Here is a 72,089-nt window from a genome sequence, read left to right as displayed (position 1 = left end):
TGAATGAACATGTGAAAGTGTTTCTATCATGCATTCTGTGTAGTTATAGCCATGAGGAATAGAATACAAATATGTTAATCAGAAAAACCAAGAAGAGTATAATATAGTACCTGTCTCAAAATCCTTTGGCATCAGTACCCTCTCTCCATAATATTTACTCCCCTATTCAAACACCCATATGCAGTTTTGTATAGACATTGGAATTTTTCTATGCTCACCAAGATTTAGCAACAGTAATCAGAGAGATATTTTTCTCACCAGAAATGGTTAAACAAACCATAATTCTGGAGATCAGATAATCACACATATGGAATATTTTTCCGTGGTGGAGACCGTCCCTGCCCTCCCAATTGATGTCATTGTAAATAAGCAGGTAGTCTCAGGTTTACCTAAATCCATTCCCATTTTCCTCAACTACAGATCACATGAACTTGTGCAGAGAATCGGAATGGGGTGAAAATAACCTTTATAAAAAGGTAAAAAGTTATCTCCAGGGATTTCAAAGGCTTCCTTCAGAAAGACTTTAATTTGAGAGCCTCTGGAACAAGATAATCATGCTCCAAAATTTAGAAAAATTACTAAGTGTTAATTATAATATAATTTACTTTTGTAAGTTCTCCATTTTACTTCTTGTCTGTGTCTTACCTTTAATTAATGTTTCTCTTTAAGTTAAGAGAGCAGTAATTTTCTTGACTGTTTCTTCACTAAGAGATTTGCTATTCTTTCCACATCTTGATCTTCAGCTTCTTTTCTACTAAGAGCAATCTAAGAAAAGGTATGCAGAGTCAAATACAGGGATTCTACATTCTGAAATATTGTTAGAATATTGTCAATCTCAGAACTTCCCTGATCCAGTGCTGAACAGTCTTTTCTATTTCCCTCTACGGCTATCATTAATTCATTCATCTGTTTGATCATTGGTTCATTTATATATCTATTCATCCAATAAAGTTGTTGGGCACACTTTGACTTTCTATTAAGGCATTTCATTTATAGGAGAGACATGGGAATGAATGAGTATAATATAAGTACTTTATTCTATTCCAACATCAAACCAGCCCTGTAAGTTAGTGCTACAGTCTGAATGTATGTGTCTCTCCTCCCCCACCACAAATTCATATATTGAAATCCTATCCCCCCAAGGATGATAAGAGTTAGGATGTCAGGCCTTTGGGAAGTAGTTAGTTCGTAAGGGTGAAGCCTCATGAATGGAGTTCATGCCTTGTAAAAGAGGCTCCAGAGATCTTATCTCTTTATTCCATGGGAAGACACAATGAGAAGTCTGTGACATGGAAGGGGGACCTCATCTGACCATATTGGCACTATGATCTTGACTTTCAGCCTCCAGAAATGTGGTAAGTTTCAGTTGTTCAAAGGTCAACTGTATATTGATTTATCTGAGTTTATCTGTTTGCTTATAGGCCTATTTGCTTATAGGCCACCTGGTCTGTGGTATTTTGCTGTCCCTCAGTACTGAATGGACTAAGACAATTAAGTAGGACATATGTTGTTATTGTCATGATAGGTAAAGACATGGAGGGTTACATGAGGATTAAGTAAATTGTCCAGGGCGCTACAAATAGTAAGTGTAGGACCAAAACATTAATCTAATTTTATAATTTCAAATTTACATTTTTCTCATTGCCTTGCTACATAGTGCAAATGTCCTACCTACAGAAGCTTCTGGAGTCAGCATTGCTGATATGACCACCTAACTGACCCTTACCATTTATGTCATGAATCATAAAATATGTTTACAAATTCATTAAATAGGCTAATATTATATTCACTTTATCTGTTAATAAAACAGAAAAACAAACTTATACTATACCCCCAAGTTTTCTATAGCTATGCTTCAGCAATAGCAACTTTAAAATCCAATTAAGTCCCATGCACAGAGAAATCAGACTCATCCCTCAAAGCAAACTAACACACATCTTCCCAATGATGTTATCTCCAGCACATATTTTCCTTTCTTGCAACAACCCAAATTATCATGGTGTTCCCTGCAGAGCCAAATTTTAATATACAGCAAGCCAAGTTTGATAAGCTTAAGAAAGAGATAAAGCTAGGTGTGTATTGCTAGCATAACAATATAAGCTGACTGACTACTCAGAAATGACTTACCCAAAGGCAGAATTCAAACATGGTAGAGAGGCCGGGCCTGCACTAGAGGAAACACACATAGGTACAGTAATTGTAAACAAATAACATTAGGATTGGGTAGGACTTCACCCTTGACCTTGTGACCTCTGGAGTGGTATATGATCTAATATAGAACTGAACAGAAAGAAGCTTCACATCCTGGATGTCATTGGTCACACTACCCCAGCTAAATCACTGAGACTCAAATTTGGGACTTTTGTTGGGACCATGGTGTGGGGGGAGGGGACTCTTTATTCCTTTCATCTCTCCCTTCTCCCTCCCTTCCTTCCTTCCTTCCTTCCTTCCTTCCTTCCTTCCTTCCTTCCTTGATTTGAGAATGGAAGTATTTAAGTCTCTATAGAGCTTGTAAGGTCCACAGCACTGAAAGGGTCTGAGAGTTAAATCAATACAGAGAAAAGCTGAGTAAAGAAACAGAAGAAAACTGAATCCTAGTATTATGTCGAACCCTGGACCTGGCCATGCCTGAAGTGAGAGTTACATACAACTTAGATAATTAGGCCAATAAATTCCTTTTTGTTGTTCTTTCTCTTGTTCTATTTCTTTTTACACCACTTTGATGTGTGTTTCTGTCACTTGCTATTAAGAGTTCTAATTCAGGAAAAAAACAATCAACCTTTTTTCCCCCAGTGACTTTGTATCTCTTTGTCTGAAAAATAATAATTAGGGACAATGACCATTTAGCCCCATAAATCCTTAGGTGTGCAGTCCACAAGATTTAGTCTTGCCCCTTTTCTTGATGTTTAGTGAACAACTGAAATATGTTTTGGGGAACACATAGCCTACAATGATATAAAATTTTATTTCTTAATGAAAAGTAAATTCTATTATGAAATCCTGAGACCAGAAACAGTAATATGCTTGCAAAGTTAATGGCATTTTCAGTTGCTGTAATAAAGTGCAATCTTTTATTTTAAAGATCACAGACATTTAAAATGATCCAATAAACATGGTACACTGATTTCATCACAACACTCTAGTCTCTTACTCATAACCTCTTTGTAATCCTGCTAGTTTCCCTTGGAAACACACTTTAGGTTTTAGGGAGATTCCGTGAGAAGGTAGTTCTACATGGTTTACTTACTATTCAGAACTGAAAAGGGAAGAATGGTCCCTAAAAGTAAAGGTCTGAAATCCCCAGGATAGAAGCATTTTTTAAATGGTGTTTCTTTCTTTTTCTTTTTTTTTAAACGGAGACACGGTTTTATTTATTTATTTATTTATTTATTTATTTATCTATCTATCTATCTATCTATTTATTTATTTATTTATTTATAAATATATGAAATTTATCGTCAAATTGGTTTCCAAACAACACCCAGTGCTCATCCCAACAGGTGCCCTCCTCAATACCCATCACCCACCCTCCCCTCCCTCTCACCCCCCATCAGCCCTCAGTTTGTTCTCAGTTTTTAAGAGTCTCTTATGCTTTGGCTCTCTCCCACTCTAACCTCTTTTTTTTTCCTTCCCCTCCCCCATGGGTTTCTGTTAAGTTTCTCAGGATCCACATAAGAGTGAAAACATATGGTATCTGTCTTTCTCTGTATGGCTTATTTCACTTAGCATCACACTCTCCAGTTCCATCCACGTTGCTACAAAGGGCCATATTTCATTCTTTCTCATTGCCACGTAGTACTCCATTGTGTATATAAACCACAATTTCTTTATCCATTCATCAGTTGATGGACATTTAGGCTCTTTCCACAATTTGGCTATTGTTGAGAGTGCTGCTATAAACATTGGGGTACAAGTGCCCCTATGCATCAGTACTCCTGTATCCCTTGGGTAAATTCCTAGCAGTGCTATTGCTGGGTCATAGGGTAGGTCTATTTTTAATTTTCTGAAGAACCTCCACACTGTTTTCCAGAGTGGCTGCACCAATTTGCATTCCCACCAATAGTGCAAGAGGGTTCCCGTTTCTCCACATCCTCTCCAGCACCTATAGTCTCCTGATTTTTTCATTTTGGCCACTCTGACTGGCGTGAGGTGATATCTGAGTGTGGTTTTGATTTGTATTTCCCTGATGAGGAGCGACGTTGAGCATCTTTTCATGTGCCTGTTGGCCATCTGGATGTCTTCTTTAGAGAAGTGTCTATTCATGTTTTCTGCCCATTTCTTCACTGGAATATTTGTTTTTTGGGTGTGGAGTTTGGTGAGCTCTTTATAGATTTTGGATAGTAGCCTTTTGTCCGACATGTCATTTGCAAATACCTTTTCCCATTCCATTGGTTGCCTTTTAGTTTTGTTGATTGTTTCCTTTGTTGTGCAGAAGCTTTTTATCTTCGTGAGGTCCCAATAGTTCATTTTTGCTTTTATTCCCTTGCTTTTGGGGATGTGTCAAGTAAGAAACTGCTGCGGCTGAGGTCAGAGAGGTCTTTCCCTGTTTTCTCCTCTAGGGTTTTGATGGTTTCCTGTCTCACATTCAGGTCCTTTATCCATTTTGAGTTTCTTTTTGTGAATGGTGTGAGAAAGTGGTCTAGTTTCATCCTTCTGCATGTTGCTGTCCAGTTTTAAATGGTGTTTCTTTTTTCCCTCCTTCCCTCCCCACTTCCTTCCTTTCTTCCTCCCTCCCTCCTTTGTTCCTTCTTTGTTCATTCGTTCCTTCCTTCCTTCGTTCCTTCCTTTTTTTCTAATAACAAAAATTTTCAAGAACTGCAGACTTGGTACACACAGCCTAGAAAGACATGTTCTCACTATCTAGTGGCAGAGAGGGGTGAGCAAGTCAATTTTTAGAGTGCTTTTTGTTTTCCTTACTCTAAAAATCTCAGTAATGTTTTTAATGTTTTCATTTGAAAACTCCTAAGCCCCCAAATTATAGAGTGAATTTTGGGCAAGCAACTTAAGCCAGAGACTAGTTTGTAAGTCACAAACAATTGACCCTTGAACAGTGAGGGAGTTAAGGAGACTAATCCCCCAGTGCATTTGAAAATCCTCATATAATTTTTGACCCTCTGAAAACCTGACTACTAATAACCTACTTGTTGACTGGAAGTGTTACCAATAATATAAATAGTTGATTATCACATATTTTGTATGTTATATGTATTATATACTGTCTTCTTACAATAAAGTAAACTACAGAAAAGAAAATGTTATTAGGAAAATCATAAGGAAAAGAAAACACAGAGTACTGTACTGTATTTATCAAAAAAAATCCCATCTAAGTGGACCTACAAAGGTTCAAACCCATGTTGTTCAAAGGTCAACTGTATATTGATTTATCTGAGTTTATCTACAAACACATATATCTAATATTGCCCTGATGGGTAGGTTAAGGTTTAAAATAAGACATAAAAACACTTTAATATATTTTTTAAAAGTAAATGTGTAACCTATAGTAAGTGCTAAAAGAGATAGTAAGAAAACCACCACTTATTATGTACTAATGTGCTAAGAACATTTTTTAATTTATTTTTTATTTGTTTTGAGAGAGAGAGTGAGAGGAAGAGAGTGGGGGAGGAGGGGCAGAGACAGAAGGAGAGAGAGAATACCAAGCAGGCCCCATGCTGTCAGCATAGAGCCCAACTTGAGGGTTGATCTCACGATCATGAGATCATGACCTGAGCCTACATCAAGAGTCTGACACTTAACTGACTGAGCCACCCAGGCACCCTGCACTAAGTACTTTTCTAAGTTTTTTCAATTAATTCTCAGAACATCAGAGATTGGCACATTTATCCCAAGGGACCATTCTGCTCTCTTGTTCCTCCCCAGGCAGACCCCATCCTCCAAGGCAGTTGTAAGAACCAGGAGAGCCCTCTGGGAGGCCAGCATGTTCCAAACCTCTATGAGCAAGTGCCAGGAGGGGGGGCACCTGCCACTTCCCAGTCCTGGAACCCTGATTTCTGGAGTTTGCTTCCAAGCAGCAGTCTGATTAGACTAGGTGGCAAAATGTAGATGTGCAACTACTTGATCTATTATTTACCTCTGTCTCTCACCAAACTCAGCCCTTCAAAAGAAGCAGCAGGTCATCAGCAGAGCATGACAACCATTCCTGCCCAATATTCTCCATCTTGATATACATCTTCATGTGTAACCTAATCCCTTTCCAAACTCTCTCCCACATAATTCTTAAGGCAAAACAAATACAATTAGAAGGAACTGTTTTCCTTGTAATGTCATTATGTCAAAGCATAGATCCTATTGTCAGGGAAATCTGATGTAAAGTGTAATTATGTACTTTTGATCAAGACCTTTATTTCTATCTGGGCAGAGTCCTACTTTGCTCCTGAGATTTCTACTCTATGGTTAAAGGAATGAATATCGTATCATAGTTCTGCCTCTTTCTTTCCTTGTTTTGTCTTTGTCTCTCCCTGTGCTCTGGTTGATCTATGCAGTTCCTCTCCTTTATTAGATAAATGCTTGCTTTTTCTACTAGGTAGCCCTAGTTATCCTCCTATATGACAGATGGCTCCTCTGAGCTCTCTCAATAATTCTCGGTTTACAAATGAAAACAATGATGTTCAGAGAAGTTAGTTACATCACTAGTAACACTAGGGCAAAGATTTGAATTCAGAATTGTTTTATTCCAAAGCCCATATCCTTTGCTTCTTACTATGGCTTCTCTCATAATTGCATCATTTGTGATTGACTTAGAAAATTACATTGTAAGGGTATGGACTTTTGGATTATTTATCATGAATCATCCCCTATGGCCAATTATCCTGCTGTTGAACATTTTCAACAACATATAAAGAAAATGTATATGTTCACATATTATAATGTTTTCATTATTATTATTTCACTTACAGACATCTAAAATTGATTTGTTTTCTCCCCAGATTTTTAGCAAGAATCAATCATTTCATATAGCCTTGCAATTTTTAAGAAAATTATACTGCTTTTACAAAAATCTGATGGAAGAATAGTCTCCAGAGGAGAAGAAGGAAGTGATAAATAATATACAAGGTTAACTCTGGTTTCCTCAGAATAACTTCAGTTTGTATGATCTTATTTGGTGGTGATATGTATAATACAACTCTTGATGAAAGTGCTTTGCCAGGTTCCAAGCGGCCAACAATTACACTTAGCACTGGAAGTTGAGAATATTTCCAAGGTTATCTACGTTTTGCAGTTTTGCTTGTGGTTTATTTTCTCCAAAGTTCTTCTTACTCTAATGGATAGGATGTTATTTTATTTGAGGGATTTTAGGACAATTTAACCTCATAAATGACCATGTGATAGAATGTATCCTTGAACTTCTGTTTCTTTTATTTTTATTTATTTCTTTATTTTTTTAATGGTTATTTATTTTTGAGAGAGAGAGAGCACAAGGGGGAAGAGACAGAGTGAGATACAGAATCCAAAGCAGACTCCAGACTCTGAGCTGTCAGCACAGAGCCCAACATGGAGCTGGAACTCATGAACCATGAGATCATGACCTGAGCTGAAGTTGGTTGCTTAATCGACTGAGCCACCCAGGTGCCCTTACTTCCGTTTCTTTTAGATCACAGTTTATTGTTAAAGTAGTTCTCAAGTTTCTCAAAGTCAATACATAATACGTGTATCAATGTTAGTAACTGTCATTATTTCCATCAAGTTTTGTTTTATTTCTAATTTATGCATTTAATCAGATTGATCTGCTAGCAATCCAGACTGTGAAAAAGTTTAGTTATATTCATTCATCTATTCATTCATCCAAATGATTTGAGCACCTACTATACGTTGGACATGCTGCTGGATCCTGAAGATAAAATAGCATTCAAGACAACATCTCTCCGCGTCAGGCTCTGGGCTGATGGCTCGGAGCCTGGAGCCTGTTTCCGATTCTGTGTCTCCCTCTCTCTCTGCCCCTCCCCCGTTCATGCTCTGTCTCTCTCTGTCCCAAAAATAAATAAAAAAAAAGTTGAAAAAAAAAAATTTTTAAAAGAAAAAAAAAAAAAAAAAAGACAACATCTCTGCCCTCCTGGAGTCTAGTTAGGAAGACAGATCACAAGCTAGTAAGCAAATATTGCACCCACTACTTCCCACCTTGTGGTGGTAGTGGAGAACTTGAAAAGCAAAACCTAGTGAAAATAAAAACTGAAAGTCCAAGAGCCTAAACTTACAGGGTCTGATTGGTTCATGCTTCACAAATATGGCCTTTGACACATATTCCTGATTCTTGACCACAGCACTTTTGCTGTTTCACCAAAATAGCGTTGTCTCCTTTCCCTTGCCCAACAGAGTAGAAAATTTAACTCAGTTAAGATCAAGAAGCAGGCAAAATCAGCATTATTTATTTATTTTCTCATTCCAACAAACACACGTTTCAGTTCTGTTAAACCCTTTAGGAAGTCAAGGGTTGTTGTAAATATTAGAAATGGTGTAAAGAAGGACTTCTGCTTCTGAGAAGTATAGTGCTAATAGCAATAGGCTGATACTCTTACTCTTAAACAAACAGAAAATATTACAAAAGTCATTTTCAGGAACATCAGAGAGCTGTGAAAGCAATGAAGTCTAAATGAATCAAACCTCGAGAGAGAGAGAGAGAGAATGATCTGAGGGGATCTGATGATAGCCAATTCCTTTTCTCCTGGGGCACTGGTCAGTCTGGGGGATGCACAGATCCTTGGGCTCCACCAAGGTAGAGGGGCTCTGCTGGAAGAAGAGCAACCAGTAGAGCTTCTGGCAATCTGGAGGAGTGCTGGATACTTGAGAAGCCTCAAATGCATGCCTGGTTCTCCCCACAGTATTGGAATTTCCCACAGTCTCCCAAAACTTAGAAAACAAATTCTCAGCAGGGAAGAGGTTTATCTCAAACCATGGCCAGTCTCCTGCTAAAGACATTTGTCAAATATTAAAGTTGCATGTGACAGGTAGAGAAAAAGCTGAAAACTTCTGAAGGGCAGAAATGTATCTCCTGAAGCCTTTCAGCACTAAAGAGGCCAAGAGCCACCATGCTTGCAGTGAAAAGCCCCAGGTAGCCATGCACCAGGACCATGAGTAAACCAGAAGCAGACTGAATCTCACTAAAATGTTACCCCAGTCTAGTGCCTGATTGGATTAGGCCCCATTCTCTGCCTAAAAGAGGCATTTTGTCTGCTTGGGCTTCCATAATGCAATACTGTAGACTGGGTAGTTTACATAAACAGGAATTTATTTCTCATTGATCTAGAGGCTGGGAGTGCAAGATCAAGGTTCTGGGCAATTCAATTTCTAATGAGAGTTTTCTTCCTGGCTTGCTGGTGGTCTCCTCACTGTGGTCTTTCCTCAGTACACGAGAACAGGAGCTGGAGGGGGGGAGTTCTCCTTCTTATAAGAGCACTAATCCTTTCAGATTAGGGCCCCACTTTTATGACCTCATTTAATCTTAATTACTTCCTTAGAGACCCCATCTCTAAATACAATCACATTGTGTGTTAGAGTACCAATATATGAATTTTGGAAAGACACAGTTCATACACAAGCATGAGCAGAAGGTGAGACTTTTTCTTGTGGAATAGAATAATATCTGGAACCTCTATGGGTCTTTTATACACAGTATCATACCTACAATCAAGAATTCCTACACATGTGAAGAGGCAAGGTCATATGACCAACAATCAAGAGGAAAAAAACAACAAAAGCAAACAGACAGATGATCTGCATAATTGCAGTTAGCAGACAAGAACTTTAAAAACACAGTAACTGGGGACTTCTGGGTAGCTGAAAATACTGACAGCTGCCTAACTACTTCCCTCCTGATATTTTCTCCTTGAATGATTCAAAACAACAAGAGAGGATATGTAAATCTACGCAAAACCGTACTCTTCAGCATTAACTTAAAGACAGAAAATGCCAAACCTTAAAAATTACTGTGACTAAATAGGGAAATGTCAACACATCCCAGCGCATGATCTCTCATTCTCTGGCTCAACCTCTGGACTGCTACAAGGCTATGTAGTGAGAAAAAGCACACTGAGAAACATCCCAGAAAAGCCAAAAAAGGAAAACTAGCAAGAGGGCTTAAGGTTCATCAGAAACCACCATCAAAGAGACTCGGTTTGCCCTCTTTATGAAAACATGATAACAGTGTCCAGGCAGAGCATAATAGGGCTCAGGGAAAGGACTTCAGAGTATGTGTGATTAAAATGATCAAGAGTTACTTAAAGGGCATCGTTCAAAACATTGTTTAAGGGGAGATAAAAGAGACAAAAAAGAAAGGAGAAGCACTCTGTAATTGGGTTGTGAATGGAAAAAGAAGCAAAAGGTGAAAAATTTAGGGCCCTGTAAAATCAATGAGAAAAGCCACATTGAAGGACTTAAAGCTCTTCCTCTGGTGACTAAAACAAATAATCAAAATAACCTCTAATGCATATGGATCTTGCTATATTGCTAAAAGATAAAACCATTAAGTGAGGAATCTTATAAGTCACCACAATACCATAAAAATGAACAGAGGGATGTGTGGGTGGCTCAGTTGGGTGAGGTTCCGACTCTTTTTTTTTTAAGTTTTATTTATTTATTTTGAGAGGGACAGAGACAGTGAGAGTGGGGGAGGGACAAAGAGAGAGGGAGAGAGAGAATCCCAAGCAGGCTCCACACTGCCAGCGCAGAGCCTGACATGGGGCTCAAACTCACAAAACTGTGAGATCATGACCTGAGCCGAAACCAAGAGTTGGGTGCTTAACCAACTGAGTCACCCAGGTGCCCCTTAGGGTCCAACTCTTGATTTGGTTCAGGTAATGATCCCAGGGTTGAAAGATTGAGCCCCACATTGCACTCTGCACTGAACATGGAGTCTGCTTATGATTCTCTCTCTCTGCCCCTTCACCCCCCAAATGTCTTTTAAAAGGAAATATCAACAAATTCATACAGAGCCATTGCAAAAAATCATGTTATAAATTTTTACATATACCAACTGAGTAACAACCCATCTCCCACAAGAAGCAGAAGTTTTTAAGTCAACACTCCAAACTGAATCATATATACTCATTCACTCATTCAAAGATATAAGAAAACCCCTTAAATTAGAAATTCAAAAACTAAGAACAGAAAAAGATGAAAACTGGAAGAAATAAGGAGAGAAATGATTGAATTCAGGAAGGAAATGGATTAAAAAGACAAAAATATCTGCAATTTAAAAATGATACATTATAAGGTGGCCAAAGGAGAAAGACTCACATAAAAATTTAATAGGTGCAGAACAAAGGCAGGAAAATAGTAAGAGGATTAAGTAAAAAGAAAGTAAAAAAAAAAAAATCAGAGAGAAAGTAATGGGAATGGAAGAAAGGCAAAGGGCAGTGCAAAAAAAAAACCCCTACAAACCAATATCCTTTTGGTAATGATCCAAAATACTAAATAAATATTAGCGAGCAGAATCTAATAACACATGAAGAAATATACCATGAGCATGTAGGATTTCTTCTAGGAATGCGAAGGTTTTTCAATAATAGGAAATCTATTAGTATATGATATAAAAAAATTTATCAATCACATGATCATCTCCATTGATACTGAAAAAACCTACCTCAAAATTAAACATCCATTCACAATAAAAACACTCAAAAACAGAAATTGAGGAATATTCTCTCAAGAGTATCAAATGTACATGTATGTATGTATGCATACATCCCTTTCTACCTTTCATGTAAGAAAATAGGGAATACATGCATGTATCCCTTTAAATTAGTATTTTTGTGTTCTTTGGGTAAATACCCAGTAGTGTGATTCCTGGATTGTAGGGTAGTTCTATTTTAAACTTTTTGAGGAACCTCCATACTATTTTCCAGAGTGGCTGCACCAGTCTGCATTCCCACCAACAGCGCAAGAGGGTTCCCCTTTCTCCACATCCTCACCAATATCTGTTGCTTCCTGAGTTGTTAATTGTAGCCATTCTGACAGGTGTGACATGGTATCTCATTGTGGTTGTGATTTGTATTTCTCTGGTGATGAGTGATGTTGAGCATCTTTTCATGTGTCTGTTAGCCACCTGTATTTCTTCATTGGAAAAGTGTCTATTCATGTCTTTTGTTCATTTCTTCACTGGATTATTTGGTTTTTGGGTGTTGAGTTTGATAAGTTCTTTGTAGATTTTGGATACTAACCCTTTATCTGATTATGTCATATGTCATTGTCTTCTCCCATTCTGTCAGTTGCCTTATACTTTTGTTGATTATTTCCTTCACTGTGCAGAAAGTTTTATTTTGATGAGGTCTCAATAGTTCATTTTTGCTTTTGTTTCCCTTGCCTTCTGAGACATGTCTAGTAGGAAGTTGCTGCCTGTTTTCTCCTGTAGGATTTTGATGGTTTTCCTGTCTTACATTTACATCTTTCATCCATTTTGAATTTATTTTTGTGTATGGTGTAAGAAAGTGGTCCGGTTTCATTCTTCTGCATATCGCCGTCCAGTCTTCCCAACATCATTTACCAAAGAGACTTTTTTCCATTGGATATTCTTTCCTCCTTTGTCTAAGATTAGTTGGCCATACATGTGTGTGTCCAATTCTGGGTTCTTTATTCTGTTCCATTGATGTATGTGTCTATTTTTGTGCCAATACCGCACTGTCTTAATGATTACAGCTTTGTAATACAGCTTGAAGTACAGAATTGTGATGCCTCCAGGTTTGGTTTTCTTTTTCAGGATTGCTTTGGCTATTTGTTTTTTCTTATGGTTCCATACAAATTTTCAGATTGTTTGTTCTAGCTCTGTGAAGAATTCTGATGTTCTTTTGATTGGGACTGCATTAAATGTGTAGATTGCTTTGGGTGGTACAGACATTTTAACAATATTTGTTCTTCCAATCCATGAGCATGGGATATTTTTCCATTTCTTTGTGTCATCTTCAATTTCCTTCAAAAGTTTTCGACAGTTTTCAGAGTGCAGATCTTCTACCTCATTGGTTAACTTTATTCCTAGGTCTCATGATTTTGGCACAATTGTAGATGGGACTGATTCCTTGATTTATCTTTCTGCTATTTCATTATCGGTGTATAGAAAAGCAACTGATTTCTGTACATTTATTTTATATCCTGTGACTTTTCTTAATTCATGTATCAGTTATACCGGTTTTTTTGGTGGAGTCTTTTGGGTTTTCCACAGAGTATCATGTCATCTGAAAAGAGTGAAAGTTTGACTTCTTCCATGCTGATTTGGATGCCTTTTATTTTGTTGTTGTTGTCTGCTTGCTGTAGCTAAGACTTCCAGTATTATGTTAATAATAGTCATGTGAGTGGACATCCCTGTCTTGTTCCTGACCAGAGAGGAAAAGCTCTCAGTTTTTCCCCATTGAGGATGATATTAGCTATAGGCCTTTCATATATGGCTTTATGATGTTGAAGTATGTTCCCTCTGTACCTACTTTGTTGCTGGGTTTTATTATGAATGGATAGTGTACTTTGTTAAATACTTTTTCTGCATCAGTTGAAAGGATCATAAAGTTCTTATCTTTCTTTTATTAATGTGATGTATCATATTTATTGATTTGCAAATATTGAACCACCCTTGCAGCCTGGGAATAAAACCCACTTGATTATGGTGAATGATTCTTGTAATGTACTGTTGGATTTGTTTGCTAGTATTTTATTGAGACTTTTTGCATCCATACTCATCAGCAATATTGGCCTGTAGACCTCTTTTTTAATGTAGTCTTTATCTGGTTTTGGTATCAAGGTAATACTAGCCTCATAGAATGAATTTGGAAGTTTTCCTTCCATTTATATATATTTTTGGAATAGTTTGGAAGGAATAGGTATTAACTCTTCTTTAAAGGTCTGGTAGAATTCTTCTGGAAGTCATCAGGTCCTGGACTTTTGTATTTTGGGAAACTTTTGATTACTGATTCCATTTCTTTGCTGGTTACTGGTCTGTTCAAGTTTTCTATTTCTTCCTGGTTCAGTTTTAGTAGTTTACATGTTTCTAGGAATTCATCATTTCTTCCAGTCCATTTCTTCTAGGTTGTCCAATTTGTTGGTATACAGAGGTTTTCATAATATTGTCTTCTAATTGTTTGTATTTCTGTGGTGTTGGTTGTTATTTCTCCTCTCTCTTTTGTGATTTCATCTATTTGGGTCCTTTCTCTTTTCTTTTTGATAAGTCTGGGTAAGGGTTTATCAATTTTATTAATTTTTTCAAAGAACCACCTCCTGGTTTAATTAATTTGTTCTAATTTTTTTAGTTTCTATATCATTTACTTCTGCTCTACTCTTCATTATTTCCATTCTTTTGCTGGCTTTTGACTCCACTTTTTGTTCTTTTTAGCTCCTTTAGGTGTAGGGTTAAGTTGTTTATTTAAGATTTTTCATGCTTCTTAATTTAGGCCTGTATTGCTATATACTTCCCTTTTAGGACTCCTTTTGCTGCATACCAGAGGTTTTGGATTGTTGTGTTTTCATTTTCATTTGTTTCCATGAATTTTTTTTTTGATTTCCTGGTTTTCCCATTCATTGTTCAGTAGCCTGTTGTTTAACTTCAAGTATTTGTAGCTTTTCCAAATTTTTTCTTGTGGTTGACATCAAGTTTCATAGCATTGTGGTCAGAAAATATGCATGGTATGATCTTGGTAGTTTTGTACTTGTTGAGGCCTGACTTGTGACCTACTATGTAATCTAATCTGGAGAATGTCCCATGTGCACTTGAAAAGAATACGTATTTTGTTGCTTTAGGATGGAATGTTCTGAATATATCTGTTAAGTCCATCTGGTCCAAGTGTGTCAGTCAAAATCATTGTTTCCTCATTGATTTTCTGCTTAGATAATCTGTCCATTGTTGTAAGTGGGATGTTAAAGTCCCCTACTATTATTGTATTATTATCAATGAGTTCCTTTATGTTTGTTATTAATTGTTTTATATATTTGGGTGTTCCCATTTTGAGGGCATAAATATTTACAGTTGTTAGAACTTCTTGTTGGATGTCCCCTTTATCATGATATAGCTCTTCTTCATCTCTTGTTACAGTCATTGTTTTAAAGTCTAGTTTGTCTGATAATAGGTATTGCTACTCTGGTTTTCTTTTGATGTCCATTAGCATGATAAATGGTTCTCCATCCTCTCACTTTCAATCTGCAGGTGTTTTTAGTTCTAATAGGTGTTTTAGTCTCTTATAGGCAGCATATAGATGGAATAGATGGGTCTTTTGGTTTTTTTTTTTAAATCAATTCTGACACCATGTCTTTGGATTGGAGTGTTTAATCCATTTACATTCAGAGTAATTACTGCTAGATATGTATTTAGTGCCATTTTATTACTTGTTTTTGTCATTGTTTTTGGAGATTTTCTCTGTTCCATTCTTGTTTTTGTCACTTTTGGTCTTTTTTTTTTTTTTTCACTCAGAATCTCCTTTAACATTTCTTGCAGGGCTGGTTTAGTGGTCATGAACTCCTTCAGTTTTTGTTTGTCTGGAAAATCTTAACCTCTCCTTCTATTCTGAATGATAGCCTTGCTGAAGAGAGTATTCTTGGCCACAGATTTTTCTCACTCAGCACATTGACTAGCCACTCCCTTCTGACTTGCCATGCTTCTCTGGAGAGATCTGCAGCTAGCCTTAGGGGTCTTCCCTTGTAAGTTAGGAACTTCTTTAGTCTTGCTGCTTTTAAGACTTTTTCTTTACTGCTATATTTTGCAAATTTAATTATAATGTGTCCTTGCAGTTCCTGATTCCACTTGTTACCATCTTATGATTCAGTGTCTGGAAGAGGCTCATCAGCTTAGCCATGCTTATGTCTTGCGTATGTACACTGGCTCCAGGGTCAACTAGAAAAATGTGTCTCAGGTGTTTTCATCTTCTCCAAGGGGAGCTGAACCATGGCTTATTAGGTGGAGGTCTCCCAAATCACCAAGGGGCTCAGGTACTGCTCAGTCAAAAAATGACAAAAGCACACCACAGAATTTTAGGACATGAAGTAATCATTGCATGAGAAAATGAGGGTATGTTCTATGACCAGACAAATTGGGTTAATGCTCTTTTCCAGTCTTTCTTCCACCTGTGTCACACTGTTCTTTACCTTCACCTCACTTAAACTTTCTCAGTCTTTAGGCAGCTTCTCACTCTTCTCACTCAAGGGTGTAAAGACAGTCCTTGATTTGCAATGGTTCAACTTATGATATTTGACTTTACATGGTGCCAAAGTCGTACACATTTAGTAGAAACTGTAGTTTGATTTTTTGGATTTTGATCTTTTCTCAGGCTAGGGATATTCAGTAAGATTCTCTCTTATGCTGGGCAGTGGCAGCAAGCTGCAGCTCCCAGTCAGCCATGCTGATCACTAGGATAAACAACCCATACATTTACAACCACTCTATACCTGTGCAACCATTCTATTTTTCACTTTCAGTAGAGTATCCAATAAATTACATGACAACATGTCACTATAAAGGCTTTGTTGTGTTAAGATGATTTTTCCCAACTACAGGCTTATTTATATCTAAGAGTTTCTGAGCATGTCTCAAGTAAGCTAGGCTAAGTTATGATGTTTGGTAAGTTAGGTATATTAAATGCATTTTGGACTTACAATATATTCCACTTATGATGGGTCTATTGGGAAGTAACCCCATCTTAAGTTGAGGAAGATCTGTATAATTTTGTTAGTAAGAGTAATGGCATTAGGCCAAGGATAATCTTGAATCTCCTCTAATTTATTTTAAAAGGCAAATCAATTTTGAAGTTTGGTATGCATTACTTTTAGCAAATATACAGTTGATTCTGATACATTATGAGTCATGATACCATAATGAAAGCATGTTTTGGGACAATAGTATCAGAAAAACATTCTGCTCAAAATGTGCAGGCTGAAGTTTCCTCTATGAACAACATTAACACTGAACCAAGGCCTCACTGGGTTTTGTTGTGTCCTCCTTCCCTTCTTTACTTTCTATTGAGTACTGAAGGCTATGCTATTACTAATATCACTTTGTTGTAGTGTCCACTTAAATTTCCAGTATCTTTCCACATAATCTTTAATCAGTTCTAAATAATTACAAATTTAAATACAACTTTGTAACCAGCCAACATTATTGCTGCTTTCCTCAATTACAAACCTACCCAAACGATTAAGTCCATAGGCTCGTTAATGTACAGTGCTTTCAATTTTAGCCTATTATGTCAATTACAAATCATTTTTTGGCATCTGGTAGAGGTGATTTGTGAATTGTGCTATCACCTTATTGAGCTTTTATCCTGTTAATGACCCTGCTGCCACAATTCTCACATCATTCAATCTAAATGAGCTGTGCTTCCATACCTTACTTCCATGGAATAATGTGTGTATGTGTGTGTGTGTGTGTGTGTGTCTTCAGGAAAACAAAAAAATTTAAAAAACACCTACTGTTTTGTTAACATTTTAGGTGTCTCTTACTCAACGGTTATATCCAGTGTATTGCCAGAGACCAACTGGTGCTTTTAACACCCTCAGGGGAATTCTACAGTATTTGCCATTGGCTCTCACCTCCAGAAAGATAAAGATATTTGTGTAAATTTAGCACAGAGGTCTCATGAGTACTCCTATCACCAATCTGGGATAGTTTTCTCCATTTTTTACTTATATTCTCTGATATAGTTTAAATTTCTCCTTTTCACTGGAATGGTCTGGGTACATCATTCTGAGTCCCCATTACCAGTCCCCTTCTTCTCATGACTCTGCTATGGGTGGTGAATAAAATTGACATCAAGTAGAGCATCCCCACTACTGTCCTAGGATGTCCCAGACTCTGCCTATCCCTTGTTTTCATTACACCTAGGGGGAGAGATGCCAAGCCATCTTTCACTACATCAATAGTGCTAATCTAGAGGAATCTGAAGTGCATCACCTCTACCTTTCCTCATCTTCTTTTCGATAGTGTTTCCAAAGTAAACAAAATGAAGAAAAGGGAATCAACAGAAGAAAATGCAAGTTGCTTGTATAATCCTTAGGCTACATAATTCAAGCCCTAAATAAACAAAGGATGACCTACATGCATATTTACGAACCTGAAATAGTTCCTGTTTGCTTTAAAAAATTTATATTTATTACATTTCAAGAGGTCAGTTATAATATAATCAATATATAGATATAGTGCTATATTATACCTGAATATACAATATGACATAATGTAATATATTGCAATGTAACATAAATCACTAAATATATAATATATATACTAAATATGTGTAACATATATATACTAAATATATAATATACTAAACACACATATATATAAAACACATCTAAGTACATCCACCTATATATAATTTACTTCTTAAAACAACTCTATGGTATAAGGATTATGGGAAATAGAAATTATCTGCTTTGAAGAAATCGATTTGATCGTCTAAAAAATTGGTCCCTAATTTGTATTTGATATTTATGTCTAAATTACTACTATAGGTTTTATTCTTCGAGATCCCCTAAAGGAATTGAATAATGTTAGGTGACCTACTAGAACGGCAGTTCTGCTTCTGGTAGCAGAAAATTAGGCTAGAATCCTCCGGAGATTTGCCAGCAAAATTAGCAGCAGAGGGTGTAAATGCAGCAACTAATTCTGCTAGAAAATGAACAGAAGGGACGGCACTAATCTTATTAGCCACTATCTCATCAGTCAAAACAGCAAGAATGTAGGAATGAAGCTTTGAAGGCTATTTTCTCTTTAAGAGTCCTTGTTTCTCCTCTTCTTTTAAGACCAATGGCAGGATAAAGAATAATGGTAGCAAATAAAATTTAAAAGAGGTAAAAAGGCAGAGTTGTATGATTGTTCTGTCATATAATTCTGCGAGAACTATACATGGCTCAAGAGTGACTTTGGGCATGCATAGCACTGACTGCCCAGATGTTACAAGCAGTTGTCACTGTGTTCAAATTATACTGAAAGCTTTGAAGAATACTTCCTCTGTGTAGGGTTAGCCTGAGCGAGTAGGCTAATAGATTCAAATATGAAGGACATGTACCAAGCCCTGGTATTCTTCATAGAAGGCAGTCTGCCTTGGGCTGGCCCAGCCCACATAGTACCAAAGCATGAAGATGGACCACAGACCATGAGAATGAGTTCTGTTCATTGGCCTCTATTCATAAAGACTGTATTATTGGGTATGTGGCCCAGCAGGTGGGGCTATGGGGGCACTCATCTCTCCTTTAATTCAGTGTAAGGTTATGAGTCAACAAAAACCCAGAGTTTGGTAAGAAACCCATGTTTCTTAAAAGAAAAAGACCCAAAAACTATACATAAAAAAAGATGATCCCACACTTCACTAGTATGGTAGACCTAATCCTAGATCATGGCTAAATGCTCAAACTTAGTTTTTTACATTTAACTTTTCCCCTGCTGTGAGGTGACCTGAATTTTATTCTTATATTTTAGGGCCTCTGGTCTCTCATCTATAAATTCCCCAAGTCTCCTTCCACTGTTGACACTTGGATTTTGTGAATAACCAAGTCAGACTCACAATAACTGGAACAGTTACAACATGTAGATACAGGTGTTTACATGGAGTCTTGTAAGGACATTTAGAAAATGGGACTTCTGAGTCACCAAATCCCATGACATTATCTTAATTTCCAACTAGATATAATCTCTGGTGAATTGACAACAAGGGCAATATGAAATTCAAATTACATTTCCTTTACCATTTTCACATTTATTATTGAACTGATAAAATATTCATTTGCTTAAAACCCATATGGCTGTTTAGTTTTCCTGAACACAATTAAGGAACTCTAAGTATCAATACAGTAATTCAGGCTGAATGACAGAACAGCCTCATGTGATACTTTTCAAAGAAAATTATGGTAAAGTCAGAAGTAGTTCTGGGGAGGTGAACAAATACCCATCTAGTACTGTGTTTGGCACTAGCAAGCTCAAAAATGTACTTCTCTTCCCTCCTTTCCCTGTATTGTCTAGTTTACTCAGAGAAAACCATGGGCTAAATCTAAATTTTCCATAATGCTACCCTGCTAAAGAAATTTGCCCCAGTTTTTCAAGCTGAGGTGTAAAAACTGGGCTCTCATATTAGCCTGTTGTTAGTTTGTATCTGTCCCCCTTCCACTCCTATTTTATTTGATTTTTAAATTACACCTTGATTTTCTTTTGGGGAGCCACTCTTTGCTGGCTCTTTACCTACTAAAATTTAGGTGACCTGTGCCAAGATGGACCCATGCCCAACTAACCAGTAAATTCAAGCACAATGATTCTTACCTCAGGTTACCTGGAACTCATCCACACATGGGCTTAGTGGTAATGTAATTTTATAACCTCCATTTCTTAATAGCCAAAAGAATTCTAGCCCTCTTATTTTAGAGCAAAGTCCTTTGCTTTCCACACAGGCAAATTCCATTTTGTGTGGTCAAAGTACCACCGCTGTCATGACATTTTTCATAGACAATGATAGTCCCATACTTGTCTAGCACTTTGATTTCTAAGCCCCCCGCAGATTAAAATACTATTGATTTTGAAGGTCAAAAAGGCTAATGCTTGGAAAAGAACACCAAGAAATGTGCAGTTGGGGCAGAGCTAGTAGAAAGTGGATGGAATATAGGAGCAACCTTTTATTCCCTCAAGATAAGGAACAAGAACTTTTCTAGAAGAAAGAAGAGAAGAAAACATAATCATCTATAAAAGCCCCAGTACGCATGGAAATAGAAAGCAATGGCTGCTGTCATTGTGTATGCCATAATCACTGAAAAAGAAAAAAGAACATTGAATGGCAGACAAATATCCTTCTAGAACTCTGACTTTTTTTAAGAGAGGTACTGAAGCATAATGGTCAAGGTCATAGCCTCTGGGGTCAAATTGCCTAGTTCCAAATTCCACCATGGTCATTTACTACTTGGGTTATCTTGAGCAAGTTACTTAACTTCTCTATGCCTTAGTGTCTTCATCTGTAAAGTGGAGATGAAAGCTATCACATAGGTTTTGTTTGTTTGTTTTGTTTTTAAGCAATTAGTGTATGCTAAATCCTAACAACCAGTGCCAGGCATTTAATAAATGCTAATTTTATTCTCGTGAGGTAGCACTGGGCCCTTTTACAGGCTCTTTATATTCTCAAGTTTCAGGACCACTTCATAGCTCTTAAATCTTATCTCCATCTCACCTGACCTCAGGTCATCCTCTCAGCTACCATGTTTCTGACCGTGGTCCCTCCATTTTCAAGTCTAAACTCAAAACTTTCTGCTCATCCCAAGCATTCCTCCCAGTGCGATGAATCAAAGAGGGGTAACTTTACCAGATTCCAGCTGAGCCAGAAGCCAGGGGACAGAGACATGTCCCATAAAAACTAACAGTTGTGTGACTGTGGTAATGTTTTTGTGCTTCTCTTGTCTGTCAACTGGGTACAATTCCTCCTGTTGAATTTATGCAGAGCTGATGTCAGAGTCTGGTTCCTTACCAGCAGTCCCTCCTGGTATAAGGCTGCAGAAGTCCATGTGAGTTAGTGGATTCTTAAACTGTGAATTCCCTGAGGTGAGGGCCAGCCCTTCCTGTTCACCATCGAATCTCTGGGCCCCACCAAAGGGTTGATACTGAAATACCTATTTGTTGAATAAATGAATAAGTGGTTTAAAGATAAGAACAACTTCAACTCTAGAGATGGCAATTGTTTAACTGCCTCAAGGTTAGTCACTCACAGGTATTGCCCCCAATAACCACTTGTCAGTGGGCAAAAAATTAGGCCAGATCAATTTCTGGGTCTCTAATGTTGCTAATCCCAATTACTAAGTTGTCCCAAGTGAAAGACACATTTTATATGTTTATAGTAATGCTTTCTTTTTAATTTTAGACTGGCCAGCTTTTTTATATCATGGATTAGTTCTGCATAAAGGCATAGGCTTTTTATTTATTCCTTTTCATGGAAGTTCATTTTAAAATAAAGGTAACTGAAATTGCTTGCATAGGGTTTAGTAACAAACCATGAAATCTTTTGGGGGGGGACATCCTCTGAGTGCTTTTATAAAAGTTATTTTCTTAGGCAGTTGCATCGAGAAAAACATTGTTTTTATGTGTGACATTTTTCTCTGGTTTTAATTTATTGGTAAATTTTGAACAACTTTTGGAATGGTGACCACAGGTTATGTTTGTAAAGCAAGACTGATGTTTCATTAATCACTATATCATGAATTTACATCAGGTTTAGAGACCCTTATACACATTTATAACATTTAGTTTTTCAATAACTTTCTAGAAGGAAAATCTTGACTAATGTGTTACTTGAGACATCAGTGAAAACAGATTCGGTTTATTTACTAAGGAAACAGTTGCTGTACTCTCTCAGAACAAGCCCCTCTTCCCTGTTGTCTTTATTGTGATCGACTTGCAGCATGTGAAACTGAGAACTAGGCTGCTTAAGACTGTGACTGAGAAGATGGGACAATAGGCTGAGCATTCGGAGGTACCTCCTTTTTTCTTTAGTGTGAAGTTGTAATGGCAAATATTTGTTACTCAATTTGTGTAACTCTTAGAAGTAAATCCAAATCCAGCTTTATTCATGGCAGCAAGTGATACAACTTAGTAGCCAGGTGTAAATTAACTGGACTTTGGGACAATTTTTTTTTTTTTTTGAGAACTTTAAAAACAAGGTCTCTGGCTTTAGATAACAAAAGTAAGTCCTTTTGTAAGTCTCAGAGCACCTCGAATCCATATTGGTTTTATGAAATTCAGAGAAGGGCTCCATTTTCTGTACAGTTGTACCTATGCACAATGCCACACACCAGGCAAGGAACAGCAGAATACTCTCAGGGGGTTCCCTGTGAAGAATGAATAACATACATACAACTAATTTGGGCACCCATTCCTCCACTGAACAAATATTAAATGCAAACTCAGTACTTTCAGTCCCTGTAAAAAACATAGAAGAAAAGGCAGGAACCAGAATACGGATGTTATGCAGTCCCAGTTTGATTTGCTACTGAATGTATAACTAAGTCCAATGTATGCAATACATAATAGGAATATGCATTCATTCAACTCACCCTTATTAAACTCCTACCGTACATTTTATATATATATATATATATATACATATATATATATATATTTACATTATATAGAAATAATGTAAAAACAAACCAACAGTGTTAGTCTAAAAACCTGAATTACCAGATTGGTGAATCCTCCCTTCACCCCTTCTGTGCACATACAGTCCCAGCCGTGAAAGCTGCTGCCTGTCTGAGCAGTGCTTCCAATTATGTACCGGGGGCTCTTCAAGTTCACTCCTGTTTACCAGGCTTCCCTCCACGGTATGCCTGTTCTGCTGACATCCACCAAGGGCCTGCCCAAAAGGAGCTCGACTGCCTTTTTAAAAAATAGTCTTCAGTTTCCAAGAAGCCTAGGCCGTCCGGGTCTGTTTGGCAGAAATCCTTGCTGCGGCCTCCAGCTCTGGCCACGTGCCTCCTCACAGGTTTCTTGACTTCTCTGCACTCAGACGCAGCTTATGAACCACATCATCTTGCTTCTTTCTTCCTTTCTGGCCCTGCCTGGCCCTGGCAATGAACCTATGCTGTGTTCCGTATCATTGTACTGCTGTCCACAGCATATTTGCCTTTCGCTCAGCTCCTTTGGGTGTCCTGATGCAGTGTTTAGTGTGGTGGGGTAGGAAGGGCATGGTTTGGGACTCAGGCAAGAGGTCTGACCCATCTTTGCTGTTTACAGAAGCTGTGTGATCTTGAACACAATAGTTAACCTTCCCAAACTTAAAAACCGCTGCTTTAACATAGATGATAGTTTTTAACTTCATCTGATTATTATGAGAATTAAATGAACTAATGTAGGTAAAATGCTCAGCACATAATTATGCTACATGCACATGAGTTAGCATTTTCTTCTCTTCCAGACCTTCACTTTAATTAGCCAATCTCCACACATGTGCACCTGAACAATTTATCAGCTTAGTTCCTGAATACTTATTTACCACATTTGTCAGCCAGGCTTCCTCAAGCCCTCCATGAAGACAGCCAGGTCCCTTCCCTACTGCCAGTCGAGGAAGACGGCAATTTCCATTACCAGTGTCCATGAAATAAAGTCATTCTCATGCATCACTTTCTAAGCACAATTCGTGATGGTTCTAATGAAGGGATGATGCATATAGGAATGAAAGGTTTAGCTTAGTCCAAGCCCTGATATACCTCAAGAATCTGCTGGAAGAGGTCAGGCAATGACAAAAGGTTGACTTTATTTCCTTTGGGTCCTCATCCCATTACTCACAGCTAGGAGTAAGCATGACATTGTGCTTGGAGGCTGCCAGAAATTTTAGAGCCAGACTGCCTGGGTTCAAATCCTGGTTTTGCCACTTACAAGAAGATGACTTTGAGTGAGTTATTTAACTTCACACTTCAGTGTCCTCATCTGTAGCACAAGGATAGTATCTACCTCATAGGGTTATTCTGACAGTCATTGAGTTCACATCTACAAGCTGCTTACAACAATGCCTGGGATATAGTAAAGGCTATGTGTTTTAAAAAATAGGGACACCTGGATGGCTCACTAGGTTAAATGTCCAGCTTCAGCTTAGGTCATGATCTGATGGTTCGTGGGTTTGAGGTCCACATCGGGGCTGAGCTGACAGCTCAGAGCCTGGAGCCTGCTTCGGATTCTGTCTCCCTCTCTCTCTGGCCCTTCCCTGCTCACACTCTGTCTCTCTCTCACTCTCAAAAATAAACATTAAAAAAATTAAAAAATAGAACATAAGAGCATCTAGGTGTCTCAGTCAGTTAAGTGTCTGACTCTTTTTTTTTTTTTTTTTTTTTAAGTGTCTGACTCTTGATCTCAGTTCAGGTTTTGATCTCAAGGTTGAGAGTTCAAGCCCTCAAGGCTGCAAGTTGCAAGCCCTCAAGTTGCAAGGCTTTTGGTCTTGCAACTGGGCATGAAGCCTACTTAAAAACAAAACAAAACAACAACAACAAAAACAATACAAAACAAAACAAAAAAACAAAAACAAAGAAACCCCACAAAAAACAAACACATTTAAACACATTTAAAAATGCAAGGTACTAAAACTGTGTCCCCAAAACGTGAAAAGCACATGCATACAGTAGCTCTCCTTTTGCCTTAACTGAACCCCAGAAGGCTCTATTGGAGGGCAAAAATTCAGCAGGTTCCTGCTCTTGTGTGTTTGCTCAAAACTGCACTGATCTGTGAATCCAGCCTCAAGATGAGCTTCCAGTACTTCTACCAGTACAAGAAGGATGAGGTCTTTATCAGGCTAGACCAAGTGATCTTTGACTGGATTATTGAAGACAACTACCCAACTAAAGAAACAGTGCTAGCTCTTTGTATATAAAACTTTTAAAAAAATCTTTAAAATAAAAATACTACTTACTCCTGGGGAAATACTTGGACCTGTGACTATTTTTCCCATCTCCCCCTACAGAATACATTCTGTCAGTAATAACTATTCCTCAAAGTCTTTTGCTCAGGAGCCTTCTGACATGCGGCGTTCCTTGATCTTTACAACAGGTGAGCCTTCTCCCACTTCGTTTACTTTGTCTCCTAAGTTCCTTTCACTTAATATTCTGAGGGAGCACTTGCCATGTACCAGGCACTAAGCCAGATACTGAGCTACACCAATGAATAAGACTCACATGAACTTGGAAGTCCTGAAGCCTTTAATTTTGAGGACAAGAACTATGTTTTCTTTGCTTTGTAACTCTGTCTATACATCTGGTAAAATGGTTTTCACTTAAATAGACACTTGATCAACCTGTTAGACTCAAAGAACAGCTAACAGGGAGCCAGGAGAACAGGACTCTGCTGGTAACAAGACTGTCCTCTTGGGTAAGTGACTTACATGTGGGGTGAATTCTGATCCCTTTCCTGTGTGATAGTAGCATCGACCTATGTTGCCTTCAAAGACCCCTGCCTCCTCCAACTGTCACTAAATAGTGTTTGTGAGAGTTGAAGATTATTTCAGGTAAGTACCTAATGTTAGCTGTCTTTTAAGTAAGGCAGTAGGACTTTAAAAATAAAAATAACCACCATAATATCTCTGAAAGGAATATAAATTTCCAGGATCAGTTTCGTAGGTTGCTTTTGAGTTGTCATAACTTCAGTGTTTAGATTTTTGTTTTAAAACCAGACATAGAACAATGAAAAATGAGTGACACCAGGTAAAGGACAGAGTTAACACTGTGTTTTTTTTTAAACTGCTGATGTGAAATTTTAGTTTCTCCATAAATATTTGGTGACAAAGTCTCTTTTCTTCTTGAGTGAGGTAAATACACCACTCGTCCAAAAAGGACTACACAGGGGGTAAAATTATTCACAAAACTTAGCTCAGTATGAGTCTGAAGTAATGACTTCCAAGGGCAATCAGGCTTATGAATCCAGGTTCTCTGCAAATTGTATATATTTGTATTTACAGTTTGATTTGTATATATTAAAGGATTGATGAGAGAAAGAAAGAATTGTTGTACAATTCATGTTCCTGTGAGAAAAAAAGCAGCCTAAATCCCATCAGAGTAGATTTTACTGAATGCAAAATGTCAAGGAAAATATATTATAGGTCCAATACTTCCTCATATCAATATTTAAAGTTGAGTTACAGCCATACAAACCTTTAAGATCCTAAAAGATGATATCATTAAAAACCTGCCATTTTGCAGAAGCCTAGAGAAAATAAGCAAACTTTCCAAGGCTACTCCATGAATTAGCTGGAATTCTAACACTCTCCTTTGGTCACTTAATCCCACAGACTGTCTCTGTATATGGAGCAAATGGCCACTGACGTCTTTGTTCCTCATCTTTTAAAGATAGTCAGTTTAGAAAGCTCATACTTTGTGAATTGGTTGTAGTCATTTCTCTTAGTCAAGCTGTTCCTTATTAAGCTAAATCCTTCATTTCTTCTTATAACCTAAACATTTCTTTTACCTTTAAGAGCTCCCCTTTTCTACCTTCTTCTCTTTTCCTATTTCTGTATCTTCTGTAAAACTTCCCTTCACTCACTTTACTTATCATCTCACTGGAGTTGGTCCAACTGTCAGTGCAGCCCTGACAACATCTCCATTCAGGATTCTTAGAAGGATTTTACTTTCGATTTTGAAAGCTGGTGCATGTGCATTCATATCTGGTGTTTCTTATTTCAATTATTTTTGAGCTGCTATCAAAGATTTAATGTTGACTGTGGAAACTTTCTCTATCTTGTCTGACACTTTGAAGACAAATTCCTTCATCCTGGATCATCCTAGGGAACCACACTATTAAGTCCTGGATGGAATGCTAGATATTACTTGACACATTTGTTTGCTAGTGGTACCCTTTTGAGGGCATAAGTGGGGGTGAGGGGGAGATAAACACATAAATGACTGAAGGAGAAAATAATTAAATATTTGATGCTACTTAGGCAAAGAAAGTTGTTACATGAAAGTGGTGCAGGTGGTTAAGTATCAGCTTCTCTCATTCCAAGTTGGTAAAACACATTCTCCCAGAAATATCAGAGAGAGAATCACTCTTCTTCACCTCAGCTTCTGCAGGGAAATGCAGTCATTTCCTGCGCCTAAGTGAACCTATAGGTTTATAATGTCTGAGCTCCCAATATAGCCTAATTGTTCAAAAAAAAAAAATCTTTGGGACTCTGACTTAATAATATGGTTCTAGAATAGTCAATGTCAAAAAACTGATAGGCTGGATATGTCAGACTATCTCATATCACAACAACCCTCCCATTGATTAAAATTATGAAAGCTGAATAAAGAAAATGTTTTAAGGCATCCAAGAACTTCCAAAAACTTTCTCTCTGTGCTTGAGGGGGCTACAGTGGATAAGAGGAGAGAAGCACAGAAAGAGCCTGACATTTAGCTGAACATTTCTCCAGAGCCATTTGCTGATTTAGAAGCAATGGCTAAAATCAAGAGAAGCTAAGTATAGCTTCTGGAAGGCTCACAAGGCTGATGAGACAAAAATTTGGACTTAAGACCCACCAATGAGGACAGCTGATAAAAACTTTAGACTTTTAATGCCCCCCCCCCCCCATGAAGACTTCAACTTTGGGGGCAAACAAGAAATATACCTGCTCTCACAAAAACTAAAACCAAGATTTGAGTCATCTAAATCCCTAATTACATTATGATCTGCCTCTAACCTAATTGCCTAACAGAAGCTGAAGTATATTCTCTCCAGGCAGAAGCTGACATCATCTAGAGCCTCAACTTATCTCTACAATCTTTCAAAAACAATGTCTGGAATTTAATTTTAAAATTATCAAGAAAGAAAATAGAAGAAAGTCTTTGTGAGCTTAAGTTAGGCAAATATTACTTAACTATGATATCAAAAGCACAATCCATCAAAGAATAAGTTGATATATTAGACTTGCTCAAAATTGAGACTTCCTGTTCTTTGAAAGATGCAGTTAATAGAATGAAAAGAGAAGCTACACTATGAGGGAAAATATTTTTAAATCAAATGGTAAAAAAAAAAAACAAAAAAAAAAAAACAAAAAAAAAAAAACAACAACTTTTAGCTAGAATATGTAAAAAACTTCCAAAACTCAGTAATAAGAAAACAAACTTTCCAATGAAAAAAATGGGCATAAGGCACATCTGGATGGCTCAGGAAGTTGAGTATCCAACTCTTGATTTCTCAGGTCATGATCCCAGGGTCATGGGATTGAGCCCTGCATCAGGCTCTGTGGTGAGCATGGAGCCTGCCTGGGATTCTCTCTTTTCCTCTGCCCCTCTCCCCTGCTCATGCTTTCTCTCTAATGAAAAAAAGGGGGCATTAGATTTTAAAGGAGACTTAACCAATGGCTATATATATATATATATATATATATATGACAACTAAACACACAGAAAATACGTAACATCATTAGTTATTAGGCAAATAAAATCACAAGGAGAACCCACTCTAGTTATAATGACAAAAAAAAAAGACAAAACCAAATACTTCCAAGGATGTGTGAAACTACTAATATTCATATATTGCTGGTGGGGACAAAAAGTGGTACAGCCACTTGAAGAAATAAAGGTTTGCAATGTCTTGTAAAATTATATATACACTTAAAATAAGACTTAGCAACCCTACCCCTATTTATTTTCTCAAGACAAATGAAAGTTTATAGTGGCTTTATTTGTAACCACCAAAAACTAAAAACAACCAAATATCCTTCAACTGCAGAATGGCTATATAAACTATAGTGCAATAGGATACTAACCAGCAACAGGAAAGAACCATCTACTCATACATACAACATGGCTGACTCTCAATGCATCATGCTGAGTTAAAGAAGCCAGTGTCAAAAGGCTACATGCTGTGTGATTCTATTTATACGACTTTCTGAAAAAGGTAAAACTATAGGGACAGAAATAAGACCAGTTGTCATAAAGAAAAGGAAAGACAAAAAGGGGCTTTGGGGAACATGGAGGGATGGTGGGACTGAGCTAAATGTAGACACAGTGGTGGTTACATGATTGTACATGTTTGTGAAAACTCTCAGAACTGGACTCTCACTTCTGGGAGTATAAACATATTTTTCACTAAGTACAATTAAAAACTCTGGGCTTTAAACATGAAATAAACATAAGAAGACTCTAAAAGGTGAAAAAGAGCAGGCAGATCACCTAGGGTCCTTGGGCTCCAAGGAACAACACCAGAGGACTGGGATAAGTTATGTATATGTAATTTAATACTTAGACAACCACTAAAAGAGCTATAGAGATACACTAAAAATACTTCAGAGAAATCAAAATGAAGCTCTAAAAAATGCTCAAGTAACTCACAAGGAGACAGAAAAAAGAAAAACAAAAAACAGAGTGAACATATAGAAAACAAAAAACAAAATTGTAAACCTCACCTCTCATGTATCAAAGATTACATTAAATATAAATGGTGTGGATACACCCAGTAAAGACAGATTGTGAGAGTAGATCAAAAAACATGACTTATTATATATTATCTACCAGAAACTCACTTCAAATATAGTAATATAGGCAGGTTAAAAATAAAAGGATAAAAGATATATCATGCAAACATTAATCAAAAGAAAACAGGAATAGCTGAGTTAATATCAGGTAAAATGGACTTCAGAGTAAAGAACAATAATAGAGACAGAGAGGGATAATGTATAATGATTACAAAGGTCAATCTACCAAGAAGACATAGAAATCATAAATGATATGAAGAGATATTTCACCAAAAAAGATACAGAATGGAGAATAAACACCTAAAATTTGTCAACATTAGCCATTATGGAAATGCAAATTATAATCACAGGATATCATTGCACACTTATTGAAATGACTAAAACAAAAATATACTGACAACACATAAATATTGGTAAGGATACAGAGATTGGATCATTCATACATTGCTGGTGTGAACACTAAATGGTATCATCACTCTGTTAAACAGTTTGGCAGGAGAGAATGAAGCAAAAGAATAAATGAAAAATGAATGACCATGAATTTTTAAAAAAATGGTGAAAGTATGAAGCAACAGATTCAGCAGGTGCTACAAAAACAAAACAAAACAAAAAACAAACAAACACACACATAAAAAAATACAGGATAAATGCAAAGCAAAGCACACCTAGGCACATAATTGTATGACTGTTGAAAACCAATGATAAAGAGAATTTAAAATAGCTATGGAAAAAAGACACCTAGAAAGGGGAGACAAAGATTTCAGCCTGATTCTACAATAGACATACAGGACATCAAAAGACAATGGAATGACTTCATCAAATAGTAGATACAAGAGAACCACACAAAAGTAATCAGAAGAAAGCTGAAGTAACAATATTAACATCAGACAAAATAGAGTTTAAAACAGGAACAATACTGGAGACAAAGGAGACATTATACAGACAAGAGAGCAGTATTTCAGGAAGATTTAAAAACTATATGTGTATATACACCTAATAATGGGGGCTCATAATACATGAAGGATATATTCTGAAAGAAAAAAATAGATGATTCAAAAATTATAGTTGATGATTTCGGTATCTCACATACAAGTATTAATTTGTAAGCACGCATTAGCACAGCTTTGAAACTTAAAAAACAAAAATTAACATATATAAAAGGAGAAATGACAAACTCACAACCACAGAGGGAGATTTTATCACACATCTCTCAGTAACAGATTGAAGAAGCATACAAAAGTTAGCAAGAATACAGACAATTTAACAACATGACTTACAAAATAGAACTTATGGATATATCTAGGAAACTCTACTCTAAAACTGCGGAATATAAATTATGTTCTAGTGATTTTGAATTATTTACAAAATGAGCTACACTGGACCATAAAGTATGCCTCTACAAATTTCAAAGGAGATAATAGTGAGCGTATTCTCTCACTACAGTGATATTAAGCTAAAGAATTTATCCAAAAATAGAAAGTCACCAAATACCCAGAAATACATATAATCCATTGGTTAAGGATGAGATGACAATAAAAATTTAAAAATATTTTGGACTGAAATATAATAAAAATAGAAATTAACAAATCTTGTAGAATGCAGCTAAAACTTATGTTTAAAGGTAAATTTATAGTTTTTTGTGCATATATTGCAATGACGGAAAAACTGAAAATCAATGATGTAAATTTTTCAAAAGGTAAAGAAAAAGAAAACACCTAGTAGAACCCCAAAAAGTAGAAGGAAGAAATAATATATAAAAATGCAAAAAAAAAGAATAGCAACAAATGCAATAATGAGAATAAATAAATGTAAAAGTTGGTCTTTTAGAAAGATTTAATGAGAAAGATAAACTCCTAGCAAGAATTATGAGAGAGAATGATGCAGAGAGAAGAATTTCCAATACCACTTGTGGAAAAGGTGAAATCACTACAGATTATTCATTTGTTACAAACACATTAGAGGATAGTATTAATAACTTTTTGCCAAAAAAAAACTTTTTGCCAGTAAATTGAAAAACAATAAAATGGGAAAATTGATAGAAAAGCCCAACTTTTCCAAAAATATTGTAAGAAAAATTTGAATTTGAGTATTCTTATATCTGATTTAAGTAGCCAAATTTTTATTGAAAAACCATCCCCTAGAAAACTCCAGTCACAGATAGCTCCACTAATGAATTCTTATAAACATTAAAGGACAAAATAATATTAATCTTACATAAACCCTTACAGAGAACAGGAAAAAAGTCAGCTTATTTTTGAGGCCAGCAACATCTTGAGAGCAAATTCCTATATGACTATCACAAAAAAGAAAAATTACTTCAATCTCTTTTATGAACATAGATACCAAATAATCCTACACAAATGCTAACATACCAAATCCAGTGATACATAAAAGGAGCCAAACAGTATGACTAAGAATGTAAGTTTGGTTTACTTATTCAAGAACCCATCACTATAATTCATTACATTAAGAGAACAAAGGAAAAAAAATATATGATTAATTCAGTAAATGAATTAAACACATTTGATGAAATTCAATACCCAATGAAAACTCACCAAAATAGGATTAGAAAGAAACTTCCTTAATCAGACAAAGTCTATCTACCAAAAAAGCCTACAGATAGCATCATACTAAATAGTGAGAGACTAAAATCATTTCCCTGAGGTTAGGAATGAGACAAGGACATCTACTACCAATACTTCTATTCATCATTATCTTAAAGGTCCTAACTTGGGCAACAAGTCAAGAAAAATAAGCAAAGGATAGTGTAATTCTACACTATTAGAATTAATAAGTGAAAATAGCAGTTTATTAATACAAAAGCAGTATACAGAAACCATTTTATATTTCTAGATATAAGTGGCAAGGATTTAGAAAATAAAATTTTAAATAATATTTCAAGGGGCATAAAATTCTAATACCTTAAACTAAATCTAATGACAGATGTACTCCTACACACACACACAATAAAACATTATTTAGGAAAAATAAATTATGATGTAAATAAAAGTAGGGATTTATCACATTCAAGCATTAGAAGTCACAATATTTATATTTATATAAATATAAGATATATAAATATATATTATATATTATATTATATATTATTTATATATTAATATATTCTATATTATATATATTTATATGTTATATATATATTATATATTATATATTATAAATATATATTTATATAAACTGAGAGCTTTCCTCCTAAGGTCAGGAACATGATAGGAATGTCCACTCTCACCACTGTTATTCAACATAGTACTAGAAATCCTAGCCTCAGCAATCAGACAATAAAATGGAATAAAACGCAAACATATTAGCAAGGAAGAAGGCAAACTTTCACTCTTTGCAGATGACATGTTACTCTATGTGGAAAACCCCAAAACTGCTAGCAATGATACATGAATTCAGCAAAGTCTCAGGATATAAAAATCAATGTACAGAAATCAGTTGCATTTCTATATACCAAGAATGAAGCAGCAGGAAAAGAAATCAAGGAATCGATCCCATTTACAATTGTGCCAAAAACCATAAGATACCTAGGAATAAATGTAACAAAAAGGTAAAAGATCTGTACGCTGAAGACTACAGAAAGCTTATGAAAGAAATTAAAGACACACAGAGAAATCGAAAAACATCCCATACTCATGGATTGGAAGAACAAATATTGTTAAAATGTCACTACTGCCCAAATCAATCTACATATTTAATTCAGTCTCTATCCAAACAACACCAGCATTCTTCACAGAGCTAGAACAAACAATTCAGAAAAGATCCCGAATAGCCAAAGTAATGTTGAAAAAGAAAACCAAAGCTGGAGGCATCACCATTCTGGACTTCAAGGTGTATTACAAAGCTGTAATCATCAAGACAGTATGGTACCAGCAGAAAAACAGACACATAGATCAATGGAACAGAATAAGAGAGCCCAGAAAGGACCCACAAATGTATGACCAAACTAATCTTCAACAAAGCAGGAAAAAGTATCCAAAGGAACAAAGACCTTAGCAAATGGTGCTTGGAGAACTGGACAGCAACATGCAAAAAATGAAACCAGACCACTTTCTTACACCATGCACAAAAATAAATTCAAAATGGATGACAGACTTAAATGTGAGACAGGAAACCATCAAACTCTTAGAGGTGAACATGGGCAGCAACCTATTTGACCTTGGCCACAGCAACTTCTTACTTGACATGTCTTGGAAGGCAAGGGAAAAAAAGCAAAATTGAATTATTGGGACCTGATCAAGATAAAAAGCTTCTGCACAGCAAAGGAAATAATCAGCAAAACTAAAAGTCAACTGACGGAATGGGAGAAAATATTTGCAAGCAACATATCAGATAAAGGGCTAGTATCCAAAATCTATAAAGAACTTACCAAACTCAACACCCAAAAAACAAGTAATCCTGTGGGCGAAGACATGAATAGATATTTTTCCAAAGAAGACATCCAGATGGCTAACAGATACATGAAAAGATGCTCAACATCACTCATCATCAGGGAAATACAAATCAAAACCACAATGAGATACCACCTCACACCAGTCAGGGTAGCTAAAATCAACAACTCAGTAAACATCAGATGTTGGCAAGGATGCAGAGAAAGGGGAACCCTTTTGTCCTGTTGGTGGGGATGCAAACTGGTGCAACCACGCTGGAGAAAAGTATGGATGTTCTTCAAAAAGCTAAAAATAGAACTACCCTACAACCCAGGAATTGCACTACTAGGTATTTATCCAAAGGACACAGGAGGGCTGTTTCTAAGGGGCACATGCACCCCAATGTTTGTAGCAGCACTATGAACAATGGAACAATAGGCAAATCATGCAAAGAGTCCAAATGTCTATCGACACTCTCTCTCTCTCTCTCTCTCTCTCTCTCTCTCTCTCTCTACACACACACACACACACACACACACACACACACACACACACACACACATAATGGAATATTACTTGGCAATCAAAAAATGAATTATTGCCGTTTGCAGTAACATGGATGGAACAAGAGTATATTATGCTAAGCTATATAAGTCAGTCAGAGAAAGACAAATACATGATTTCACTCATATGCAGAATTTAAGAAACAAAACAGATAAATATAGGGAAAAGGAAGGAAAAGTAAAATAAGACAAAAACAGGGAAGCAAACCATAAGAGATTCTTAAATACAAGAACTGAGGGTTGCTTGAGGAGAGATGGTTGGGGGGATGGGCCAAATGGGTGATGGGCATTCTACTCCTAAAACCAATACACTATATGTTGACTAACTTGAATTTAAATAATAATAATAATAAAAAGCTACAATATTGTAAACATTCCCCATCTTGTCTTCAGATTCAATGTAATCCCAACCCCAGTCTTTTTTTTTGGTGATGTTTTTGGGGGGTGAAAATTAGCAAACATATTCAAAAATATAGGTGGAAATATAAAGGGCCTACAGTAGCCATGACAATGTTGAGGAAGGCCAAAATTGGAGGACTTATGTGAGCAAATGTCAGGATAGTAATTAGGACAGTGTGATACTGATGCAAAGATAGACAAATAGGTAAATATGTGGACATTTAATTTATTACAAAGTTGTCAACATGCAGCAATGGGGGGATATAATCTTTTCAATAAATAGTGGTGAGTCAATGGATAGGTCTGAGGAAAGGAGTCTTTACCTCCGCCTCACATCTTACAGATAACAAACTCGAGATGGGTTATTGGTCTAAATGATAAAGGTAAAAAAAAGAAGTTTTAGGATAATAATATTAAAAAATACTTTTATGGGGCGCCTGGGTGGCTTGGTCAGTTAAGCGTCCGACTTCGGCTCAGGTCATGATCTCACAGTCCGTGAGTTCGAGCCCCGCGTCGGGCTCTGTGCTGACAGCTCAGAGTCTGGAGCCTGTTTCAGATTCTGTGTCTCCCTCTCTCTCTGCCCCTCCCCTGTTCATGTTCTGTCTCTCTCTGTCTCAAAAATAAATAAACGTTAAAAAAAATTAAAAAATACTTTTATGACTTTGAGGGAGGCAAAGACTTCTTAAAAAGGACAGAAGAAAGTACAGTCTATAAAAGAAAAGATTGGTAAACTTGACTACATTAACATAAAATTAAGTTCATCAAAGGAAACCATTAATAGAATAAATAAGCTCACAGAGTGGGACAATATATTTGCAGTACATAAAAACAAAGAATGATTTGTAAGAGGATACACACACACACACACACACACACACACACACACAAGTCCTACATTTCAAAATACAGACAAACAAATTTAAAAACTGGACAAAAGCTGAAACAGGTAATTCACAAAAGTGGTTATGTAAATATGGAAAACTGTTTTGCAGCATATACTAAACCTGAAAAATTTCATATCCTGACTCAGATTCAATTCCTAGATAGGTGCCTAACAGAAATGCATAAATATGTATGATAAAAACATAGTCAAAAACATTACTAGCAGCATTATTCATAATCGTCCAAACCTGAGATAACCCAAATGTCCATCAACAGTAGAATGGATAAATACATTGTAGTATATGTACATAGAGAAGTACTATGTCGCAATAAAAAAGAACACTTGATGTTATATTTAACAACATAGATTAATCCCACAAGCATAATGCTAAGGAGAAAACACACAAGAAAGTAACCACTATCTAGTACTATTTATATAAAATTCGAAAACAAGACTAATCTGTGGTATCACAATTCTGAATAGTGGGTATCTTTGGGGTGCTAAAGGGCTAGTATCTGGAAGGGAGCACAAAGGTTGTTTCTGTTGTGCAGAGAAGGTTTTGTTTCTTAATTACAAGAGTGTGTTCATACTATGGAAGTTAATCAAGCCAGACATTTATAATTTTTACATGTTATTTCTGTGCGTATTCCATAAAAGTTTATTTAAATGAGACTAATAGGGAGACCTAAGTAGAAGCACTTTCCAATTAAAGGAATAACAAAAACAGGTTATTTTCCTTTGTATAAAATCCAAAATGATAAACAGCATTATCTAGATAAAATTAATTATTTCTTTCATAGGAAAGGCAGGTTGTAAGGTAATAGCATGTTATAGGAAAATACTTTTTAACATTTACAGTGATTACATTTCCTTTGTTTTTTATTGTGTCTCTTAAATTGTATTTAAGGAAGTGGCAGCTATTTCCCTGGGAAACACCATGTTCTTAAAAAAAAACTGAAGTATTTCTTCTTCAATCACATTTGTGCTACTACTGAAGAGGGCACAGCAGATATAACTTTACAGTGTCCCCTGTAGGTCAAAGTGTTTGCTTTGGTACAAAACAAATATATTGTTAGATTTGGGAATTAGGGTTTAAATTTTTTTTTTTTCAACGTTTTTTATTTATTTTTGGGACAGAGAGAGACAGAGCATGAACGGGGGAGGGGCAGAGAGAGAGAGGGAGACACAGAATCGGAAACAGGCTCCAGACTCCGAGCCATCAGCCCAGAGCCTGACGCGGGGCTCGAACTCACGGACCGCCAAGATCGTGACCTGGCTGAAGTCGGACGCTTAACCGACTGCGCCACCCAGGCGCCCCGGGAATTAGGGTTTAAACACCACTAAAATTAGTGGGAGTTTTTAACAACTAGTTAAAAATAAATAATGAAAACTGAATATAAAGATAGGAATAAGGCCAGTGAAAAAAGGTCTTGAGGAAGCATAAAAGACAAAATGACCTAGGAAGACATGCATTTTATTGTTTACTAAAAATTAAAATAAATACATTTTTATTCTAGAAATCTTAGAAAGTACATGGAGTAAAAAAGAAAAGTAATTCATGATCCTACTACCCAGAGATAAAAACCCATGAGTTTGGCCCTATTCTTACCATTTATTTTCTGAGTCTATATTTCAATAGGTTTTAATGTATTATAACCAGCATTCTGCTCCTACCATGTTCCCATCTTGTTATACATTGTCCTGTATTTAATGGTTTTAAATTCTCCATATAATCACCTGTGTGCATTTTTAAAAAAAATACAGAAACCTGGATATTACTCCTGGCTACTGATTTGACTCTCATTGGAGAGACCTAGGCATAAGTATTTTGAAAAAGTTTTAACAGCTGATCTCAATGCAGAGCCAGGATTGAGACTATCCTTTTGACTATTCTTTTCCCTTTAACTGATGCATAGTAGTCATCATATGCATGTACCATAATCTATTTAACTTGTTTCCAGTATTACCAGACATTTATGTTCTCTTTTTTTTTTTGTGGGGGAGTGGGGTTGGGGGGCAAAGTATCAGATTATTTCCTACTATTAGATTCCTAGTAGTAAAGTTTTGGGTTCAATTTAACTGAAGCCTTTTTTTTTTAAGTTTATTTGTTTTGAGAGAGAGAATCCTAAGCAGACTCTGTGCTGACAGCATGACGCCCAATGTGGTGCTTGAACCTGCGAACAGTGAGATCATGCCCTGAGCCGAAGTCACTTAACCAAGTGAGCCACCCAGGCTCCCCTGACTTAACTGAAGGCTTTTGACTGTCACATCCTCTAGAAATGTTTTGTCAAAGTATTCCAGCACCAGCATAGTATGAGTTTTCTTGTTTCCCTGTACCATCACCAAATAATAATAAAAATTACAATTTTAAAACATTTTGACCAATTTTATTATTTTGATGTATGCCTTTCTTTGCCTATTGGTTAATAAAATTAAGCAACTTTTCTAATGTAAAGAAACAATTCTTACATGGAATGAGACTTGAGGAAAAGCCTAAAATTTTAAAGTAGAAATGAAAATGACTAGGTATTCAATGTTTCAAATCAGGAACTAAAGCAAAATTTAAATAGTTTTTATTGTGAAATCTAAGGTTGTCTTATGTATGTTTTTCTAAATTAAAGTTAATAGAATAAACTAAAACACCCAAGGCAAAATGGGTTGGCATTTATTTCTTGTAAGTGTATTCAACTTTGAATCAATGTCTATAAACTCACTTTGTAGATTATCCATAAAAAATTAAAGTCCAGGGGAGCCTGGGTGGCTCAGTCGGTTGAGCATCCGACTCCAGCTCAGGTCATGATCTCACGGCTCATGGGTTTGAGCCCCATATCAGGCTCTGTGCTCACAGCTCAGAGCCTGGAGCCTGCTTCAGATTGTGTCTCTTTCTCTCTCTGCCCCTCCCCCACTCACGCTCTGTCTCTCTCTCTCTCTCAAAAATAAATAAACATTAAAAAAAATTAAAAAAAAATTAAAGTCCATGTGTATATCTGCACCATCATTGCATCTCATTCCCGGTCTAAACATTTATTGAACACTGTTATCAGTTGGAGTTCTAACAGGAAACAGAATACACATATTAGCATATTTTGAGGAGGGTTTACTTATAGAGGACTAATTACAAAGATATGGGTAGAGAGATGGGACCGGTAAGGGATAGAACAAGAAGGGCTGCTCCATTCTCAATCCTGGACAAAGATAGAGTTTGTTATAGGGTACACCAGCCTGAGAGACGGGTGATCTTTGGTGGAATAACGTAGCCAGTCCACAACCACTTCATAGCGAAGAAGCTAGAACACAAATTCCCTGACATCCGGGTCCTGTACAACCTCACCTACATTCTTCAACATCATCGCCCACCATGCTCTCTCCAGCTTTTTGCATGCCTCATTCCCTCACAGGTGTCAGATCTCTGGCCAAGCATTACCTCCTCAAGAGAGTCCTTCCCTGCTGTGCAAAGTAGCCAGAACAGCACTGTTCTCCCTCTCCCTAATCTTTCTCCTTTCCTTAACTATTACCACCTAACACAGTGCCTTTGTGTGCTTACTTCTCCACTGATTGCCTCCACCACCAGAAGGCAAGCTTTATGAGGGCGTGGACTTTATCTATATCATGTGTAACTGTATCTTCAGTGCTCAGAATGGTGTCTGGCTTGCAGTCAGACTTGAAGGAAATGGCTAGTAAATGCCCACATACCATAAAAATGTGAAATGTCATCATACAACTGTGTAAATGCACACATCTTTTTGGATTATCCATTTTCACTCAATTGCCTTTTCTAGCACAAATAACTCATTTTCTATCTAATTATATTTATGGTAGATTTTACCTCCAATATATATTTCTAACCTGACCATGGTTTTCTGTCCTTACTGACATTATTCAAGACTCAACTACTATCTCCCACTTCAACAAATACAATAGCCCCTTAGTCTCTCTGTTCTTTCCTTTCCTTTCCTCTTTCAATCTTTGCATACAAAGCAGCCAGAGCAGGCTTTTTAAAAAACTGGTATTTCTCCACTGCTTAAAAAGCTTCAAAGTCTTCTGCTTTTGTGAAAGAAACTAACATGTGTAGCCTAACCTAGAAGGACCTGCATAATCTCACTGCTCTCCTCTAATCAATCCTTCTTTTCTTACAAAGCTGTGGCCACTCACTCCTGTTTCTCAAACACCCCAAACTCTTTCCTGTCTGAGGGCATCTCCACTACCTGCAACTCTCATTCCCCTTGCCCGTTCTATTTAATTTCTACTCAGTCCTCACATCTCAGCTTACAGGTGCCAGCTTACAGAAGCCCTTCAGGAAGGGCTTCCCTGGTCTTGACTGAGACGGGCTATCATAAGCTCTTAGAGCACTTAGTAATTTTACTTCTTTTTGTTTCTTTATTCTGAGAGAGAGAGAGAGAGAGAGAGAGAGAGAGAGAGAGAGAGAGAACAAGTGGAGGAGGGGCAGAGAGAGAGGGAGAGAGAGAATCCCAAGCAGGCTCCGTGCTATTGGTGCAAGCCTGATGAAGGGCTCCATTCCAGGTATCCAACAGAGAGATCATGACCTGAGCCAAATTCAAGAGTCAGAGGCTTAACTGGCTGAGCCAGCCAGGTGCGCTGGCAATTTTACTTCTTAAGGTTTTTACAATTGTAGCCCTATAATTATTTGTGCAACAATTTGTGTAGTGTGTCTTTTCCACTAGACTATAAACTCCCTGGAGGTGGAGCTGCGCCTATTTTGTTCCTGCCGTCTCCAAAAACTAAAATAATGTCTGGAATGCATGGACTTAATTTTAGAGTTTCTCTTTTGAATGCATAATATGGTTTATCTCTTTAAAATTCTTTCCTTTAACGTTTCAAAATGTAGTTTCCTTATATGTGAAACTGGCATTTAAAATTCAAGCCCGTGTATCAACTGCTTCTATTTCCTAGCACAGCGATTCTTATTAATAGACCTAGAAATAAACATTTTGGAAGAATTCATGAATGTCCCATAATGGGAAACTTATTCTTCACGTCTGGTTAAATTCTTGGCTCCTCAGGATAAGGGGTGGGGAGGATAAGCCCCAGGTCTCCACGCAAAGTAAAAATACACTGGATAAAGCAACATTATTTTTCTTATGGAAATCTTTTGTCATCCCAATGTCAGATGGTGACATTACACAACTTTCCTGATTGAAATGGGGTTCTGAGCCTTATAGCTGGTGGGAGAGGGTCCCAGGGCTGCCGCTAGCTCTTGGAACTCCTGAGTGGTTTGGAAAATGGTACCTCTGCTCAGGAAACTTCATTTCTATCTGTTGGCACATGTTGTAATATGCTACTGATTTTGTTGAAATTTTACTGCCCGAATTGTTCTAATCAGTGCACAAATCTGTAACACCCACAGTGTGAATGGTATGGTGCCACTGTACCTGCCCAAATGTTCATGGTAGCCCTAGGAGGTGCACCAGATGTAGAATACAACACCAAAATGCATCACCCATGGCATACTTGTGCAGTGGTTTTTCTTCAGCAGTGTTTCAAAAGCATTGTAAGTGTCAAAAATTTTTCTTCATGCTCGTTGGGATTTTTCTGAAGAAAGACTATAGCCATATACATAGGCCTTAAATATTTGATTTCTCATTTCCTCTCAAACCCCATCAGTTTTTCTCAATTCCATCTTGCCCCTTGTCACTGGCTGATCTTTTACCTCATTTCTGGGACAGACCTTTAAATTCACTTCTTAAATTCATCCCAGAGGGCATCATCTTTTCTGCCTTGAGGCAATGACAACAAACACAGGTAGTCTCCTGGATAACTTACAGGAAAAGGCAATTAAATTTTAAAGTAGCTTCTTTGTTGGTATGAATTTTCTCAGTTGCAATGAATTTTATCCTTTCATCTAGTATATCCTAAAGTGGTATTCTGTAGGATGGTGGAAAAAAAAATATTCTATGCTCTAAAAAATTATGAAACCGCCTGTTCGGCACATTTAACATGTTTTTGGAAGTTGTTTTTTGTTTGTTTGTTTTGTTTTGTTTTTTTATCCCCCAAAGCTTTTACAAAGCTGTGGTCACTAACTCCTGTTTCTCAAATACCCCAAAGGGGTGTTTTTCCCCCCAAAGGTTTCACCTAGATCTTTAATTAAGTTAATGTGTTTGTGGATTTGAAGAGTTTTAAAACTTAGTTAACGATGTACCTTTTGCATCACTTGCTAACAAAACCTTGAAAACAGTTCTGGAGAACACAGGTTACGGAAATGTTGCTTTAGTGATAAGTCCATTTGTGTGTGCTCTTGGGAAGCAGCCTACTGAAGCAGAAAGGCATTGACAACTAGGTGATGTGGTTTCCAGGCTTCTTTCTATTAAGTAGTTAGATACCTTGGGCAATAAACTAAATCTTTCTTATAAATTAAAAACAATGTTTTAATATTTATTTTTGAGAGACAGGGAGAGAGAGACAGAGCATGAGCAGGGGAGGGGCAGAGAGAGAGACAGGGAGACACAGAATCTGAAGCAGGTTCCAGGCTCTGAGCTGTCAGCACAGAGCCCAACACGGGGCTCGAACCCATGAATCATGAGATCATGACCTGAGTTGAAGTCAGACGCTTAACCAACTGAGCCACCCAGGTGCCCTTAAACTAAATCTCTCTAGGTCTAGCTTTCCTTTGTTCAAAATTATACAAAAATTATACAAAATAATATACAAAAACAGTATATTAGTTTCCTAGGGCTGACATAACAAAGTACCAAAGACTGGGTGGTTTAAAGTAACAGAAATGTATGGCCTCTGTTCCAAAGGCTAGAAATCAGAAATCAAGGTATTGGCAGGGCCATGCTCCCTGATGGCTCTAGGGAAGAATCCTGCCTTGCCTTTTGTAGCTTCTGGTGTTTGCAGGCAATCCTTGGTGTTCCTTGGCTTATAGATGCACCACTCCAGTCACATGGCCATCTTTTGTGTGCCTTCACATCATCTTTCTTCTGTGGGTGGCTATCTTTGTGACCAAATTTTCCCTTTTTTTTTTTTTAAAAAAAAAAAAAACATGCTTATCTATTTTTGAGAGAGAGAGATGGGGGGGGGAGGGGGTGGAACAGAGAGAGAAGAGAGAGAGAGAATCCCAAGCAGGCTCTGTGCTGTCAGCAACGAGCCCAATGTGGGGCTCAAACTCACAAACTGTGAGATCATGACCTGAGCCAAAATCAAGAGTCAGATGCTTAACCGACTGAACCTCCTAGATGCCCCCAAAGTTTCCCTTTTTATAAGGACACCAGTCATATTGGATTATGACCTCATTTTAACTTGATTACTTCTGTAGAGACTCTATTTCCAAATATTACATTTTGAGGTACTGGGAGTTAGGGACTTCAATGATATCTTTTGGGGGGACAATTCAACCCATAAGAGGCAGCCATCAATAAAATTTGCTTTTTCAACTGAAACACATTAAGTTTGCAGATTGTCTTCATTAGAAACTACACTTGCTCCCCAGTCCTATACTCCTCACCAGAACCAGCTTTCCATTTGTCTGCTTTGCCTGTTTATGGGCTGGCTTAACACTCAGCTGTACAATATGTGGCTCCCAGAGCAGCAGCAGCAGCTAGACCCTTGTTAGAAATGGAGGCTGGTGGGCTTCATCTCAGACCTCTTGAATCAGAATCTGCATTTTAAAAGATCTCTAGGGGATTCTATATGCACATTAAGTTTTAGAAGCGCTGAAGAATTAACTCCCAGAGATCAATGGACTCAATTTCCTGAGGTAGGAAATTGCTTATTTGGCCCTGAAACAGAGGGACCTGGCTCTCCAGGTATTCTCTTGCTGCCTTACCACTTTGTTGTCATTTGCTCCCCCAATTTGTCCTGACTGTGTGGACCCCTGTTCATGTCAGCCAGTTTCACCCCTGTCTTGGTATTTAGCTTCCTCATTAGTCCTTTCTAAGTCTGTCCCCTTTCCTGCTACCTACCTTGCACTATATTCTGCTGCCTAAGCGCCTACATGCTGTAAATAATTGTAAGTGCCAATGCACCTGGGGCACAAAGCATTCTAACAAAGCATGTCAAAGACCATCAAACAGACATATTACCATACCCTCAAATGACACCAGACTGTTGGTCTCATTAGTTTCACAATGTGTATGGCATCTCTTTCCCCCATTACTAATATAATCCACAAAACTAAAACAGAAGTTGCCCACCAGCTGGGAAAGTGTGTGATGTAAAGCAAAATCAAAATATTATGATATTGAAGTTATAAAAGTATGTATGTAATTATGCTGGCTCTGTTTTGCATTGGATTCTCTCCGAGGTAGAAAATGAAATCGCTTTCCTTTGATTAAAAAAGTAAAGTTCCATTTACGACAGGATAGCATTTGTTACAGAAGTTTCAGTTAATGAAAATCAGAGTGGCACAAAAGCCATCAATAAGCCGTAGGAGGGAGACTTGCCATTTTTATTTAATGTGCTGATTCTAATTCACTAATAAAAGGGAAAAAAAGGAACACTAAATTTATTATGCTTCATCATTATTTAAGTGAAGTGTTATTTTAAATAAAATTTTAAGATAAATTTCCAGCTTCTCTTTTTTTTAGAAATTAATTTGTATCATTAAGATTTTACTACCTGCTTATGAAAAGGCATTTTTTTTCCTATTGTCATTAACATGTGAATCTTTACGTCTCAGAGCTGGATTTTTTTTTAACTAGCAATACTTATTATCCTTTTTTCCCTATTTTTTATACAAAATGAAATAATGTCTTATTTTTAAAGGTATGTTGCCACTATCTATATGCAATGACATGAAATTGTTTAGCTTTCTTTTAAAATTCTATATATGGTTCTTTTCCCCAAAATCATTTTTTTTTTTTAATGTGGGCAATGTTTAAAATGGAGCTGTTTGCCTGAAACTTGATCATTAACAGTCCTTATCAATGGCATAGCGTTAGATTGAGATGTTGAGATCTAAATGGGAATCACTATCTTTTTTTATATAGCTCATATCATTTTCTTCCATTAAATGTGTTTTGGCTCGGCATACTAGAAAGAAAACATTTATGACCAGGGAAGTGCAGGCATTGAAACACAGAGCGGGCTGGAAGGAGACTGACATTTTACACTGAGAAGGCAAAGATTGGCTCAGAGGAAATAGAATTGGGGCTCAGTGTGACTTGTTCTGCTAGTAAATCACTTATATGGCTCTCGGCACTTAATTAACCTCTCTGGACCTCATTTTCTGTCTATCCAGGTAGGCTTCTACTTATGACAGGAAGGTGCTTTTGACATGAAATATGGAAATGAGCTGAATGAAAACAATTTAAGTAAAAATACTTTCCTATTCACTTATTTAGTCATTAAACAAGCAGTTTGAACACCAATCTATTTCCAGGCAACCTCGCTGAGTTGAGGAGTTAAGTCCTAATCTAAGGTATATATCATATACTTGGAACTATGGGCAGTGCAGGGCAGGAGAAAAATCTGATGATGTGTAGCTGGAAGGTCGAGCCTTAACTCTTACTAGCTGGGTGAACCTGGGTACATTACTGAACTCCTCCCCCTCAGTTTTCTCATCTGAAGAAATGAAATAATATTCTCGTCTGTCTGGCAAAGACAACTGTGAATCGCAAGTGCTGTCTAATCATTAGTTGTTATTATTTTCATTAATTTGTGGAAACTTAAAAAGTGCAAAACTATGTTGCCAAACTGTCAACTATAAGAATGACTATAGCACTTTAAACTTTATCTTATAGTTCAAAAGGTACAGGATGGAAATTGGAATAATTGTAAATATACTGCACATAAAATATGATATGGAAATCCATAACTGTAATTTCTCAATTCCAACACAGAATTTGATATAAATCTGGGCAATCACTCATCTCTTAACTACAAAGCCCTTTCAGATGAAAGGTTCCCTGTGAATTGAAAGTAATATTGTTGACAAGGTTTTATCATCAAGTCTCAATCCACAGACTGGGTGATCAGCCCCTGAATAATATCAGTTCTCTTCAGTACATGCAATTATTTTGCATGAATATTGCTCCAACAGGAATCAGGATCTATCTGCTTATCGTGCAGGCAGAGATAAACTTCTACATCCAGAGAGGTCTGCTGTATGCTCTAAAATCCCCCTTACTGACTCTGGTTGGATAGGGAAGGGTATACATAGGTTGGAGATTTATAAGTGAGGTGGAAAGAAGGGATGGAGAAGCTTTGACACAGAAGTGTCCCAAGTGAGAGAGGTTAGAGGAATTACCAAACCACAGGTCACAATCCAATAGCGATCTTGTATAAGTCTGTTCACCTTGGTTTTCTCAATAGTAAAACATTTGTAACAACAGTCTCCAAGAATCATCCAGAGGAGTAAATGAAATGACAGATAAGCACTGAGCAAGGTACCTGCTACATACTAGCTGCCCTATAAGGTAACTATTCTCCTCCTCTTTCTCTTCCTTCTTTATCATCATCATCTTATTCTCTTCCTTCCTCTAGGATCAAATGCCTTGGAGCTGTCCTCCTTCCAGAATTCTGTGGTTAAAGCTGGCCCTATAGCCGGTTTTTCTTCCTGCCAGGATGATGGCTTTAATTAATGTTCTAAATTTCTCAAAGACAATAATCTCATGTTAATTGTTACCTACTGAGCCTCTCTGGCTCTCTCAGCCTGTCCCTATCTTTCATAGGGAAACACGTGGCCATTTTTTCCTATTTCCCTTCAATAAATAAAATTATTTGCAACATTTGTGAGTCTGTTTCCCCTGTCATGAACTATTATTTATGTATCTTTGCATGATTTTAATGTCATTCTACCTTCTCAGTCTTGCCATTTATTCTGAGTGGAATTTCTACCTTTTGTAACCAGCCTGTATCTTCCTAATTTGAATTTCTTTTGGAGTCATTCTTCAACCAGCCCCTGATTTTTCTTTATGACATTTAAACACAACAGAGCACAGCTCTTATTTTTCCTTTTCACATTTAGAAAAAGATGTTTCTTGTAGAAGCTAATGATTTAATAAAACATTTGCCTTTTATTTAAGTAGTGTTTGTCTATGCCATCCTTCTGTACTCGCATAATGAAGAGATGATTATGAATTTGCCACTATTTACATTTTTATTAATTACAGAAATTATGGAAAATAATCTACGTTCTTGTCATTGTTGTTTGTGCCCCTGCTAGAATAAGCAGTGAAATTTTGAAAGAATAAATAAAGGGTTTTTATGCAGGAAAAGGATTTCAGTAATTACAGGCTTATTTATGGTTGAGAACTTGTTAAAAAAATAAAGTGAAGCTGTATAAAAGAAAATATCTCAGCAAGCAAGTTAGACATTAATCTTCACATCATAATTATGACTTAAACACCAATATATCCAGTGGCCTTATCTGAGAGCATGAGTACTGTTTTCTGTAGATAAGGTGGCTGTAACAAACAAGAGTATTTCTTCTGCTGTAGAATTCTGCAGTTAAAATGCTAAGAAAGAAAAGCTAGGTACCATAATGTTCCTTCCAGAATCTTTTCTTGCAGGATATTTAGAGATAATTCTCTTAAAAGAGCAAAACCAAATTATATGCAAAGAAGAATGGAATGTTAGACTCTTGAGGGAAGACATCCCATCGAGAAAGCATTTGTGAGGGTCTTGGCTGCACTTTGAAGGGAAATTTTTAAATTATTGTATACAGGTGGATGATAGCTACTGCAATAATAGTGAGTCACTGAGAAACGAGAGCCAAAGAGGTGGAATTTCTTGGAGTCATTTACTTAAGTCAATACCACTTAACCTTCAAAATTAAGATAAGCCAGGAAAGGGGCCCCCGGGTGGCTCAGTCGGTTGAGCGTTTGACTTCAGCTCAGGTCATGATCTCACGGTTTGTGAGTTCGAGCCCCGCGTTGGGCTCTGTCCTGAAAGCTTGGAGCACGGAGCCTGCTTCGGATTCTGTGTCTCCTTCTCTCTGCCCCTCCCCTGCTCGTGCTCTGTCCCTCTCTCTCTCTGTCAAAACTAAATAAACATTAAAAAATAAAAATAAAAAAAGATAAGCCAGGATGTGTTCACCAGGTTATGAGTGGTAGGGATTGTATGATTTTGAAAGCATGTTTAGTAGGAACTCTTAACTATAAAAAAGGAAATAACAGAATTAGTTTTCAAGATATTATTTTCTCCAGTCATGAAGTAGATAAATACAAGGCAATCATACTATAGACAAAATTTCCAGATAATCATGGAACCCCCCCCAAATTCAATCAAAAGGATAAGGAAGAAAGACAGGATACTTGCAATTGAGACAACAAATAATTAAAAGAGCTAACAGTTACTTAACAGCTTATTAACAAGATGTAAAATGATAGCCCATCACAAAAATCCTATGAAGTCAGTGCTATGATTGTGCTCATTTTACAGATGAGAAAACTGAGGTGTAGAGAAGTACTGTAACTTGCTCAATGCCACACATCTGGTTAATGACACATATGGGATTTGAATTCTGGCAGCTTACACTCAGAAACCAGACTCTTAAATTCTACAGCATACTGTTTCCCAGAGAGCAAAACTCCAAAGAACTGTTCATTCTGAAAAAGATAAATGTTTAGAGGATTGGTTCACAACATGAGGCATTTCCTATAACATACTCACTTCAGTTAACAGCATTAACAATTCTATTTTGAGAAATCCCAGTTCACATTAATTAGATTTGGCTTTTCAATAGTCTTTGCTGAATGCCTCCGGCCTGGGGTCACACCATGATTATTGTGTAGAGCAGTAATGAATGTTCAGACCACCTGCAAGAACCAGTATGCAGGGAAATTTTCAGAACTTGCCTAGAAAACGTCTCCCCATGTTGTCTGGGACTAGGTGGTCCCAGGTGTCAGCTACCTTGCAGTGTTTCTACATGGGGCCAAATCTCCACAGAGATCAGATCAGGAAGATTTACAATCAGTCACTATGCCTTCAATTTTGCTTAAGTAATAATAATAATAATAATAATAATAATAATAATAATAATAAATACTACTACTAATAATAAACACTATCTGGGGCACAACAAAAAGTCCAAAGGTAGGGATGCTCCAGGATTAATTTCCGTGACTCAACGCTATCATTATGGATCCAGGTTCTTTCTCTTTTGTCACTCTGCCATCCATAGTGAACTAGCTTTGTCTTGTTATGAGAAAGGAGTTGCAGCCAAGCTGATAATGTCCAGAGGAAGAGGAAACTATATTTCTTAGAAGACCTTTTCTCATGTTTTATTACTAGGTCACATGTTTACCCTGGGCTAATCACTAGTAAGGGGAAAGGAGCTACTATGATTGGCTGACAGAAACCCTCTAACTGGGGAAAGGACTTTAGTCACTTGGAAAAAGGATGGACACTCAAACACCATGATCCCCCAGCAAAGAGAAAGGAAAACGATCGTGGACGAGCCACCAATAGTGTGCACTACAGAAAGTTTGATTGCTCATTTTGAGACTGTTCACCTGTAAGTTAAAAAGAAAGAAAAGAACAACTCTGCCCTCAGTTCCAAAAGGTATATTCATAATACTGTCCATCTTTCTGGTTATGAGAAAGTTTCACAGGTGTTTCCTGCATTCGGAGACATTTTTCATATTCCCAGTTCTAACTTTGCAGGAAAAATATTATGCAAACATGATACTTAAATAGAGAAAGCAGAAGCTTGATGCACTGACTAATACTTTGGTCACTGAGGAGGGAGAGAAGAATCTGAAGTCACTCAGTACATGGGTCAAATAAATCTTAATGGCTCATCTTCCTTTCCCATATAAGTTCCAGACAGGGACATGAGAATGGTGGAAAAAGCACAGAGTGTTTGGGATTTCCAGGACTCAAGTCCTGGCCCACCTTTTTCTAGGTGTGTGCTCTTACGTGACACTCCATTATCAGTCTCTTTCTGCATCAGTAAAATAGGAATAATGACAATCTATGACAGGTTTGCCATGAAGCTCAAATGAGATATTGTTTATAAAAGCACTTTATCAGTTAGGAATAACATATTTTCAGTTACAAGTAACAGAAAAATAAAAATAGGAGTTCATTTTTTTTTCTCATCACAAGACATATCTGCAGGTAGGCAGGCAGGTGTAGCAGCTCCGTGCCATCAATGTCTCAAGATCCTTTTATCTTTCTGTTCTAGCTTCCTTAGCAAGTCAACTAATTGCTTCATTATCATAACATGGCAGCTGGATCTCTAGATATCATTCCAGAGTTCCAGGCAAAAAGAAGTATGCATGAACTTTGTCCATTCCCTTTTTCTCAGAACTCTTTCAACAGACTTTCACTTGTATCTTATAGTCTCTAGAACTGGGTGACAGGGCTTCATCTATCTGCAAGGGAGGCTAGACAAGCAGTTGGCTTTTCAGCCTCTATCGTGGGAGAGAGCCAGGGAGAGAAGGAGGTTAGATAAGATAATAAGTGTCTGCCACCAGCATTTTGTAAAGTGAAAACTCTGGGCAAATGTCCTAGTTGAAAGTTTCCCAAAAGTAAATCAGTCACTAAATACATGATGGATGAGAATGAATGAGTAGAATATATAACAAGAAGAGAAGGTTAAAATGTTAGCTTAGAAAGATGCCTAGTTTCCATCATATCACTATGGTAAACACCACTAGGGCAGAACTGTTACCTTCCTCACAGGAAGACATGTCCAAAACAAGCCTCCAAATGAAATGTTACAGAAAGCATGGATTAACTGTGCACTGTTACCTATTCTTATCATCATGTTTTACAAGCTGATGAAATCACTTGTGCCCTTTCCCACCCCCTGTTTAGAATTTGTCAGTAGAATGGAGTGTCAGAAAGGACTTACAATGCCTAAAACATTTAGAAATTAAAATAGTGTGCTAAGGTAGCATGACCTTTTCAATATGCTAGATTTTCAATTGTTCAACCATTCCTCTTGTTCTTTTCCCTGAATTTTCTTTATGGAAGAAAAAGGTGAATTGGCACCTAAAGTATGGAGTACTCACAGGAACAAAACTGCACATCACTGAAACAATTCAGAGGTGATTCTGTACTGCTTTAGAGTGGCAGGGCAACAAAAGAGGGGAACTCTATTAATTGTGACGGGGCCAGGGGAATGGATTTAGAAACCTGCCTTGCCAATTTTCCTCTAGTGTGCTTTAGAGGGTCTGCATGCAAACATCTGTTCATGTTCAAAATGTGACCCTGTCTATTCCAAAGAATAAAAACTAATAAATCCCCGATGGTATTGCCATTCTGCTTTTCTAAAGGAAAATGGGTGCTTCATCGTCATTTCAGTTCATGACGTTTCTTGGAATAACTCTTCTGGGGACTCCCAAGTGCCTCCTCTGGGTTTCCCTAGCACCCTACATGGTGTTCCCATGCAGAAATGATCGCATGGTATTCCAGGCTTCTATTCATTCACTTCATCTCCCAGATGATGATTTCCTGAAGGACACCTAGCACATGCCTGGTGCACAGGAGGAAGTCACAAAATGTTTGCTGAATAAATGCCATCCTGTGCCAAGAAGCAGGCCAAGTCTGCAACCAGAGGCCTCTCCTGCTCATCAGATGTTCTGCATCTCCGAAGAGCCTGTAGGAAACAGCAGGCACATTGTACATGTTCCTGGTTTTATCCCAAAGCTGACTTCAGCTTTTATCCCAAAGCTGACTTTGGTATAGTTCTCTCTATACTACAGAAGATTGGGATGACTACCTAAGAATTCTACAGATGCAAGTCAGCTCTAAAGCCACTCTGTTATCTTCTTACAATGAAAGAAGAGACAGGTGTCATTCTCGGATAATATCGGTTGTTTTAGAAATCAAAATAAAATTTAGAAACCCAGTTTCTTAAACATGTGTTTTTATACTTCTCCTTTCTTGATTCATTCCACAGGTGGCTAGTTCCAGAAACTGATAGCCAAGGATAGTTAGAAAGAGCCAGTCTATAAACAGATGTTTGCACATCCACAACAGACAGATGTCTGAGCAGAGCAGGTTCTGGCATCTGAGACTGTATGTTTATATTTAGGAAGGGGGGGAAACACTATTTTTGTACATGATTCTGTTAAATAAAAAAGGGTAATGGGTAAGCCATAATATATGTGACAGTGAATGATAAACCATATTATATTGGCTAAGAGTGAGGCCTCTGGAGTGGAAGGGTCCCAGCTCAAATCCCAGATCTGCCACATTGTGGTTTTGTGATCATGGATCGTTAACTTCTCTAATCCTTAGTTTTATATATATATATATATATATATATATATATATATATATATATATATAGTTTATATATAGTTTATAAATATAGTTTATATTATATATATAAACTATATATACTTTATATATATAGTTTATATTATATATATTTTTATAGTTTATATAGTTATACTTTTATATAGTTTATATAGTTATATATATAGTTTATATAGTATATATATATATAGTTTATATAGTTTATATATATATAATGAAGATAACAATAGTACCTACATCACATTAATTTGTTAGGAGAATGAGATATGATATACAGGGCTTGGTGACTGATGGGTTCTCAGCTATGTGACAATGACCTGCCATTGCTCTTCTAGGAGACTAGATATTTAGAGTAAAGGAGCTGCAAGGGTCAGCTTACCTGAGTTATAGACTGAGATCTGTGACAAACTATACACACAGTGCTGGGAAGTTCTTAGGGCCTTAGTTTTCTCATCTAATAAATGAGAAGGGTTTGGATGAATTATCTTTTAACTGATCATTCTGGAGTCTATGGCTTCTAGAAACCAGTGAAAAACAATCTCAACACTCCTTAAAGTATTTTCCATGGTATTGGCTATAGCAAAGATCTGTTTGCTGGGAGCATCTCTCAACAGGTACAGGCTTCAAGCCTGTATGTATGAGGTCCATGCCCACAAAAAAAGGAGTATGTATTTCCAAAGCACAGCTACTAGTCTTGTCTGTCAGCCCACAAATGAGCACAAGACACTGAGAACAACTGTCCTAGCTGGCTCCTACCTCTCCACATCCTTGAGAGCCACTATTTTGGGACTCCTGGATCCAGTTCCAACATGGTCCTAGCTGGCTCCTACCTCTCCACATCCTTGAGAGCCACTATTTTGGGACTCCTGGATCCAGTTCCAACATGGTATGTGGGGTGGGGGGGCAGGGGGTGCTGCCCACACAACACCAAGCAATCTTCAGACACCAGAAGGGTGTCTGAGTATTCAACTCAATTCTGACATTATCAATCCTGAAATAGCATCAGGTTCCATAGGTTAAATGTTCAGTCCTACAAGACTCCCTATCCCCTACCTTCAGACACCAGTCCTAAGCCCAAGGTAGTTACGTATACTTCTGATGGTCTGACTATAAATCAGAGATTTCCTGGACACCCTCCTCAGGTTTAATTAATTTCCTAAAGCAGCTTATGGAGCTGAGGGAAACACATTTACCAGTCTATTAAAGGATATGATAAAGGATACAGATGAGCATGGAGATGGAAGAGATGCATAGGGCAAGGTATGTGGGAGGGGGTACTCCTAATTCTCCCAGCACCTCCACATGCTCACCAACCTGGAATCTCTCCGAACTCAGGCCTTTAGGGGTTTTATGGAGTGTTCATTACATAGGCATTACTGACTAAATCACTGGCCATTGGCACTTGATTCAACCTCCAGCCCCTCTCCCCTCCAGTCCTTCTTCCCTCCTCCTGAGGTTGAGATAGGACTGAAAGTTCCAACCTTCTAATCACGTGGTTGGTTCTCCTGGCAACTAGCCCCACCTTTGGGTGCTTTTAAAAAGTCACCTCATTACCATAAGAAAATATGCCTTTATCACTCTTATCACCTCAAAAATTCCAAGAGTTTTAGGAGCTCTGCCAGAAATAAGGACAAAAACCAAATACATACACATATCTCTTATTATTCATCACACTATCACAGCCACTTATTTCCTCCCATTCTCAAATGCCTCTTCTTAGTCACTACTGAGGGACATCTTTTTTTTTTTCTTTTTAATTTTTTTTTTTAACGTTTATTTATTTTTGAGACAGGGAGAGACAGAGCATGAACTGGGGAGGGTCAGAGAGAGGGAGACACAGAATCTGAAACAGGCTCCAGGCTCTGAGCTGTCAGCACAGAGCCTGACGCGGGGCTTGAACTCACGGACCATGAGATCATGACCTGAGTGAAGTCGGCCGCTTAACCGACTGAGCCACCCAGGTGCCCCATGAGGGACATCTTTAAGAACATCTTTGTTCTTATGCTTTCTTCTTCTTCCTGATCCAATCTCACATTCTCCCATTCTTCCAAACTCTCTCCTTTAGCCTTTGACAACTTCTTTTCCATGGTCTTGAATTTTCCCACATCCTCAACTTCTTCAGGCAAGCTTTCCTCAATCTTTTTACCTCCACAGACTTTTGGCTTATAATCACCTTATCCACTTGTCCTGCAAACTTTTGAGTGGAGGTTGCTTTTTCTCTCCCACACTTTGTGTAGCTCAGGATTGGGAAGGAGAGTCCTCAGCCCATTACTTCTGCCTGTAGTCTCTTACAAATTAAAACTCTTACCTCCATGAAGCTCCTGACAACTAGACACAATCCCCGTCTATAGCTTCCCCTCACTCATTAATGGGTGACTTTAGCAACTAGCTAACCCGGCTCCCCCTCTACCCCAATTCCTGTCACCATTCTGCAGAATTTAAATGTGCATGTGGCTACCCTGCCCAGCACACAGCCTCTCAGGTCCAGGACTTCTGTTTGCCCAAACATTTCCTTCTCTCCAGCTGAGTCACTAAGTTCCATTTTCACATCTTGTACCTTGTTATGACCTGAAATTTTGCCACTTCAGAGATTTCTAATTAAGCCATCCTGTGCTTCAATGACAACTCCTTATTTTTTGAGATTCACTATTTATTTACTTTCTTTATAATTGATCATCCAATTTATCAAAACAGCCAGTCCCTTGACCTATCTACTTTCTCTTTACTCACAGGCCTTTCCCTGCTTGACCTCCCTCCCAATCAAGCTTTAGATTTCATGGTCCAAAGTTTCAATCACTCTCTTGAGAAAATTCTAAGTATTTTTGTTGCAACCACCTGGGAAAATCCTAACCTCAGATAAATTCACTAACTGCAGTCTGTATCTATTCTTGAGCTGCTCAACACAGCTGTAGAGAAAGAAATGATACAACCAGAAAACTGATAGCAGCATAAACCCATGCTTTCAATCAGGAGAGACTAGGTTATGCTGCGATAACAAACAAAATGAAACAAGAAGCAAAGCAAAACATTAATGACAATCTCAAACATCAAGGGCTTGACGCAGTTTATTTCTTGCCTATGCTGCAAGTCCAGAATGGGTTGGCAGGGGGTTCTGCTTCTCTTAGTCATTTAGGGACTCAGGGGGATGGAGGCGCCTTCTGAGCTTGTGCTTCCACTGTCACTACAACAGGGGTGTGGGGACACGGTGATAAGTGGACTGGCTTTGAAAGGCTTCTGTTCATCTTATATTGGCCAAAGGAATTCAGGTAGCCGTGCCCGAGTTTAAGGGGCTGGAGAGGTGCCTCTTACTATGTGCCAGGAAGGAGAAGAAGCAAATACAAGTATTTATGAATAGCCAGTGACTGTCACAGTCAATCTCAGCTACTCCTGGTATTCTTAATGTTTCTCCAACTAGCTTGCTCTCTCCATGGCAATAATTTTTTTAAAAAAGTTTTTATTTAAATTCCAGTTAGTTAACATACAGTGTATTATTAGTTTCAGGTGTACAATACAGTGATTCAACACTTCCATACAATACTCTTGTGCTTATCACAACTTCCTTTACTCTATTCAGTCTCTGACCCCTGCCTGGTTCTTATCCTCCCAAAACTGTATATGGAGAGAAATAAGACTGATCCTAGGACAGTGTCTGTGAAAATCTATCATCATTAGTTTCCTCATCATTACCACTGAAATAGTAACAACTATCAAGCTTACTTTAAGGCCAAGCAAGTGTAAAATTTAATTGAGAATGTATTTGAAAGTACTTTGAAAAGTTAAGCACTACATTTTATTTGTACTGTAAGATATTATTATTATTAGTTCAGAATATGTAATATGCAAAAAATGCAAAATGGGGATATTAGCATTACAGTGATTTAGAATTTAAGCTCCACATGGGCTGACTTTTTTTTTGTTTGTTCACTGATATATTTCCAGTGCCAACAGTGTCCAACACTAGTTGGCACTAATAAATATTATTTTTTAATTTATTTATTGTTTAATTTACATCCAGTTTAGTTAGCATATGGTGCAACAATGATTTCAGGAGTAGATTCCTTAATGCCTCTTACCCATTTAGACCATCCCCCCTCTGTTTGTTCTCTATATTTTAGAGTCTTTTATGTTTTGTCCCCCTCACTGTTTTTATATTATTTTTGCTTCCCTTCCTTTATGTTTATCTGTTTTGTATCTTAAAGTCCCCATATGAGTGAAGTCATATGATATTTGTCTTTCTCTGACTGACTAATTTTGCCTAGCATAATGTCCTCCAGTTCCATCCACGTAGTTGCAAATGGCAAGATTTCATTCTTTTTGATTGCAGAGTAATACTCCATTGTACATATATACCACATCTTCTTTATCCGTTTATCCGCTGATAGACATTTGGGCTCTTTCCATACATGGCTATTGTTGATAGTGCTACTATAAACATTGGGGTGCACTAATAAACATTGAATGAATGAATTTTTATAAAATATGTGATCTGATTTATAAGATAGCATTACCATTGTAGGATGTTATATTAAAAAATGTTTTTTCCAGATATATTGAGAATTGATACATATCACTGTATAAATTTAAGGCATATAACATGATGGTTTGATTTACATATTTTTTGAAATGATTATGGATGTAAATATTTTTATCTAAGTTCATGTACTAGGGACTGTTACCTACTTCTGTGTACAATTGAATATTTTCTTTTTATCCACTATAGTATTAGAACTGTGGGTTGGGAAGTAAGGGGGCTTGTTATCTCAAATAAATTAAATCTAAAGCCCTATCTAAAGGCATTTTGGAAGTAAAGATTTGCTTGTTCACTTATCCATATTCTAAATGCTGTTCAAATTCATATGAGCTTTATATGTGCATGATTAAATATTGTCATTATTGTAAATTTAAAATGCATTATTAAACATATGGCAAATGTTTGCCAAAAATGTTTTCATTATATTTTAAACAATGAAATATATCAAGCAAATATATAACTTGATGTATGGCATGATAGTTTACCAGGAAATATTTATAATTGATCTTTTTTTAATTAATTGGGTGCAACTCAGCAAATTAGTCATTTTTTAGCTTACATAAAATAGTTGTCTTCATTTTTTAAAGTTACGTTATATACAGTAGTATACATGAATAGATGCACAATTATTATTTATTTGGTTTCCCTTACAAATGCACTGCTTGCTACTATTTGTAAAAAATAACTATTTTTGAGTTATTAATCTTTGAAAGCATTTATAACTCTGGGCAATTTTTTTCAACTTGCAAAATTCAAAAAGCCCATTTTCCCTTTTATTGAAAACCTTTTTCATACATTATGGTTCTGCTCAGTGTGGACATTTAAAGCAGTGTTTAAAGTGACCACCATAAATGAGCAGCCTTCCTAAGAAGTCACATCCAGGAGTGACAGCCACAGAGCTGCCTGGTTATTACAGAAGCAGAGCCTTGTGTCTCATTGTCACTCAGGCCACAGATATCAAGTCAGTTGGATTTATTGTGTCACCAAATCCCCCAAAGTCTCAGGGTTCTCCCAATCACCCACTCTTGTGCAGAGATCACTGAGATGCTATATTACACCTGCTGAGGGCAGAATTGATTATATCTCTTGACCTAATTCTCCTTATCAGATCATCTGTCTTATGTTCTCTGCCCTTATGCCTTAGGAGGAATTTGGTACTCATCTAATGAGCAAAATCAAACTAAGCTGTTAATAAACACTTGATGCATTTCTCTTTAGCAACTCAAACACGTTTGAGCATCTATGTGGGGTATACATAGAAGGAGTAAGAAAAAGATCTTCAAGAGTCTCTATCTGTAGAATTAGGCAGTATACACTTGTATTAGATTTTTTAAAATCTATCTAAAGGTAACCAACATTTAATGAGAAAGTGTTATGGGTCAATCATTGTCCTGGGATTTGTATATACACAAGTGAATAAGATGCATTCTGTGCCCTCCAGGAACTCAAGGGAACTGTGAAGCATAAATTGCAAATTGGTGCCTGCAGGTCCATTCCTGCCTGTAGGTTCCTTCTGTTTTTGATTGACACGGTGCTTTAGCAAATTTGAGACTAAATTTGACATTGAGATTTCACATAAAATCTGACTTTCCAGTTTCTACTGAAAAATCATAAAGTCTGTTACCGTTAGTCCCACAATTCCTGCACACTCACCAACGGCTCCCTCATTTCACAGAGTGTCAGTTTCCCAGTTGTTGCTGCAGTCCTCACCAGTCCCTCTTTCTTCCTCAGGCAGAGGTTGAATCTTGGTAGGCCTTATCAATGAGTTTCAAAAATACTTGAGAAATATTTTTATACCTATGTCTGTATCAAACATGGAAAATGAAAGGCCCCAGGGACCACGTTTCAAGAAAAATGGAAGGGAGCATATTTCTAATTTTTTTTTAATGTTTATTTTTTGAGAGAGAGAGAGAGTGTGTATGAGCCCGGGGAGGGGAAGAGAGAGAGGGAGACACAGAATCTGAAACAGGCTCCAGGCTCTGAGCTGTCACCACAGAGTATGACGTGGGACTCACAGACTGCGAGATCATGACCTGAGCCGAAGTCAGAGGTTTAACCGACTGAGCCACCCAGGTGCACCTAGGGAGCATATTTCTTTAAAGAAGTAAATATAACCCAATGTATTTAATGTGCAACTAGTAGGCCTCTGTCATTCATTTAAGCCACATGCTTTGCTTCTTTAAGTATTTGGATTTGGGAACCCTGGTTTAGGGGATACCTGTATAAAGTACAAGATGGGAGAAAGAGATAGAAGAAATTATATGGGGTTATGGGAGAGAGGAAGAGTGATAAGGAGTGAGAAGTCCAAAAAGGCTTCAGTCAGATGGTGGCATTGTGGGTAGGGTGGGAAAGGTCACTCAGAGAGAAACAGCATCTTGAACAAAGTCTTAAAGGTGGGACAGCATTTAGTGAATATTGATGAAATAAATGGTAGCCAGACTTTGCAGCCAGGGAGGGGGGTGGTGAATGGGTGATAACCCTGCAATTGTAAGCTCTGATACATAAATTATAATGTTTTATGTGGGTTTCAGGGAGACTAACATGGGAATCTCTTTCTTATCCTTCTGGTAGCTCCATCCTTTAACCATCATAGACCCTTTTCATTGTATTTTTTAGGCCATCCCCTGAATAAAGCTGAAATACCACTCCATTTTTGGGTGATGCCAGTATACAATGCAGAATCATCTTAAAATCAGGCCCAAGATGTGTCTTTATCCGCCAACTGGTCATCAAGAATTCAGATGACAAAGCAGAGGACTAGGTGCTGTGGAAATCAGAGCCAACTGCTCATGTAGCTCATCTGTTTTCAAGGCTTGCTTGAGCATGATCTTGTTTATAAAACTTCCATTTGATTATGGAATGCTGCTGCCCATGCCCAAGTCTGTAACTCAGTGAATTTTACAATTTCCAGTTCATGCTGGGCAGCTCAGGATATGGTTGGTTGATGGACCATGTCCAGTCATTCTGTTTCTATGAGGGTCCAGTTTTATTTCAAGAGTTATTTCTCAAAAGGAGAAGAATTATCTGTGGAAGAGAATATGGTTTTGCCTTAAAATCCCAAGAGTTGCATTGTTATTCTCTTATCTGGATTTGTTAGAGGCTTAATACAGCATTTCCATTTGCAACAAGTGCTCTTTATGAATTGATATAAAGAAGAAAGAATTTGCCAGATCAATAGTGGCATACCTGATGCCAAAGGATGAATTAATTTGCTCCAGAAAAAAAAAAAAAAAACAACCACATTTGAGGCAGTAGTTGTAACTGATGTCACAAGCTGATTAAGTTTATGATAATCCACTGTTTTTCTCCAAAATTCATCTTTCTTCTGAACAAGACAAAGAGAGGAGGTTTATATAAATGTGATAGGAATAGCCACCCCTGTATCTGTTGAGCTTTTGGTGATGATATTAATCTCTGAAAGTCTCCCAGGATTATAAAATTATTACTAGTTTACTACTTTGATAGAAAGTTCCAGGGGCTTCCTTTTGGCCATTCCTGTCATAAAAAGCCCTCGCTTCAAGGATCAGGAAGTGAAGTCTGATCAGTTGCCAAATATGCTTTTGAAAACTGGGGGAAAAAACCACAAAGCTATGTTTACAGACCCTCTGGACCCTGTGCAAGATGGATTCAAGCCAAAACTCCATCTAGTATTTGACATCCCTAAGTCCCTACTCTCATTGGTGAATCCTAAAATTTGGGGATTAATTTCAGAGCCAAAAATCTTGAACTGTCTGGGTATTTTCCCTTCCCCAGAGTATACAATCATCCTGATGAATGGATGCATTTCTTTCTGGAAAAAATTAGAAGGAAATTTTATAGTACATTCTTGTTGTAGTCTCATTGGGTCCTTCCTCAAAGGGTGCCAGTCTCCCCTTCTTGTAGGGCACCCTGTTAACTAGCTCAGGCCTGAGAGTTGGTGAGTCCATGACTCTCTATGTGGCTAGTTAAGATATCTGTCCTGTAATTTTTTTTTTATTTTATAAATTAAGTTAAGACTTTCTTAGGTTGACAATCCATTTCAGTCCCAGAGACACTATGAAAAGTCACTGCCAAAGATCTCTGTAGATAAAACTACTCAGATTAGGTCTCTGGCCTGTTGTCTAGTATAATAATCTTGTCTGCATGGTGGCTAAATGCTATCTGCTGGACTCTGCAACTCCTGATAGCCCTTCTGAACAGTGTTATATTATACTTCCATCCCTAATATGAAAAGGGACAAATATCACTGAGACTTTCAAGGATGCTGGTGCTCCGCTCACTATTATATTCCTCAATGCCTTCATGATGAGAGTGTCTTCTGGGCTCTCCTTAGGGACATGGTAAATGGTGGATGAGCCAGTCACATATGATGGATCCATGCCAACAATTTTATTATTCCAATCCTTTGAATTTCCTCTTACTATCTCAGTTTCACTTAATGAAGGCTACTGTTGAGTCCTGGTTTTAGCCACCCAAACAAGCAAACTCAATAGGGTTGTTCAAACCACTCAAACTAAACATTGAATCTATAATCTATGGTAACTGTACCCATATTAACAAATTTGTCTATTACCCAAATTATGTTTCTTCCTCTCTTGTCTAAAACCATGAGATTCCTTTCCAATAATGTTTTCCAGGTTTCTGATATCCTCCCAGGGTTTGTTGAGCTCTGACTCTAGTTACAGGTCTGGTGGCAAATAAGTGGTGGAGGTGGACCATAGAGAGAATCTGCATCCTCATGAAATTGTATTGGGGTCTTCAAGCTAGGGAAAGCTAATGTCCTCAAACAGGGAAGAGGAGCAGCTCAGTGTGATTTAGAAGCTCATGATTCTCAGAGTCATTGGAATCCACCCAAATGTCTTCATTCCAATTTTTGCTCTTTCCTAATCAATGCCCTAACTTTTATATAAGAGGCCTGGCAAGTTTGTGAATTCCATTTGGGTTATAATTATGCAACCTACAGGATAAAAAAAAATTATACATTAGCCATATGGCTATAAGAGATATTTTTAGGGCAGTCTTAGAAGTTGTCTGGCTCTCTAAGTATGCCTTGAGCTAAGAATTTGAAATCTTAACCTTTTATTTAGAAGCAGCCAGCCCATACCACCGTCCTAACAATTCTTTTTTTTTTTCCTCTTAAAATACTACTGTAATAATTAGTAGTCTCTTAAAAGCTTTTCTACAGTAAGCACTTTACTCTAGAAAACTATAGATAATTATTTTGTTACTGCTTTCTATGGACTGCTAGTATCACGTTTTTCATTGTCTATGAAGTCTTAACTGCTTTCCAATCTAAGGAAGTTAGATAACTGATCCCAGATTCCTGTCTTTGAGTTTCTGTATCCTGGAACCACTTCTGGAGCCAAACACTGTTATCAGTCAGGGTTTTGCCAGGAAAGCACTTACCTCTCCAGTTTATAGAGGAAGGGATGATTAAATACAAAGGGAATTACAAACTTACAAAGCTGTTGGGAGGACTGGGGTAATTAAAGTTCATGGAAACATACTGCTGGCTTTGAGGAAATTTGGAAACCCAGGGCTCAGAGTTAATGACTGGTGATTACAGCTCTTGAAGTTTCAAGGCAGGTAATTCACAAGAGCTCACCCACAAGCATCATGTAAACTTCATGCTTGCTGTCAAATCAGCCACTGCTATGGAAGAATAATGGCTGTCCTCTCTTCTGCCTTCCACATTTTGTGCAAGATGCCTCTTACTGGCAGAATCTAAATTAGGCAGTGAGGGAGCTGAAGCAATGTATTTTTCAGGCTTCCAGACCCTACTATATAGGGAAAAGTTTGGAAGGGTGATGATGAGTGCAACAATAAATATTTGGCAGAGTATATGATCATCAGCTTCTCAAAAATATTTAAAATGTGGCAACAACAAGTAATATATAAACATGCAAGTTTTCTTCTATTGCCTTTCCAATAAGTAGAAGATCATGGTTTTCCCATGATCTGTTTCTGTTTTTCCATCACATTTTAGAAGCAGTTATTTTGAGTCTTTAAAATGAGACTAAGTAGGTAAAAAACCTTGGACAATGATTAAGGAAGGAGTTTTAAGAAGGTTGGAGAGAAAAGCTAGAGTAGCTACAATATTGAAGCTTTGGATGGAAGGGGAAAATGACTTTCAAAAGCACTGCTGTGAACTATATGACTATTTCCTGGTGCTCAAGAAACACAAATAGGGGATTTTAGTCATTTTGAAATTCCTTTCATTGCTGCACTTTGTATGTTTGTTTACAGCAGACATTCCACAGATCCTTGAGGGTCACTGAGAGTCTTTCAGGGGCTTCTGAGAGGTATGGTTATTTTCGTAATAATATAAAGACATGATTTGACTTTTTCGCCATGATCAAATTTCTACTGTTGTGCAAAAGCAATAATGGGTAAAACTTCTGGCAACTTAACAAGAATCAAAGCAGTGGTACCAGGTTACACTAGTCTAGGTCTGCTATTCTTCACAACCATGCACTTGCATCATCAAAATAAATTAAAATGGGGCACCTGGGCAACTCAGTCCGTTAAGTGTCCAACTTAGGCTCAGGTAATTATCTCGCAGTTCCTGGGTTCGAGCCCCACGTCGGGCTCTGTGCTGACAGCTCAGAGCCTGGAGCCTGCTTTGGATTCTGTGTCTCCCTCTCTCTCTGCCCCTCCCCTGCTCACACTCTGTCTCTCTCTCAAAAATAAATAAACATTAAAAAATTAAAAAAAATGAAAATGCCATTTCACTTACTAACACTCTTGATAAAGTAGTGAAAATTATTATTTTATTAAGTCTTAATCCTTGGGTATACATCATTTTAATATCCTTTTTGACAATATAAGAAGTACATATATAAAGTGCTCCTGCCGCATACCAAAGTACAATGCTGTCTTAAGGAAAGGCACTTCTGTCATTGACTTGTAAGCCGAACTAGGCAGTGTTTTACACAGAAAAATATTTTTGCTTGAAAGAACGACTGACAGACAAACTATCATTATTCAGACTTGGATATCTGGCAGACATGATCTTTAAAATGAACAAAATGAGCCTGTCGCTTCAAGGAAAATAATTTACACTCTATGTTGCCAATGTTAAAATCCAAGCTTTCAAATAAAAATCAACATTTTGGAAAACTTGTACCTACACTATGAGCTTGACAGCTACCCAATATTCAAAGATTTTTGTAATGAGACTGTTCGTGTTATTATGTGTGTGATGTTTTTGTTTTTGATAATGAGATGTGTCAACATTTGAAAGATCTGCATAACTCAGTGAACCAGTATTTTCCAAATGATCAATACATGATGCTGTAAAATCACGCATGGGCCAAAGATCCCATCAAAATGCAAGACAGATCGGTGGGTTTTAATATTACAGAGTACCAAGAGTTTATTGATATAGTGTCCAATGCTACCTTGCAACTCACCTTAAGTAGCTACCACTTGTTGAGTTTTGGTGTGGTATCAAAGAAGAATATCCACAACCATCTGGAAAGGTTATTAAAATGTTTCTTTTTTAAGCATATATCTGTGTGAGGTTGGATTTCCTTTGTATATTTTAACCAAAGCAACACACTGCAACACTGAATGCAGAATTCAGATGTCTTATTAAGCCAGATGTTAAAGAGATTTGCAAAATGTAAAACAATGCCATTGTTCTAATTTTAATTGTACTTTAATACAGCTATTTTTAATTAAAATGTGTATTTATGGTAACATGCAATGGGTTTATCATTGTTAAATAAATTAATAATTTTTGATAGTTATTATTTATATTATTATTTGATATACATTTGCTTCAAAAAGGAAGGCAAGGACAACCATAAGTATAAGTGGTTGACATTTGTCTTAAATGCCACAGGAGTGCTCTCTTCTCTCTCAGTTACTTGATAATTGACACTGAGCTGTGAGATGACAGGTTATCTTTCTCAGGGGTATTTTACAAGTTGAGAGGAGATTCTTAATGATAAAACAGTTAATTTTTAAATAATTTTTAAAAATTCAAGTATGGTTGACACAATATTATTTTCAGGTGTCCAACATAGTGATTTAACTGCTCTATACATTATGCTACGTTCATCCCAAGTGTAGCTATCATCTGTCACCATGCAATGCTATTTCAAGATTATTGACCATACATTCCCTATACTGTGCCTTTTATTCCTGTGACTTATCCATTCCATAACTGGCAGCCTGTATCTCTCACTCCCTTTCACCCATTTTGCCCAGCCCCTACCCCTTAAAAATGTCTCTGTTTCATTTTTGAACAGAATAAGCAAGATTAGATATAACTCACATAAACAAAATATTCCTGGGGTCCTCAATAGGTTTTTAGTGTAAACCTTGAGACTAAAAAGTTTGCGAATCATGGTCTCACAAGGACAACAGTCTTAGACTGAGAGCCCAATGGACTATGGCATTACATATATTACGTAGAACACTGAAGTACCTTTTTATAGAAGTTCTTTCCTTAAGTTAGTGTGTGTTTCACAAACTTATTGGTATAAAAAGCCTAGGATACTTCAAAACTTTTTTTGATTTCTTTTTTAAAAAATACATTGAGTCCTGTCACATATACAAATTAATCTAGGAATTTAAAACAATAAGGCAGAGTAGGAAAGTATATGACTTTAAAAAGCCAAATATAAACCTAAATCCTAGTTCAGCCACTACTTTACTTGTATTATCTTATGCTTTTATACTTATGTTTAAATATACTTTTATTTAATCTCTTGATTTTAATTTCTTTATTATCAACTAAAGTTAATGATACAGAATATCCTTACTTTAAAAAAGGATAACAACACAGACCTCTGTGACTTGGAAGCAGAATTACGTTTAGATATTACTTAGAATATAAGCTGAAGTTCTGTAAGAATGAGACCAAAAACTACAGCAGTCCAAACAAGACATTTTTTTTTCTTTTTCTCTATCTTTGCTAAAAGTTTAGTTGGTCAAGAATAACCAGATATTTCTGCACACAGAGAGTGAGGAGCCCAGGTAATTTTCATTGTGTTGCTTTTCCATTACCTGGGTTCAAGTTATACATGCATGGCCAAGCTAGTTTATGGGCACATCTGCATTCCATCCAGTAGAAAAAGAGCAAGATAGAGAGATAACCTAGGATAAGAAATTTTTATTCAAGTGATGCAGAAGTTGCATGTTATTCTGCCCACATTCTTTTGAAAAGCAATCAGTCACATGACTACTCACCTACAGGGTGCGCTGAGAAATAGTCTCCAACAATGGAAAACCATGTGCTTGTCTGAAAATCCATTACCATTGAAGAAGGAGAGAATACACTGAAAAGTCAACTATCAGTCTGCCATAGTTAATGTGTGTTAAATACCTTGTATAGTACCTGCTAATTTGTAGGTGCTCATCAACTGATATTTAGTTTAGTTTAATTTTTTAAATGTTTTATTTATTTTTGAGAGAGAGAGAGAGATAGAGACAGGGTACAAGTGAGGGAGGGGCAGCGAGAGAGGGAGACACAGAATCCAGAGCAGGCTCCAGGCTCTGAGCTGTCAGCACAGAGTCCGATGCGGGGCTCGAACTCGTGAACCGGAAGATCATGACCTGAGTCAGACCCTTAACTGACTGAGCCACCCAGGCATCCCAGATATTTAATATTATTTTAAGAGTAATACTATAGGGGCACCTCGGTGACTCAGTCGGTTAAGGGTCCAACTTTGACTCAGGTCATGATCTTCCAGTTCACGAGTTTGAGCCCTGCATCGGACTCTGTGCTGACAGCTCAGAGCCTGGAGCCTACTCTGGATTCTGTGTCTCCCTCTCTCTCTGCCCCTCCCTCGCTTGTACCCTGTCTCCATCTCTCTCTCTCTCTCAAAAATAAATAAAACATTTAAAAAATTAAAAAAAAAAGAGTAATACTATACACAAGTGTATGCTTTGTCAAATAAATTAAAAGGTTTACAGAAAGGTCTTCTGAGAGCTTTACAACAAAGTCGGATTTTTAAATGGAAGAGTAAGTTTGGTACGAATATATTTTTCTTGGTTTAATATAAAGGTTCATGGCCTCAGGTTGCACTTCTTCCACTCTGCTGCAATGTCTGAAATTTTTGCTCTGCTGCAATGTCTGAAATTTACAAAGAAATTATGGTCTAATTTCTTCGAATACACTGGGAATGAACAACCATTATTAGTATGAGATATTACTATCTCAGAATAAATTTATTAATTTCTTATCTCCTGTCCCACTCCTCTTTCTCTTTTCTTGTATTATAAAAGTTCAGAAGAATTGATATGGAGAAGCAAGGATTTCCTACTTGAGTAGAAGAAGAGAGAAAACTAAGCAAGGAAAGCCAAAACCTTCATTATAAACTCAGGGAAGATACTTGTCAGGATAAATGAGGGGAAAAGGTGAGTTTTAGTAGGAAAGGGAGAGTGTGGTTCTGAGCCAGGGCCCAGCCCTGAGAGGTTATGTCTTTGTGAAACTGTAAGAGGATTAGGTACTCCTGAGGGGTAGAAGGCAGCCCAAGGGGGCACCAGCAGTGCTAATATCAAAGCAGCTATTTCACAATTTTTTCCCAAGGCCAACCATACTTCAGAGACTTGGTTGCAGCTACATTTAGCTAGAAACAAGTAAGGTATATGAAAACTCTCAGGGCTTCAAACTTTTAAAAAGCTCAGTGCAATTTCTGGGCTTTGCAGTTATTTAATCAAGGCAAGCAAGAGGGTTATAAATTCAACAACTTTGTGATTGAGATTAATGTGCTCGGAAGTTAACTCTTGCTTTCACTCAGGCAGCTGAGGAATCAACATTAGACATGAAACAGTCTTTAAATTAAATCTGCCTGTTTGGTGGCCTAGAACAAAACATGGCTCCTAGAATTTAACCTCTTCATGGTTGGCACCAGAACTGGATTAAATAATGGCCAGTTAGCACACATTACCAAGAGTTGCAATCTATAAAGAGTGATAGAGTGTCACTAATAATGTAACACAATCGGTAAACACGATGTGGTTTTTAACCAGAACTTCTTTTAGAATTTACTGGAGGGAATAATTTGAATCTGTTATATAGGGTTGATACTAAACCAGACAAAGAGTTTGCTTAGAATTCTTTCTGTCTTCATTTAAGCCTGGGCTTCAAAAGCTGAGAATACCATAATAGGTTATAGGTGTTGAGTTGTGCTTACATTCCAAAACGAAGCGCTAAACCAGGCAAAGAAAGTTGATCAATTTTTCAGGCTCATGCAAATATTTGAGGATATAAACAGGTTTGGGTTGAAGATGTTGGGCAAGGGAGGGTGTTTTGGGAGGGAGGTGTTGGAGTACTGTGGCTAGCTCATCACTGGCAATGTTGACGTGGTAGGGTGTGTTTACATCTATCTCAAGGAAAAAAAGCTTCAGAAAAACTACTTAAAAAATGTGACTACATTCCTGAAGTTTGTAGCGAACAGAGCCTGGAAAAGTACAAAGATGAGAGACTGTGGCTGGTTTGCTGCTTTCAAGTGTGTAAACACCCTCTAAGCAGCAACAAGTGGGTAAGAGTCACAAGGGTCACTGTAGAAACTGCTAGGTAGGCTTGCCACACTCCCAGAGATTTGGCTGGCGATGTGACATAAGCCCAAGTGGATTCAGGTAGATTCTGACTACATAGCAAAAGCAAGGTCACCATGGTGTTAGCTCCCCATGTGTCTCTCCCACAGGACAGGTGTGGAGGTGACACCAAATATGAGGGGTGGTATGGGTAGCAGCCAGTCTACTGCTGAGAAGCCAACTCTAAACTATAGCCAAGAAGTTTTATGGACTTACACAGGAGACTACATCTGTATCAGAAGGAGGAAGGGGAGAGGGAGGAAAGCCCTGTGCTCAGCAGAAATTAGGAAGGTAGATGAGAAATGGTCTGTGGCAGTCTCTCACAAGATAGAAAGGCATATGAAAAACTCATTGGGCAGGTCTTCCCTAGGCTGCTTATCTCTCCTTGTTCTGGGAGGAATTGCAGGGTCTTTAGCCAAGGCTTGAATCAGACTGGTCAAGCCTTGCCTATGTGGCCTACATGGAGAACAAGGCTGTAAGTGTGCTGTAGTAAAGCTGTCACCCACGTCTGCCTTGATATGATAGATAAAAGAAGGTTGCTTTAGGAAGTGGCTGCTTTGGATTATACCTTAACAGACAGGATGGAGGACAGATGGAATTTCCAACAGTGGGGGATCAACGAGTTGCAAGTGACCAGAGGCTGGGGCAGGAATTATGAAATGCAAATGTAAAGAGATACATCTCCAAATCATATGAAATACAGTTGGATATTCCCAGTTGGTAAATCTCAGAAAAACATTCAGAAACACACAAGACAGAGAGAGCCTTGGGACATACATTGAGCGCAGAGAGCACTCATGCCTTATTATAACAGCATCACCAAGTACGGCCTCTCCTGTTGCCTAGCTTTTCTGTGTAACCCCAACTATGGCAGAAGTCTGAGCCAGTCTAATAAAAATGGAGTGCTCTAGAATAAGTACAAGGCAGAGAATAAAGAAGAGGCTGAGAGGAGCCTGACTGTACATCCATTTCACCATTGAGCAGTCCCCCCCACCCCCACTTAGCTATGGTTTCACTACGCATGGTTTTGCTTTCCATGGTTTCAGCTGCCCATGGTCAACTGCAGTTCAGAAGCAGATGATCCTCCTTCTGAAGTATGGTCAGAAGGTCAATAGTAGCCTAACACTATGTCACAATGCCTACATCATTCACCTCACTTCATCTCATCACATAGGGATTTTATCATCTCCATCATCACAAGAACAAAGATGAGTACAAGGCATAAGATATTTTGATAGAGACCACATTACATAACTTTGATTGCAGTATTTTGTCATAATTATTCTATTTTATTATTAGTTACTGTTGTTAATCTTTCACCATGCCTAATTTATAAATGAAATTTTATAATAGGTATGTATGCATAGGGGAAAAAAAAACATAGTATATATAGGGTTTTGTACCATCTACAGTTTTAGACATCCACTGGATGTCTTGGACTGCATCAGTTGTAGATAAGGGGAGATAAGTTTTGGCTGAAAGTAGCCCAATATACAGGAAGAAAGAGGCTTTCAATTTGATTGCAGTTTGCGATTTTGAGTACTATATTGGAAGGACGTTTTAATTACTGACATTGTGCTTTGCCTAGAAGCTCCTGGAGGACTTTTAAAACATTATCTACAAGTGCACATAAAAGCTAAGATTTCATCCATTGGCAAGGAAGGAATTAATCTATAGGAGGGATTTAAGGAACAATGAAGAAAAGAATTACAGTTTTCTCTTTGCATCATATTGAGTTCTACTTTTCTAACATCAAGGCTATACCAAAAAGTATGCTTGAGTAATAGCAGATGGTAAGAAAATGACTTTAAAACCTAGATGGGTGTCCTTATGCTTAGTGGGGGCTGCGGGCACAAATTTAGGCTGGAGTTGAGTTGCCTAAAGAAACAGAGGAAGGACCCAGGCTGCCCCTAGCCCCTCCTTTTCTATCTCCCAGCTTCAAATAAATATTAAAATAATATTTAAGAAATACAGATTTGAAGGCATGTCAAATTATTAGTCTGTTTGTGACAGCACATAGATTGGTCCAACCCTGGACAACATCCTAGTTAGACTATGAATCAGTCTAGTTTCAATGGAGATAACTCTAAGTGAAATAGATTTGCAGTCTGACGAGATGAACAATTCCTTGCTACCTTTATGAACAATTCACATGGGCTTTCAAAAACTCATCAGAGAAAAGTATTGTCTTCCTGGGCAGGCCACAGTTTCAATACAGAGATGGTTTATGTTTTATTATTAGGACAGATCTAGCAAGATTAGTATCCAGCAAATTTCAGTGCTTTTGAAAATATGAAACAACTTTTATATATAACTAAAGGTTTCACATGAAGATATGGTTAGCATGCTTTCAAAAGATAATTTTTTTAAACAAAGAGAAGAATTTGTTATAATCAGACACCATTCAGTGGTTCTTAGCTCTGAAAATTTTGTCCCTAGGTAAATACTGGCAGATGATTCATGACTGAATGGGAACTAGAGCATTAGGCCACTAAAAGTAGTGCTTAAGGTAAGTTTCAAAAGATCTTATCATTGTCCTAGTGACCAATTAGAATGTTTTCTCTTCATTCCATATAGCCAAAATAAGTATTCAACCTTTGTTTTCTAAATGCCAAGACTAGTATACCTCTAATCAAATAGAAGCTACATGGTGGTGCTCAGATTTCATAGTATGAGGGAACTAAAAAGAACCTGGAGTAATTTTTTGGTTCATTCAAATGAATGCCCCTAAATCAGGAATTTTCATGTATTTTTGGGACTTAATTCAGGGAAGCACAAAGGGGCTTTTAAAATACCCAAACTTGGGGCACCTGGCTGGCTAAGTCAGTAGAGCATGTGACTCTTTTCTTTCTTTCTTTCTTTCTTTCTTTCTTTCTTTCTTTCTTTCTTTCTTTCTTTCTTTCTTTCTTTCTTTATAGGTTTATTTGTTTCTGAGAGAGAGTGAGCATGAGCAGGGGAGGGGCAGAGAGAGAGAGAGGGAGACAAAGGATCCAAAGCAGGCTCTGCACTGACTCATGAACCAGAGTCAGATGCTCAACCGACTGAGTTATCAAGGTGCCCCCAAGCTTGTGACCCTTGATCTCAGGGTCATGAGTTTAAGCCCCACGTTGGGTGTGGAGCCTACTTAAAAACAATAACAACAACAACAACAACAACAACAATAACAACAACAACAACAAAATACCCAAATTTAGTTTAATTAACTTTAAAGCGATGTGCCTTAACATACACTTAGCAGGATGATTAGGTATAATAAAATAAAATTAATAGTGAAGGTATCTTCAGTCCAAAAGGTTGGGTCTTAGCATCTGAAACCTGTCAGAGTGGAAAGTTGTCTACCTATGGTTTCCAGAAATCGAGAGCCAATAGGTTCCCTCAGCAACCCATCTCAGTAATGTATTCCATGTATGTTGCATAAGCAGATAATCTCTATGACTGACACTTCATCCAGTGTCCCAAGTACTGAATGAAAGAGAATTCATATATTCCATGTGAATATGATGGAGATGAATTGAATTTTGTGTAGAGTAGAATGACTCAGGGCAATTACCATGTTCTCATAACTGGGGATGAGTGGGTCATGATGGTGATGGCTGGACAGAGGGCAGGTAGAAGGATCCCCCTCAATTTGTGCTCACGAAGATAGAGTTTTATACACATAAGATCCATTCAAAACTTTTAGACTCCTATCAAAGCAAAACTCAAGAGAATCCCTTTCTTTCCTTATCTCTAAAGTCAAATTGCCCACATGTT

The 72,089-nt window shown here is 37.4% G+C and overlaps 2 long non-coding RNA genes across 2 annotated transcripts in view; one reads left to right on the top strand and one right to left on the bottom strand.

Annotated features, from left to right (window-relative positions):
• The window catches only part of LOC109267617 (uncharacterized), a 14,547-nt gene extending 12,237 nt beyond the window's left edge, over positions 1-2,310 (bottom strand). The window contains exons 1-2 of the long non-coding RNA XR_002080200.2: positions 2,128-2,310; positions 646-765 (exon numbers count right to left, since the gene is read on the bottom strand). This is a non-coding gene — a long non-coding RNA (uncharacterized LOC109267617). The remainder of the gene's footprint in view (positions 1-645; positions 766-2,127) is intronic.
• A 23,243-nt stretch (positions 2,311-25,553) lies between these two features.
• Positions 25,554-51,863, top strand: LOC128778276 (uncharacterized). The gene is made up of 2 exons (XR_008423783.1): positions 25,554-25,792; positions 51,289-51,863. It is a non-coding gene; the product is annotated as an uncharacterized LOC128778276 (long non-coding RNA).
• Positions 51,864-72,089: the final 20,226 nt, after the last annotated feature.

The sequence above is a fragment of the Panthera pardus genome, unplaced genomic scaffold, assembly GCF_024362965.1.
Source record: "Panthera pardus isolate Hobbes unplaced genomic scaffold, ASM2436296v1 HiC_scaffold_2, whole genome shotgun sequence".
Lineage (NCBI taxonomy): Eukaryota > Metazoa > Chordata > Mammalia > Carnivora > Felidae > Panthera > Panthera pardus.
Note: the sequence above shows the minus strand (reverse complement) of the source record. Positions and strands in the feature narration are given on the sequence as shown.